Raw genomic sequence first — 72089 nt, 5'->3', positions numbered from 1 at the left:
CTCCATAAGAGCAAGGGATGTTGAGAGAATTTTTTTTTCTGTAGCTTCATTTGGGAACTTTAATAACTTAAGAGGAAGTTGAAGAGTTGTTTCTCAACTCATTGTTTTCAGAGACTCAGTAAAAACTAATTTTGGTCTGGTTTCAGAAGGGCACAGCCAAGAAGAGGAGAGATTAAAGGCTTTAGTCACTGCTCTTACTTGTAGAAGTTGTAATAAGGCAGAAGTGAAGTAGCAAAGAGAGCAAGCAAACATCACTTAATAATTATGAAGTACATAATTTTGAGGAGTTATAATGCCAGAACAGTGAGTAGAGGTCTTCAGGAAGTTCACAGGGCACAGGATGAATTCCGTGAGGCTGTGTGTGAGCTTTGAATATCTTTAGAATCCTGAGGGAGGGTTTTTTCCCAAGAAAGATTGATCAACTTGTTATGCTGAGTACCTTTATGGCCATAGAGGGAGCTAAAATGATGATGTAAGGTACCTTCAATCTAGGTTGTAACTGTTTTGATGGCTTCATATCTTTCCAGGTCTCAATAAGAACTTGGTCTCCTGGCTTTCCTTTCTTGTGGATCTCTATGGGATTTACTGAGCATGACCAACAGGCATTTCCTCATTCTTGGATTGTGGCCTGAACTCATCCCAGATCAATCAGGTAGTGCAGAATCTGATTCACTTTTGAGTTTATGATTATATTTGCTGACAGCTCATACATATGTAACATCAGATTAACTTTTAGAGTATTTCTAATTCTCTTAAGGCCAATGGGTTACAAATTTATTCAGTTGTGGATGTTGCCTGACAACTTATCTGAAGTCCTCTTAAGGGAATGATTGGCCCTTTTTATATTGCTGGAAGAAAATGGTGCTTATTGGAATGTAGAGAATACTATATCTCCAGTGCTTTTGCTACTCGCTGGGTAAATTGTGCCCTGAAATCTTGATCATTGTCACCTTGTAGAGATCTTTGGAAGCCAAACTGGGGATGATTTCCTTTAGGAATACCTTTGCCACCTCCTATTCCTTTTCTCCCTAAAAGAAAAGTCTGTAGCCACCCTGTAAATATATATATGGGGATTATTATGATATTCTATCCTGTGTACTAGGGCATATGGGTAAAATCTTGTGTCCAGTCTCCCCCTGGGTATGATCTCCAATGTTGATCAGGTTGTAAGATGGGTGGTGGTAGCACTCTTCTGGAGTTATTGGAGGTGTAGAGAGAGTGGTTGCAGGAGAGCTGGTGGGTGGCATTTGATGTTCCAAAGTCCATAAACATCTGACTGACCACTCCCATTGTAGCATGTCTCCCCAGTGGAAGGAATCATGTACTGCATCTATTGCCTGTCATTGTAATGCCTCAGGAAAATCTATTTGTTGTTTTCACATAACAAAGGGCTAGAGGAGTATTCTTGTTTCTTCACCCACATAGGTTCCTATTAAGACATTGTTTTATTATTATTATTTTTTTATTGGTTGTTCACAACATTACAAAGCTCTTGACATATCATGTTTCATACATTAGATTGAAGTGGGTTATGAACTCCCAATTTTTACCCCAAATGCAGATTGCAGAATCACATCGGTTACACATCCACATTTTTAAATAATGCCATATTAGTGACTGTTGTATTCTGCTACCTTTCCTATCCCCTACTATCCCCCCTCCCCTCCCCTCCCATCTTCTCTCCCTACCCCATCTACTGTAATTCATTTCTCTCCTTGTTTATTTTCCCATTCCCCTCACAACCTCTTATATGTAATTTTGTATAGCAATGAGGGTCTCCCTTGATTTCCATGCAATTTCCCTTTTCTCTCCCTTTCCCTCCCATCTGATGTCTCTGTTTAAAGTTAATCTTTTTTTTCCTGCTCTTTCTCCCTACTCTGTTCATAGTTGCTCTCATTATATCAAAGAAGACATTTGGTATTTGTTTTTTAGGGATTGGCTAGCTTCACTAAGCATAATCTGCTCTAGTGCCATCCATTTCCCTGCAGCCAGAAAACCAGCATTGCAAAGCATTTTGAGCAAAACACTACATGAGGAAGAAATGAAAAACCATCAGTGGGAAGTGCCTCGGTAAAGACAGAGGGCAAGGGGAAAAATAATCATGGAGAAACAAACTAAATTTTTTAGAAAAAAGGATAAATAATCAAGCATGGCTGGAAGTACAAACCATATATCAACAGTAACTCTGAATGTTAATGGCTTAAACTCTCCAATAAAGCGACATAGGCTGGTATCATGGATTAAATTAAGGCATTATTTTATTTGCAGTTAGGGTGGGGGGTCTAATGGGGATTGAACTTGACCACATCCCCATTCCTATTTTTTATTTTTTAGAGATAGGTTCTCACTGCATTGTTGATTGCTTTTGCTCAAGCTGGCTTTTTACTTGTGATTCTCCTGCATCAGCCTCCTGAGCCACTGGGATAACAGGCATTTGCCACCAGGCTTGGCAACATTATTTGTCTTTATCTTTTTTTTTGTAGTTGCACCCAATACCTGTATTTTATTTATGTATTTTTATGGGTGATCAGGTTTGAACCCAGTGCCTTGCACGAGCAAGGCAAGCACTACTGCTGAGACACAACCCCAGCTGACATTATTTGTTTTCTTGGTTGCCATTCTTTTTTTTTCATGATTTTTTTAAAAAAATAAATGACAATGGAATGCATTACAATTATTATTACACGTATACAGTGCAATTGTTTATATCTCTGGTTGTATATAAAGTATGTTGACACCAATTCGTGTCTTCATACATGGACTTTGGATAATGATGTCTATCACATTCCACTGTCCTTGGTAATCCACTGCCCCCTCCCTTTCCCTCTCACCCCTGTGCCCTATCTAGAATTTATCTACTCCTCCCATGCTCCCCCTTCCTACTTCACTGTGAGTAAACCTCCTTATTTCAGAAAAAAACACTGGGCATTTTTTTTGGGGGGGGGGAGATTCACTAACTTCAATTAACATTATCTTCTCCAAATTCATCGATTTACCTGCAAATGCCATGATTTTATTCTCTTTTATTGCTGAGTAAAATTTTATTGTGTATATTTGCCACATTTTTTAATCCATTCATCCACTGAAAGGGCATCTAGGTTGGCTCCACAGTTAAGATATTGTGAATTTTGCTGCTATAAACATTGATGTGGCTGTGTCCCTGTAGAATGCTGTTTTTAAGTCTTTTAAGTATAGACTGAGGAGAGGTTGGCTGGTTCAAATGGTGGTTCCATTCCCAGATTTCCAAGGAATCTCCATACTGCTTTCCATATTGGCTGAACCAATTTGCAGATCTACCAGCAATCTATGAGTGTGCCTTTTCCCCCACATTTTCAGCAACACTTATTGTTGTTTATCTTCATAATAGCTGCCATTCTGACTGGAGTGATATGATATCTTAGAGTAGTATAAGTTTTCAAAATAATTTCCAATTATCCTTTGTATTTCTGCAGTGTCTCTTATGATACTACCTTTTGCATTTCTCTAAGTGCTAGAGATGATGAACATGTTTTCATATATTTGTTGGTTGATTGTATATCCTCTTCTGAGAAATGTCTGTTTAGGTCCTTATTGATTGGGTTATTTTTATTTTATTTATTTATTATTATTTTTGTTTTTGTGTGTGTGTGTGTGTTTGTGTGTGCTTAGCATTTTGAGTTCTTTATATACCCTAGAGATTACTGCTCTCTCTTCTGTGAGGGGTAAAAATTTGCTCCCAGGTTGAAGGCTCTCTGTTCATCTCACAAATTGTTTTTTTCCTTTCTGAGAAGAAACTTTTTTAGTTTGATTCCATCCCATTTATTGATTGGTTTTAATTCTTGTGCCATAGTAGTCTTACTAAGGAAATTGAGGCCTAATCCAACATGATAAATATTAGGGCCTACATTTTCTTCTGTTAGACACAGAATCTCTTGTTTAATTCCTAATTTCTTGATCCACTTTGAGTTGAGTTTTGTGCATGGTGAGTAATAGGGGTTTAATTTTATTTTGTTACATATGGATTTCCAGTTTTCCTAACACCATTTGCTGAAGATGGTATCTTTTCTCCAATGCTTGATTTTGGCACCTTTATCTAATATAATTTTAATTTTGTGGGATAGTCTCTGTGTCCTCTATTCTGTCCCATTGTTCTACCAGTCTATTTTGGTGCCATTACCATGCTGTTTTTGTTACTATTACTCTTTAGTATAGTTTAAGATCTGGTATTGCAATGCCACCTGCTTCAGTCTTCCTGCTAAGGATTGCTTTACCTATTTTGGGTCTCTTATTTTTTTCAGAAAAAATTAATGATTGCTTTTTCTATTTCTATGAGGAGTGTCATTAGGATTTTGATCAGAATTGCATTAAATCTCTATAGTGCTTTTGGTAGTATGGTCATTTTGATAATATTAATTCTGCCTATACAAGAGCAAAATAGGCCTTTCCATATTCTTAGGTCTTCTTTGATTTCTTTGTTTAGGGTTCTGTAGTTTTCATTGTATAGATCTTTCACCTCTTCATTAAGTTGATACACAAGTATTTCATTTATTTATTTTTTGAGGCTATTGTAAATGGGGCAGTTTCCCTCACTTCCCTTTCTGAGGATTTGTCACTGATATAAAGAAATGCCTTTGATTTATGGGTGTTGATTTTATATTCTGCTACTTCACTGAATCAAGTTACTCCTTCTAGAAGTTTTGTGGTGGAGCTTTATGGGTCTTCTAGGTATAGAATAATGTCATCAGAAAATACTGCTAATTTAAGTTTTTCTTTTCCTGTACATAAACCTTTAATTTCTTTCCTCTCTCTAATTGCTTTAGCCTATGTTTCAAGAACTATGTTGAATAGAAGTGGTGAAAGAGGGCATACCTGTCTTGTTCCTGTTTCTGGAGGGAATGCCTTTAATTTTTTTTTCCATTTAGAATGTTGTTGGCCTGAGGCTTAGCATAAATAGCCTTTACAATATTGAGATATGTTCCTGTTATCCCTAGTTTTTCTAGTGTTTTGAACATGAAAGGGTGCTGTATTTTGTCAAATGCTTTTTCTGCATCTATTGAGATGATCATATGATTCTTATCTTAGAGTCTATTGATCTGTTGAATTACATTTATTAATTTCAGTCTGTTGAAACAAACTTGCATCCCTGGGATAAATCCCAATTATTTCTGATGCATGATCTTTTTGATATATTTTGTGTTCAATTTGCAAGAATTTTATTGAGAATTTTTGCATCTATGTTCAATAGAGATATTGGTCTGAAGTTTTCTTTCTTTGGTGTATCATTGCCTGATTTTAGAATCAGAGTGATATTGGCCTCAGAATGAGTTTGCAAGTGCTGCCTCTTTTTCTATTTTCTGAAACAAATTGAAGAGTATTGGTGTTAGTTCTTCTTTAAAGGTCTTGTAGAACTCAGCTGTGTATGCATCCTGTCCTGGTCGTTTCTTGGTTGGTAGTCTTCTGATGGTGTCTTCTATTTCATCTTGGGAGATACAAATTGTGAGAAGAGATAACTCCTCCTGAACGCAGTTGGAACTGAAAATTCAACTTATGGGTGAGCTTCCTAGATGAACAACACTATACATTAATCCATGTTCAGTAAAATATATATTTATAGATCTGTGGATAATATATATTTCATGATGAATTTTGATAGGCATATATATTGCTACTTTTTAATGTCTGTGTTTTGTTTATATATATATACACACACTGTCTAGATTTTTCAAAATATGAAATATATGTGTTTTATTATACACTCCCTAAATTCATTCATGTTCATGCATGAGGATTTATAATCAACTTTTCAAAACATTGTGGGAGTGTTTTGGTTTTCATTATGGTCATTTGTGTGGCAGTTGGAAGAGATGACAGGGTGTGAGTTTGTGGTTTTGTCTCATGTTCTGAGAATAGGTAGGAAAGGAGGTTTGTTTGGTTTGGAGTGGACTGTTTCTAGTAAGTTGTTTGACAAGGGAAGTGTTTCTATGTCTGTGTATCCCACTGAGGTTGTAGACATTAGAAAAGAGAATGCATCAATGGATGTGTCCTGTCTAGTAGAAAGCTTCTAAGCATTCATCCTGCCAAATTAATGAATGGACTGCAGCTTGCCTTATCGATGGGCAACACCTACTATCTTCCTAAGTTCCTGTTTTCTTCCTAAATTTTGGCCACTCTCCAGAATGGGTTCATGGCTCTGTTTCCAAGATATGAACCACCGCCAAGCTCAGTGACTTGCCATGTACTGGATAGCTGAAAGGATAGACCTCAATGGGCCGGGCTTCATGTGACCATTTGGCCACTCTTGGGAAGCCTTATTTGTGAGAGTTCTCCAGAGCTTTCATTGAAATGAGCTTCCTCATCATTTAATGGTTCCTGAATGAATGGAAACCCACAGTGCCTCCAACTTCATCCTTTAAAAATGGCTAGATAAATACCATGAAATTTTTGAAATTCTCATGACCAGGTGGCACTGGAAAATCTTTGGATGTCCTCTTGCTGATCATGAGTGTACCAGACAGTGCCTTGATTGACTGGGTTTCATGAAAATGGTGTAGAACAGAGATGCCAGTAAGTTGGGGCCTGCTGATTAGTGGGCCTAGAGCAGTGGTGTGCAGGTGTGTGATAAAACATCTGTGGTGGGGCCATGTGGATGAGCCATTGGTTTCCAAATGGCTTGTGACTGACATGGTGCAGCCAGCAGACCCTCATATGTAAAGGCATCTTGTTATATGGAGAGGTTTCAGGGCAATGTTCAGATTCAGGTTGCTACAGTAAAGGGGGCAAGGTCTGTGGGATAGAATACTGGTTGGTGCATTCTCTTAGGACCCTGAGTCAGCACACGTGACAGAAATCCCTCCAGCACTGTGTCCCACTTGAACTCCTTGTATTTCATGAAGCCAATAGGAAACTCCCAGTGAAGCAGCAAGAAACACCACGAAAAGTGGAGGATGACCAAATGGCCTCACAGTCCACACGGGGAGATACTTAGACGCCAGTGGCCATAGTTTACCTACAAAGAGAGAATTCAGCACTGCTGCCTCATGTTCATTGGAAAATCAGAAACCATCTCTTCCAGGTCACTTAGATGCAGACCAAGCTTTGATGGTCTCACTACAAAGGAAGCCTAAGCTCCTGACAACAACATATATTTCAAGTGCCCAACCTCAGAGGCAGTTTCTCAAGAAGTCTTTAGGCTAGCAGAGCTCCATGTTTGTGGAGTGTTTACCCTGTCCCTTACTTATGGAAACTCCTCTACCACCTCCAAGGTTGTGAACTCCTGAGCATTTTCCACTACACATATGTATTCACAGATTTTCTAACTCTTCTCCTCGAATTGTGTCTTACTTGGGGCAAAAGTAATGTCAAGGCATTGTTCTGGATGAGAGTGGGAAGATATTTGTGGAGCTCATAATTGCATACACATTGGATTCATTTTCCTATTTTCCATTGGAAATACTGAATCCCTGACACTAACCCATACCCTACTAGACTCTGATTACGAATCCTGATATAATGGAGGAAAATAGCGCAAACAGAATAGCAATACAAGCAGTTCAGAGGAGGCATGGTGTATAGTTGGACTTTCCTTTTGCATTATAATGGCTAGGTGTTATAAATCTAGTCCAATTTAAGAGAAGTAGTTCTCCATGTGTTTGTAAAGTTAATAAATATGTGAATTCCTGTCTCCCTTTGTCTTTAGCCTATTCAGCACATGTATTTTTACATGCACATATAGAATCCTACCTGGTATCCCACATACATTCTTATGAGGTGGCTGACTTGGCAGATACAAATTGTGAGAACAGATCACTCCTCCTAAACGCTCTTGGAACTGAAAATTCAACCTACGGGTGAGATACTACTTGAACAACATGATACATAAATCCATGTTCAGTAAAATAAATATTTTTTGATCAGTGGATGATATATATTTCAGGATGAATTTCGATTGGCATATATATTTCTAGTTATTAATGTCTGTGTGTGTTTTGTGTGTATATGTATATATATGTATATATAAACACACACACACTCTCCAGATTTTTTAAAATATGAAATATATGTGTCTTATTATACACTCCCTAAATTCATTCATCCTAAATTCATTCATGTTCATGTTTGTGGATTTATAGTCAACTTTTCACAAGATTATTCTCAGAAATATTCATCCACTGAAATACATATTTGTTTCCTAGTACTGAAAACTAACTTCAGTGAATGGTGCATAGAAATCCTAATATTTCTACAGTAACTGACCCAGTTTAACATCAATGCTAGCAGATTCGTATGGGAGATGATGTGTATTTTGACGATCATTTTTATTCAACACTGATACATTACTATTTCTTAAATTCATGCACACCAGAGGATATATATTTCATCCTCAAGTTGACAAATTTCTAGGCATTTATTTCACTTTCAATCACTTCCTGCTTCAGAACACATGTATTCCTCTGTGATTCTTGACTGGTTTTTTCATGAGACTTCTTTCCAAACACATTATTTTTGATTTCCATAATCACCATTGAAGCAAAACTCACACACCCTTCATGGTAAACCATAACCCTAATATTACCATTAGATGTATAACTGGTTGGAGTGAATGATTGTGTATCAATATTAGATTTTCTATATATTTTTAGATATCAATTCAATCCATTATTTAAATTGGAACCAGTTATATTATTTATTCACAGTATGGTCTATTCATGCATTATCTCTCTATTCATAGACACAGGGTACACCTATATGTGCCTCCAAATACTAATTAATACGTCTTCAAGATATTGCTCCCAGAAATGGTGAAAGAAATACTCATGTCACCTGATGTACATATACATTTTATCACAGTGATATTCTGGACACAAAATGCAAAGTTCACACTTATGATTATACCAAAGGCTAAATGGAAAGTGAGCATGGATTACTAAAAACATCCTTGTCCAGGTTGCCTAACGCTCTCAAATGTCAATCCTATTGGTGACTACACAGTTGCTTCTTCCTAAGATTATATATTCACCCTGAACCCTGTTCAAAATATCTAATCCTATCACTCACTTTATACTTTGCCTGATTTCCTAATGTCTCTATGGATATCTGCTTTCCTACATAATTTCCCCAGTTCATCATTGTGACTGACTCTCCATATGTGCTGACATTTACATTCACTCTCTAACTGACACCCTACTGCTAAAGAAATTTTGGTCCAAATTTTATACTCACTCTTCTTCCTAAACCTACTGACTATCTTTTTAATCCTACCTACTATTGCTTATTGACTGGATATTCTCTTCCACTTTCAATCATCCAAGGTAGAAGGTCTTATGCCATTGTATATCAATTTATCTGAGACATCTGTGCAGAATGTAATTCAAAGCTAAGTATCCCAATCAATGGCCCAATGCCCTTCTGTGCTTCAAATCTTACTTAGATTTCTGTTTTCATACAGATATTTCACCTATATATTACTATAAATATTGCACGTTCCCAATATTATTCTTCATCCAGGAGAATGATTCCTAAACCTAATGGAACATGTTCTTTCCCCTAACCATACAGTGTTCCCTCAATCCAAGTTCACAGAAGAGCAGGGACAGAGTTGGTCTTACAATACAGGAATGTAGGGCATCTGCCACCTGCTGAGAACCTCAAAGGTCCATGCAGAAATGATCCCTGGAGAAGATGTAGGCAGCTATGAAGGACCTGAAAGAGCAAAAGTCATCTTCCATGGCAAACAACCTGGTCAGGATGAAGGGATGTGTCTGAATGAGCCTCTCTCTTCTTAATGTAGACAAGATGGACCAAACCAGGCCTGTGTGGACAGCTGTTCCTGGGTGCCCATGGTGGATATACCATTCTAACTTGTGAAAGTGTCACAGGAAGCAGGGGCAGCCTTCATCTCATGGGACCCTTGGAAGCAACTGTTAGGACAAAGTGGTTGCCAAGCAAGTGACCTCATTCAGTTCCTGAAGGAAGTGACCTCACCTCACTTCCTTGGTGATGGAACTCTCTAAACATGGGATCCAGGAAGCCAGGCACCCAGAAGCAGTCCCAGTCCCAGTCCCAGTGGGCTCACTTGTTTGGATTTCCCAAGGACAGAGTCAGTCTTTCTTGGTACCTACTGATGTGAGGATGGCCAAATGCCAGGAATGCTCTGAAGAGGGGAGATTCCTGAGAAAGCAGGTATTGAGTAGCTCACTGCTGGCTCCTGACAACTTCACAGACTTGGACAAGGAGGCCAGGTCTGAGAGAGGACAGGCCATTTCGGGGGAACATAGTATGGCCCACCAGTCAGACGACACTCTTGCTATTTACAGACCTACTTGGGGAAGGAGGTGCCTTTGTGGGTGCGGGTGTGAGTTTGTGGTTTTCTCATGTTCTGAGAATAGGTAGGAAAGGCAGTTTGTTTGGTTTGGAGTGGACTGTTTCTAGTAAGTCTTTTGACAAGGCGAGTATTTCTATGTTTATGTATCCAAATGTGTCCCTGGTTGTAGACATTAGAAAAGAGAATGCATCAATGGATGTGTCTTGTCTTGTAGAAAACTTCCCAGCATTCACCCTGCCCAATTTATGAATGTACTGGGAATTGCCTTGTGGATGGGATGCACCTACTATCTTCCTAAGTTCCTGTTTTCTTCCTGAATTCTAGACACTCTCCACAGTAGGCTCATGGTTTTGTGTCCAAGATATATATCACCTCTAAGCTTGGTAACATGAGCTTCTACTGGATAGCTGAAAGGACTGGTGAGGATCTCAGAAAACTCAGATATCAGTGTGACCAGTAAAGTCTCAGTGGAGAAACCCTGCTTTGGGAATTTTGCTTACCTATTGTTCTATTGCCCTGAATGTCAGTGAGGTCTTTGCCTCTGGGCACTCCTTTTTGAAGCCTGAAGAAAACAGTTTTCAAATGGAAATGAATAAGAATCACCTGTGGCTCTTTGCTTAATTGCTTTGCAAAGGGATGTGTCTGAATCAGCCTCTTGGCCTTGTGTGAGGCTGTGGCTTAGATTCTCAGCATCTGATGGATTAAAGAAAGATCCCATGTGTGCATGCAAAGCCAAAATGGCAAAAAGAGCAGTCATTGTGGATGAAGTCTCTTGCCTTTCTCTGTAAGGTTCCTGACCTCCATCAAGTGAGAATTGGGATCCTTTGGGTCAAATGAGTTCTTCAAAGCCCTGCAGAGGCTGTGACCTCATTCAGTTCCTGAAGGAAATGACCTCACCTCACTTTCTTGGTGATGGAAATCTCTGATCTTGGGTACTAGGAAGCGAGGCATCCAGAGCGAGTCCCAGTCCCAGTCCCAGTGGGCTCACTTGTTTGGATTTACCAAGGACAGAGTCATCTTTATTGGTACCTACTGATGTGAGGATGGCCAAATGCCAGGAAAGCTCTGAAGAGGGGAGTTTCCTGAGGAAGCAGGTATTGAGTAGCTCACTGGTGGCTCCTGACAACTTCACAGACTTGGCTAAGGAGGCCATATCTGAGAGAGGACAGGAGATTTTGGGGGAACATAGTATGGCCCACCAGTCAGACGACACTTTGGATAGTCAGAGACCTACTTGGGGGAATATGGTGTCTTTGTGGATGTGCATGTGAGTTTGTGGTTATGTCTCATGATCTGAGAATAGGTAGGAAAGGCAGTTTGTTTGGTTGGAGTGGACTGTTTCTAGTAAGTCCTTAAGAAGGCGAGTGTTTCTATGTCTGTGTATTCCACTTTGTCCCTGGTTGTAGACATGAGAAAAGAGAATGCATCAATGGATGTGTTCTGTCTAGTAGAAAACTTTCCAGCATTCACCCTGCCCAATTTATGAATTTACTGCGGCTTGCCTTATGGATGGGCAACAACTACTATCTTCCTAAGTTCCTGTTTCCTTCCTGAATTATGGACACTCTCCAGAATAGGCTCATGGTTTTGTGTCCAAGATATGTACCACCTCCCATCTCTGTGACGTGGCCATGTACTGGATAACTGAAGGGAATGGGGAGCATCTCAGGAAACTCATATCAGTGTGACCACTCAAGTGTCAGTGGAGAATGCCTGCTTTGGGCCTTTTGCTTACCTATTTTTCTGTTGCCCTGAATGTCAGGAAGGTCTTTGCCTCAGGCCAGCCCTTTGTGAAGCCTGAAGAAAACAATTTTCAAATGGAAATGAGTGGGCATCACCTGTGGCTTTTTGCTTAATTGCTTTGCAAATGGATGTGTCTGAATCAGCCTCTTGGCCCTGTGTCAGGCTGTGGCTTAGATTCTCAGCACCTGATGGATTAAAGAAAGATCCCATTTGTGCATCCAAAGCCAAAATGGCAAAAAGAGCAGTCATTGTGGATAAAGTATCTTCTCTACTCTGTAAGGTTCCTGACCTCCATCAAGTGAGAATAAGAATCCTTTGGGTCAAATGAGTTCTTCAAAGCCCTTCAGAGGCTAGCCCATATTTGCTTGGGTTTTCTCATGACTCCAATTCACACAAAGAATCTATGCCTGACAGTCAGTACGCCTCAAATTGGAGAAGCAGAGCAGTATGAAAGGCAGGCATATTTGATCACTCCAGCTTCACAGAAAGGGTGTCCAGGCCACCCTGAGATTAGGCAAATGAGGAGAAAGGGAGATTATTTTTGACACTGTCTTGGGCTGGGCCTTTCATGGAAACCACCAGCCAGAGGTTATGATGAGTGTATATATGGAAGAAGATGAGAGCCATGTGACAGTGTTTTGGTTTCAACTGTGCTCATTTGTGTGCCGGTTGTAAGGGATAACTGGGTCCACATGGGCTTTCATTCTGGCTTGATTCTTCTTGGAGACTGAGTTAGGGATCTTAACTCAGAGAAGTATTGCCATTAATTTTTTTTGGATTTTAGGAGGCCACACATGAGAGTCACCCTTGGAAACTGAGATCTTAGCCCAGGGTGGCTTTCCACAAAGCAGTGGGAATCTCAGCCAGGATATCACATGATTTTATTCTTAGAGACCTGGCAGCCATAGTTGAGAGTCAAAACACACATAAACCTCACATTGTAGACCTCAAGGGGCCTGGCTTCATGTGACCCATTGACCACTCTTGGCAAGCCTTGCCTCTGAGTGTTTCTCCAGAGCTTTCATTGAAATGAGCTTCCTCATCATTTAGTGGTTCCTGAATGAATACAAACCCATAGTGCCTTCAACTTTATCCTTGAAAATTGCCTTGATAAATACCATGAAATTTTTGAAATTCCCATGACTAAGTGGAACTGGAGAACCTTTGGATGAGCTGTTTGCTTATCATTAGTGTACCAGAAAGTGCCTTGATATGCTGGGTTTCATGAAAATGGTGTAGAACAAAGATGCCAGTAATTGTGAGCCTTCTGATTAGTGGGCCTAGAGCAGTGGTGTGCAGGTGTGTGATAAATCATCTGTGGTGGGGCCATGTGGATGTGCCATTGGCTTCCAAATGGCTTGTGACTGACATGGTGCAGCCAGCAGACCCTTATATGTGAAGGCATCTTGTTATATTAAGAGGTCTCAGGGCAATGTTCAGATTCAGGTTGCTATGCTCAAGGGGGAAAGCTCTGTGGGATAAAAGCCTGGTTGGTGCATTCTCCTAGGACCCTGAGTCAGCACACGTGACAGAACTCCCTCCAGCACTGTGTGCCAGTTGAACTCCTTGTATTTCATGAAGCAAATAGGAAACTCCCAGTGAAGCAGCAAGAAACACCACGAAAAGTGGAGGATGACCAAATGGCCTCACAGTCCACAGGGGGAGATACTTAGACCCCAGTGGCCACAGTTTACCTACAAAGAGAGAATTCAGCACTGCTTCCTCATGTTCATTGGAAAATCAGAAATCATGTCGTCCAGCTCACATAGATGCAGACCAAGCTTTGATGGTCTCACTACAAAGGAAGCTAAAGCTCCTGACAACAACATATATTTCAAGTGCTTAACCTCAGAGGCAGTTTCCCAAGAAGTCTTTAGGCCAGCAGAGCTCCATGTTTGTGGAGTGTTTACCCTGTCCCTTTCTTATGGAAACTCCTCTACCATTTCCAAGGTTGTAAACTCCTGAGAATTTTCCATTGCAGATATGTATTCACAGATTTTCTAACTCTTCTCCTCGAATTGTGTCTTACTTGGGGCAAAAGTAATGTCAAGGCATTGTTCTGGATTAGAGTGGGAAGATATTTGTGTAGCTCATAATTGCATACACATTAGATTCATTTTCCTATTTTCCATTGGAAATACTGAATCCCTGACACTAACCCATACCCTCCTAGACTCTGATTAGGGATCCTGATATAATGGAGGAAAATAGCCCAAACAGAAGAGCAATACAAGCAATTCAGAGGAGGCATTGTGTATAGTTGGAATTTCCTTTTGCATTATAATGGCTACGTGTTATAAATCTAATTTAATTTAAGAGAAGTAGTTCTCCATGTGTTTGTAAAGTTAACAAATATGTGAATTCCAGTCTCCCTTTCTCTGTAGCCTATTCAGGACATGTATTTTTCCATGCACATATAGAATACTACCTGGCATCCCAGGTACATCCTTGTGAGGTGGCTGACTTGGCAGATACAAATTTTGAGAAGAGATCACTCCTCCTAAAGGCTGTTGGAACTGAAACTTCAACCTATGGGTGAGCTTCCTACTTGAACATCATGATACATAAATCCATTATTAGTAAAGTAACTTTTTTTGGATCTGTGGATGATATATATTTCATGATGAATTTTGATTGGCATATATATTTCTACTTTTTATTGTCTGTGTGTTTGTGTTTATATATATATATATATATATATATATATATATATATATATAGACACACACTCTCCAGATTTTTCAAAATATGAAATATATGTGTCCTATTATACACTCCCTAAAATCATTCATGTTCATGTATGTGGATTTATAATCAACTTTTCACAACATTATTCTTAGAAATATTCATTCACCTGAAATACAAATTTGTTTTTTAGTACTGAAAAGTAACTTCAGTGAATGGTTCATAGAAATCCTAATATTTCTAAAGTATAGCATGGATGCAAGTAAATTCTTATGAGACATGATGTGTATTTTGACGTTCTTTTTTATTCTACACTGGTACATTACTATTTCTTCAGTTTATTCACATCATTGGATATATGTTTCATCCACATGTTCCCAAATTTCCAGGCATTTGGTTCACTTTCAATCACTTCCTGCTTCAGAACACATGTACTCCTGTATGTTTCTGGACTGGTCTTTTCAGGAGACTTCTTTCCAAACACATTATTTTCGATTTCCAAAATCACTTTTCAAACAAAACTCACACACCCTTCATGGTAAACCATAACCCTAATATTACCATTAGAAGTATAACTGGTTGGAATGAATGATTGTGTATCAATATTAGATTTCCTATATATTTTCAGATATTAATTCAATCCATTATTTAAATTGGATCCAGTTATATTATTTATTCACACTATGTTCTATTCATGTATTATATCTCTATTCATAGACACAGGGAACACCTATTTGTGCCTTTAATTACTAATTAATACGTCTTCAAGATATTGCTTTCAGAAATGGTGAAAGAAATACTCATGTAACCTTATCTACATATACATTTTATCACAGTGATATTCTGGACACAAAATGCAAAGTTCACACTTATGTTTATACCAAAGGCCAAATGGAAAGTTAGCATGGATTACTAAAAACATCCTTGTCCAGGTTTACTAAGGCTCTCAAATGTCAATCCTATTGGTGACTACACAGTTGCTTCTTCCTAAAATTATATATTCACCCACAACCCTGTTGAAAATATCTAATCCTATCACTCACTTTACACTTTGCCTGATTTCCTAATGTCTCTATCGATATCAGGTTTCCTACATAATTTCTCCAGTTCATCATTGTGACTGACTCTTCCTATGTGCTGACATTTACATTCACTCTCTGACACCCTACTGCTAAAGAACTTTTGGTCCAAATTTTATACTAACTCTTCTTCTTAAACCTACTGACTATCTTCCTAATCCTACCTCCTATAGCTTATATTCTTATATTCTCTTCCACATTCAATCTTCCAAGGTATGACGTCTTATGCCATTGTATATCAATTTATCTGAGAAATCTGTGCAGATTGTAATGCAAAGCTAAGTATCCCAATCAAGGGCACAATGCCCTTCTGGCCTTTAAATCTTACATAGATTTCTGTTTTCATAAAGATATTTCACCTATATATTATTATCAATATAGCAGGTTCCCAAAACCATTCTTCATCCAGGAGAGTGATTCCTAACCCAAATGGATCATGTTCTTACGCATAACCATTCACTGTTCTCTCAATCCAAGTTTACAAAAGAGCAGGGACAGAGTTGGTCTTAGAATACAGGAATGTATGGCATCTGCCACCTGCTGAGAACCTCAAATGTTCATGCAGCAATGATCCCTGAAGAAGATGTAGGCAGCTATGAAGGACCTGAGAGAGCAAAAGTCATCTTCCATGGCAAACAACTTGGTCAGGATGAAGGGATGTTTCTGAGTGAGCCTCTCTCTTCTTAATGTAGAGAAGATGGACAGAAACAGGCCTGTGTGGAGAGCTGTTCCTGGGTGCCAATGGTGGATATACCATTCTAACTTGTGAAAGTGTCATAGGAAGCAAGGGCAGCCTCCATCTCATGGGAACCTTGGAAGCAACTGTTAGGACAAAGTGGTTGCCAAGCAAGTGACCTCATTCAGTTCCTGAAGTAAGTGACCTAACCTCACTTCCTTGGTGATGGAACTCTCTGATCTTGGGAACCAAGAAGCCAGGCACCCAGAGTCAGTCCCATTCCAAGTCCCAATAGGCTCACTTGTTTGGATTTACCAAGGACAGAGTCAGTCTTTTTTGATACCTACTGATGTGAGGATGGCCAAATTTCAGAAAAGCTCTGAAAAGGGGAGTTTCCTAAGGAAGCAGGTATTTAGTAGCTCACTGGTGGCTCCTGACAACTTCACAGGCTTGGCTAAAGAGGCCAGATCTGAGAGAGGACAGGCCATTTTGGGGGAACATAGTATGGCCCACCAGTCATAGGACACTTTGGATAGTCAGAGACCTACTTGGGGAAATGAGGTGTTTTTGTGGGTGTGCGTGTGAGTTTGTGGTTTTGTCTCATGGTCTGAGAATAGGTAGGAAAGGCAGTTTGTTTGGTTTGGAGTGGATGTTTCTAGTAAGTCCTTAAGAAGGCGAGTGTTTCTATGTCTGTGTATCCCACTGTGTCCCTGGTTGTAGACATGAGAAAAGAGAATGCATCAATGGATGTGTTCTGTCAAGGAGAAACTTCCCAGCATTCACCCTGCCCAATTTATGAATTTACTGCAGCTTGCCTTATAAATGAGCAACAACTACTATCTTCCTACGTTACTGCTTTCTTCCTGAATTCTGAACACTTTCCAGAATAGGCTCATGGTTTTGTGTCCAAGATATGTACCACCTCCCATCTCTGTGACGTGGCCATGTACTGGATAACTGAAGGGAATGGGGAGCATCTCAGGAAACTCAGATATCAGTGTGACCACTCAAGTATCAGTGGAGAAAGCCTGCTTTGGGCCTTTTGCTTACCTATTGTTCTGTTGCCCTGAATGTCAGGAAGGTCTTTGCCTCAGGCCAGCCCTTCGTGAAGCCTGAAGAAAACAGTTTTCAAATGGAAATGAGTGGGCATCACCTGTGGCTTTTTGCTTAATTGCTTTGCAAAGGGATGTGTCTGAATAAGCCTCTTGGCCCTTTGTGAGGCTGTGGCTTAGATGATCAGCACCTGATAGATTAAAGAAAGATCCCATTTGTGCATCTAAAGCCAAAATGGCAAAAAGAGCAGTCATTGTGGATGAATTCTGTTGCCTTCCTCTGTAAGGTTCCTGACCTCCATCAAGTGAGAATAGGGATCTTTTGGGTCAAATGAGTTCTTCAAAGCCCTGCAGAGGCTATCCCATAGTTGCTTAAGTTTTCTCATGACTCTAATTCACACAAAGAATCTATGCCTGACAGTCAGTAGGCCTCAAATTGTAGAAGCAGAGCAGTATGAAAGGCAGGCATATTTGATCACTCCAGCTTCACAGAAAGGGTGTGCAGCCCACCCTGAGATTAGGCAAATGAGGATCAAGGGTGATTATTTTTGACACTGTCTTGGGCTGCGCCCCTCATGGAAACCACCAGCCAGAGGTTATGATGAGTGTCTATATGGAAGAAGATGAGGGCCTTGTGAAAGTGTTTTGGTTTCAATTGTGCTTATTTGTGTGGCGGTTGGCAGGGATAACTGGGTCCACCTGGGCTTGAATTCTAGCTTGATTTCCCTTGGAGACTGAGTTGTGGATCTTAACTCAGAGAAGTATTGCCATGAATTGTTTTGGGATTTTAGGAGGCCACACATGAGAGTCACCCTTGGAAACTGAGATCTAGGCCCAGGGTTGCTTTCCACAGAACAGTGGGAATCTCAGCCAGGATATCACATGATTTTATTCTTAGAGACCTGGCAGCCATAGTTGAGAGTCAAAACACACATAAACCTCACATTGTAGACCTCAAGGGGCCTGGCTTCATGTCATCTTTTGGCCACTTTTGGCAAGCCTTGACTTTGAGTGTTTCTCCAGAGCTTTCATTGAAATGAGCTTCCTCACCATTTAGTGGTTCCTGAATGAATACAAACCCATAGTGCCTTCAACTTCATCCTTGAAAATATGGCTTGATAAATACCATGAAATTTTTGAAATTCCCATGACTAGGTGGCACTGGAGAACCTTTGGATGTGCTGTTTGCTTATAATGAGTGTACCAGACAGTGCCTTGATTGACTGGGTTTCATGAAAATGGTGTATAACAGAGATGCCAGTAAGTGTGAGCCTGCTGATTAGTGGGCCTTGAACAGTAGTGTGAAGGTGTGTGATAAATCATCTGTGGTGGGGCAATGTGTATGTGCCATTGGCTTCCAAATGGCTTGTGACTGACATGGTCCAGCCAGCAGACCCTTATATGTAAAGGCATCTTGTTATATGAAGAGGTTTCAGGGCAATGTTCAGAATCAGGTTGCTATGCTCAAGGGGGCAAGCTCTTTGGGATAGAAGCCTGGTTGGTGCATTCTCCTAGGACCCTGAGTCAGCACATGGGACAGAACTCCCTCCAGGACTATGTGCCAGTTGAACTCCTTGTATTTCATGAAGCCAATAGGAAACTCCCAGTGAAGCAGCAAGAAACACTACAAAAAGTGGAGGATGACCAAATGGCCTCACAGTCCACACGTGGAGATACTTAGACCCCAGTGGCCACAGTTTACCTACAAAGGGAGAATTCAGCACTGCTGCCTCATGTTCATTGAAAAATCAGAAACCATTCCCTCCAGCTCACATAGATGCAGACCAAGCTTTGATTGTCTCACTACAAAGGAAGCTAAAGCTCCTGACAACAACATATATTTCAAGTGCTTAACCTCAGAGGCAGTTTCCCAAGAAGTTTTTAGGCCAGCAGAGCTCCATGTTTGTGGAGTGTTTACCCTGTCCCTTACTTATGGAAACTCCTCTACCATTTCCAAGGTTGTGAAATCCTGAGCATTTTCCATTGCAGATATGTATTCACAGATTTTCTAACTCTTGTCCTCGAATTGTGTCTTACTTTGGGCAAAAGTAATGTCAAGGCATTGTTTGGATGAGAGTGGAAGATATTTGTGTAGCTCATAATTGCATACACATTGGATTCATTTTCCTATTTTCCATTGGAAATACTGAATCTCTGACACTAACCCATACCCTACTAGACTCTGATTAGAAATCCTGATATAATGGAGAAAAATTGCCCAAACAGAATAGCAATACAAGCAGTTCAGAGGAGGCATGGTGTATAGGTGGAATTTCCTTTTGCATTATAATGGCTAGGTGTTATAAATCTAGTCCAATTTAAGAGAAGTAGTTCTCTATGTGTTTGTAAAGTTAACAAATATGTGAATTCTTGTCTTTCTTTCTCTGTAGCCTATTCAGCACTTGTATTTTTACATGCACATATAGAATCCTACCTGGCATCCCACGTACATCCTTGTGAGGTTGCTGACTTGGCAGATACAAATGTTGAGAGAAGATCACTCCTCCTAAAGGCTGTTGGAACTGAAAATTCAACCTATGGGTGAACTTTCTACTGGAACATCATGATACATAAATCCATGTCCAGTAAAGTAAATACTTTTGGATCTGTGGATGATATATATTACATGATGAATTTTGATTGGCATATATATTTCTACTCTTTATTGTCTGTTTGTGTTTGTGTTGTATATATATATATATATATATATATATATATATATATACACACTCTCAAGATTTTTCAAAATATGTAATATATGTGTCTTATTATACACTTCCTAATATCATTCATGTTCATGTATGTGGATTTATAATCAACTTTTCACAACATTATTCTCAGAAATATTCATTCACGTGAAATACATATTTGTTTTTTGGACTGAAAACTAACTTCAGTGAATGGTTCATAGAAATCCTAATATTTCTAAAGTATAGCATCAATGCAAGTAGATTCGTATGAGACATGATGAGTATTTTGACGTTCATTTTTATTCTACACTGGTACATTACTATTTCTTCAGTTGATGCACATCATTTGATATATATTTCATCCACATGTTCCCAAATTTCCAGGCATTTGGTTCACTTTCAATCACTTCCTGCTTCAGAACACATGTACTCCTGTGTGTTTCTGAACTGACCTTTTCAGGAGACTTCTTTTCAAACACATTATTTTCGATTTCCATAATCACTTTTCAAACAAAACTCACACACCCTTCATGGTAAACCATAACCCTAATATTACCATTAGAAGTATAACTGGTTGGAGTGAATGATTGTGTATCAATATTAGATTTCCTATATATTTTCAGATATCAATTCAATCCATTATTTAAATTGGAACCAGTTATATTATTTACTCACAGTATGGTCTATTCATGCATTATCTCTCTATGCATAGAAACAGGGTACACCTATTTGTGCCTCCAAATACTAATTAATACGTCTTCAAGATATTTCTCTCAGAAATGGTGAAAGAAATACTCATGTCACCTGATCTACATATACATTTTATCACAGTGATATTCTGGACACAAAATGCAAAGTTCACACTTATGTTTATACAAAAGGCTATATGGAAAGTGAACATGGATTACTAAAAACATCTTTGTCCAGGTTTCCTAAGGCTCTCAAATGTCAATCCTATTGGTGATTACACAGTGGCTTCTTCCTAAGATTATATATTCACCCACAACCCTGTTGAAAATATCTAATCCTATCACTCACTTTACACTTTGCCTGATTTCCTAATGTCTCTATGGATATCAGCTTTCCTACATAATTTCCCCAGTTCATCATTGTGACTGACTCTTCACATGTACTGACATTTATATTCACTCTCTGACACCCTACTGCTAAAGAACTTTTGGTCCAAATTTTATACTCACTCTTATTTCTAAACCTACTAACTATTTTCCTAATCCTACCTCCTATAGCTTATATTCTTATATTCTCTTCCACATTCAATCATGCAAGGTACAAGGTCTTATGCCATTATATATCAATTTATCTGAGAAATCTGTGCAGATTGTAATTCAAAGCTAAGTATCCCAATCAAGGGCACAATGCCCTTCTGGCCTTCAAATCTTACTTAGATTTCTGTTTTCATACAGATATTTCACCTATATATTATTGTAAATATCGCAGGTTCCCAATACCATTCTTCATCCAGGAGAGTGATTCCTAACCCAAATGGAACATGTTCTTACCCCTAACCATACACTTTTCCCTCAATCCAAGTTTTCAGAAGAGCAGGGACAGAGTTGGTCTTACAATACAGGAATGTAGGGCATCTGCCACCTGCTGAGAACCTCAAAGGTCCATGCAGAAATGATCCCTGGAGAAGATGTAGGCAGCTATGAAGGACCTGAAAGAGCAAAAGTCATCTTCCATGGCAAACAACCTGGTCAGGATGAAGGGATGTGTCTGAATGACCCTCTCTGTTCTTAATGTAGACAAGATAGACCAAACCAGGCCTGTGTGGAGAGCTGTTCCTGGGTGCCCATGGTGGATATACCATTCTAACTTGTGAAAGTGTCACAGGAAGCAGTGGCAGCCTCCATCTCATGGGCCCCTTGAATGCAAGTGTTAGGACAATGTGGTTGCCAAGCAAGTGACCTCATTCAGTTCCTGAAGGAAGTGACCTCACCTCACTTCCTTGGTGATGGAACTCTCTGATCTTGGGAACCAGGAAGCCAGGCACCCAGAGCCAGTCCCACTCCCAGTCTCAGTGCACTCATTTGTTTGGATTTACCAAGGACAGAGTCAGTCTTTTTGGTACCTACTGATATGAGGATGGCCAAATGCCAGGAAAGCTCTGAAAAGGGGAGTTTCCTGAGGAATCAGGTATTGAGTAGCTCACTGGTGGCTACTGACAACTTCTCAGAGTTGGCTAAGGAGGCCATATCTGAGAGAGGACAGGCCATTTTGGGGGAACATATTATGGCCCACCAGTCAGACGACACTTTGGATAGTCAGAGACCTACTTGGGGGAATGAGGTGTCTTTGTGGGTGTGCATGTGATTTTGTGGTTTGTCTCATGATCTGAGAATATTTAGGAAAGGCAGGGATGTGTTCTGTCTAGTAGAAAACTTCCCAGCATTCACCCTGCCCAATTTATGAATTTACTGCGGCTTGCCTTATGGATGGGCAACAACTACCATCTTCCTAAGTTCCTGTTTTCTTCCTGAATTCTGGACACTCTCCAGAATAGGCTTATGGCTTTGTGTCCAAGATATATACCACCTCGCATCTCTGTGACGTGACCATGTACTGGATAACTGAAGGGAATGGGGAGCATCTCAGGAAACTCAGGTATCAGTGTGACCACTCAAGTGTCAGTCGAGAAACCCTGCTTTGGGCCTTTTGCTTACCTATTGTTCTGTTGCCCTGAATGTCAGCAAGGTCTTTGCCTCAGGCCAGCCCTTTGTGAAGCCTGAAGAAAACAGTTTTCAAATGGAAATGAGTGGGCATCACCTGTGGCTTTTTGCTTAATTGCTTTGCAAAGGGATGTGTCTGAATCAAACTCTTGGCCCTGTGTGAGGCTGTGGCTTAGATTCTCAGCACCTAATGGATTAAAGAAAGATCCCATGTGTGCATCCAAAGCCAAAATGGCAAAAAGAGCAGTCATTGTGGATGAAGTCTCTTGCCTTCCTCGAAGGTTCCAGACCTCCATCAAGTGAGAATAGGGATCATTTGGGTCAAATGAGTTCTTCAAAGCCCTGTAGAGGCTAGCCCATAGTTGCTTGGGTTTTCTCTTGACTCCAATTCACACAAAGAATCTATGCCTGACAGTCAGTAGGCCTCAAATTGGAGAAGCAGAGCAGTATGAAAGGCAGGCATATTTGATCACTCCAGCTTCACAGAAAGGGTGTCCAGCCCACATGTGATTAGACAAATGAGGAGCAAGGGAGATTATTTTTGACACTGTGTTGGGCTGCGCCCCTCATGGAAACCACCAGCCAGAGGTTATGATGAGTGTCTATATGGAAGAAGATGAGGGCCATGTGACAGTGTTTTGGTTTCAATTGTGCTCATTTGTGTGGCGGTTGGAAGGGATAATTGGGTCCACCTGGGCTTGAAATCTAGCTTGATTCCCCTTGGAGACTGAGTTCTTGATCTCAACTCAGAGAAGTATTGCCATGAATTGTTTTGGGATTTTAGGAGGCCACACATGAGAGTCACCCTTGGAAACTGAGATCTAGGCCTAGGGTGGCTTTCCACAGAGCAGTGGAAATCTCAGCCAGGATATCACATGATTTTATTCTTAGAGACCTTGCAGTAATAGTTGAGAGTCAAAACACACATAAACCTCACATTGTAGACCTCAAGGGGCCTGGATTCATGTGATCTTTTGGCGACAATTGGCAAGCCTTTCCTCTGAGTATTTCTCCAGAGCTTTCTTTGAAAGGAACTTCCTCACAATTTAGTGGTTCCTTAATGAATACAAACCCATAGTGCCTTCAACTTCATCCTTGAAAAATGGCTTGATAAATACCATGAAATTTTTGAAATTCCCATGCCTAGGTGGCACTGGATAACCTTTGGATGTGCTGTTTGCTGATCATGAGTGTAACAGACAGTGCCTTGATTGACTGGGTTTCATGAAACTGGTGTAGAACAGAGATGCCAGTAAGTGTGAGCCTCCTGATTAGTGGACCTATAGCAGTGGTGTGCAGGTGTGTGATAAATCATCTGTGGTGGGGCCATGTGGATGAGCCATTGGCTTCCAAATGGCTTGTGACTGACATGGTGCAGCCAGCAGACACTTATATGTAAAGGCATCTTGTTATATGAAGAGGTCTCAGGGCAATGTTCAGAATCAGGTTGCTATGCTCAAGAGGGCAGGCTCTGTGGGATAGAAGCCTGGTTGGTGCATTCTCCTAGGACCCTGAGTCAGCACACGTGACAGAACTCCCTCCAGCACTGTGTTCCAGTTGAACTTTTTGTATTTCATGAAGCCAATAGGAAACTCCCAGTGAAGCAGCAAGAAACACCATGAAAAGTGGAGGATGACCAAATGGCCTCACAGTCCACACTGGGAGATACTGAGACCCCAGTGGCCACAGTTTACCTACAAAGAGAGAATTCAGCACTGCTGCCTCATGTTCATTGGAAAATCAGAAACCATGTCCTCCTGCTCACATAGATGCAGACCAAGCTTTGATGGTCTCACTACAAAGGAAGCTAAAGCTACTGACAACAATATATATTTCAATTGCTTAACCTCAAAGGCAGTTTCCCAAGAAGTCTTTAGGCCAGCAGAGCTCCATGTTTGTGGAGTGTTTACCCCGTCCCTTACTTATGGAAACTCCTCTACCATTTGCAAGGTTGTGAACTCCTGAGCATTTTCCATTGCAGATATATATTCACAGATTTTCTAACTGTTCTCCTCGAATTGTGTCTTACTTGGGGCAAAAGTAATGTCAAGGCATTGTTCTGGATGAGAGTGGGAAGATATTTGTGTAGCTCATAATTGCATACACATTGGATTCATTTTTTTATTTTACATTGGAAATACTGAATCCCTGACACTAACCCATACCCTACTAGACTTTGATTAGGAATCCTGATATAATGGAGGAAAATAGGCCAAACAGAATAGCAATACAAGAAGTTCAGAGGAGGCATGGTGTATAGTTGGACTTTCCTTTTACATTATAATTGCTAGGTGTTATGAATCTAGTCCAATTTAAAAGAAGTAGTTCTCCATGTGTTTGTAAAGTTAACAAATATGTGAATTCCTGTCTCCCTTTCTCTGTAGCCTATTCAGCACATGTATTTTTACATGCACATATAGAATCCTACCTGGCATTCCACGTACATCCTTGTGAGGTGGCTGAATTGGCAGATACAAATTTTGAGAAGAGATCACTCCTCCTAAAGGCTGTTGGAACTGAAAATTCAAACTATGGGTGAGCTTTCTACTTGAACATCATGATACATAAATGCATGTTCAGTAAAGTAAAAATTTTTGGATCTTTGGATGATATATATTTCATGATGAATTTTGATTGGCATATATATTTCTACTTTTTATTGTCTGTGTGTGTTTGTTTTGTTTATATATATATATATATATATATATATATATATATATATATATATATATATATATATGACACACAATCTCCTGATTTTTCAAAATATGAAATATATGTGTCTTATTATACACTTCCTAAAATCATTCATGTTCATGTATGTGGATTTATAATCAAATTTTCACAACATTATTCTCAGAAATATTCATTCACCTGAAATAAATATTTGTTTTTTAGTACTGAAAACTAACTTCAGTGAGTGGTTCATAGAAATACTAATATTTCTAAAGTGTAGCATCAATGCAAGTAGATTCCTATGAGACATGATGTGTATTTTGACGTTCCTTTTTATTCTACACTGGTACATTACTATTTCTTCAGTTGATGCACATCATTGGATATATATTTCATCCACATGTTCCCAAATTTCCAGGCATTTGGTTCACTTTCAATCACTTCCTGCTTCAGAACACATGTACTCCTGTATGTTTCTGGACTGGTGTTTTCAGGAGACTTGTTTCCAAACACATTATTTTCGATTTCCATAATCACTTTTCAAACAAAACTCACACACCCTTCATAATAAACCATAACCCTAATATTACCATTAGAAGTATAACTGGTTGGAATGAATGATTGTGTATCAATATTAGATTTCCTATATATTTTCAGATATCAATTCAATCCATTATTTAAATTGGAACCAGTTATATTATTTATTCACAGTATGGTCTATTCATGCATTATCTCTCTATTCATAGACACAGGCTATACCTATTTGTGCCTACAAATACTAATTAATACGTCCTCAAGATATTGCTTTCAGAAATGGTGAAAGAAATACTCCTGTCACCTGATCTACATAAACATTTTATCACAGTGATATTCTGGACACAAAATGCAAAGTTCACACTTATGTTTATACCAAAGGCTAAATGGAAAGTGAGCATGGATTAAAAAACATCCTTGTCCAGGTTTAGTAAGGATCTCAAATGTCAATCCTATTGGTGACTACAGAGTTGCTTCTTCCTAAGATTATACATTCACCCACAAAACTGTTGAAAATATCTAATCCTATCACTCACTTTACACTTTGACTGATTTCCTAATGTCTCTATGGATATCAGCTTTCCTACCTAATATCCCCAGTTCATCATTGTGACTGACTCTTCATATGTGCTGACATTTACATTCACTCTCTAACTGACACCTTACTGCTAAAAACTTTTAGTCCAAATTTTATACTCACTCTTCTTCCTAAACCTACTGACTATCTTCGTAATCCTACCTCCTATAGCTTATATTCTTATATTCTCTTCCACATTCAATCATCAAAGGTACAAGGTCTTATGCCTTTATATATCAATTTATCTAGAAAATCTGTGCATATTGTAATTCAAAGCTAAGTATCCCAATCAAGGGCACAATGCCCTTCTGGGCTTCAAATCGTACTTAGATTTCTCTTTTCATACAGATATTTCACCTATATATTATTATAAATATCGCAGGTTACCAATACTGTTCTTCATCCAGGAGAATGATTTCTAACCCAAATGGAACATGTTTTTACCCCTAACCATACACTGTTCCCTCAATCCAAGTTTACAAAAGAGCAGGGACAGAGTTGGTCTTGCAATACAGGAATGTAGGGCATCTGCCACCTGCTGAGAACCTCAAAGGTCCATGCAGTAATGATCCCTGGAGAAGATGTAGGCAGCTATGAAGGACCTGAGAGAGCAAAAGTAATCTTCCATGGTAAACAACCTGGTCAGGATGAAGGGATGTGTCTGAATGAGCCTCTGTCTTCTTAATGTAGAGAAGATGGACCTAACCAGGCCTGTGTGGAGATCTGTTCCTGGGTGCCCATGGCGGATATACCATTGTAACTTGTGAAAGTGTCACAGGAAGCAAGGGCAGCCTCCATCTCATGGGACTCTTGGAAGCAACTGTTAGGACAAAGTGGTTGCCAAGCAAGTGACCTCATTCAGTTACTGAAGGAAATGACCTCACCTCACTTCCTTTGTGATGAAACTCTCTGATCTTGGGAACCAGGAAGCCAGGCACCCAGAGCCAGTCCCAGTCCCAGTCCCAGTCCCAGTGGGCTCACTTGTTTGGATTTACCAAGGACAGAGTAGTCTTTCTTGGTACCTACTGATGTGAGAATGGCCAAATGCCAGGAAAGCTCTGAAGAGGGGAGTTTCCTGAGGAAGCAGGTATTGAGTAGCTGACTGTTGGCTCCTGACAACTTCACAGACTTGGCTAAAGAGGCCAGATCTGAGAGAGGACAGGCCATTTTGGGGGAACATAGTATGGCCCACCAGTCAGACAACACTTTGGATAGTCAGAGACCTACTTGGGGGAATGAGGTGTCTTTGTGGTTGTGTCTTTGAGTTTGTGGTTTTGTCTCATGATCTGAGAATAGGTAGGAAAGGCAGTTTGTTCGGTTTGAATTGGACTGTTTCTAGTAAGTTCTTAAGAAGGCGAGTGTTTCTATGTCTGTTTATCCCACTGTGTCCATGGTTGTAGACATGAGAAAAGAGAATGCATCAATGGATGTGTTCTGTCTAGTAGAAAACTTCCCAGCATTCACCCTGCCCAATTTATGAATTTACTGCGGCTTGCCTTATGGATGAGCAACAACTACTATCTTCCTAAGTCCCAGTTTTCTTCCTGAATTCTGGACACTCTCCAGAATAGGCTCATGGTTTTGTGTCCAAGATATGTACCACCTCCCATCTCTGTCACCTGGTCATGTACTGGATAACTGAAGAGAATGGGGAGCATCTCAGGAAACTCAGCTATCAGTGTGACCACTCAAGAGTCAGTTGAGAAAGCCTGCTCTGGGCCTTTTTCTTACCTATTGTTCTGTTGCCCTGAATGTCAGGAAGGTCTTTGCCTCAGGCCAGCCCTTTGTGAAGCCTGAAGAAAACAGTTTTCAAATTGAAATGAGTGGGCATCACATGTGGCTTTTTTCTTAATTGCTTTGCATAGGGATGTGTCTGAATCAGCCTCGTGGCCCTGTGTGAGTTCACACTCATGTTTATACCAAAGGCTATATGGAAAGTGAGCATGGATTACTAAAAACATCCTTGTCCAGGTTGCCTAACTCTCACAAATATCAATCCTATTGGTGACTACACAGTTGCTTCTTCCTAAGATTATATATTCACCCTCAACCCTGTTAAAAGTATCTAATCTTATCACTCACTTTACACTTATCTACAGAGACATTAAGAAATCAGGCAATTTGGTTTCCTGCATAATTGCCCCAGTTCATCATTTTGACTGACTCTTCATATGTGCTGACATTTACATTCACTCTCTGACACCCTACTTCTAAAAACCTTTTTGTCCAAATTTTATACTCACTCTTCTTCCTAAACCTACTGACTATCTTTCTAATCCTACCTTCTATAGCTTTTTGACTGTATATTCGCTTTCACATTCAATCATCCAAGGTGCAAGTTCTTATGCCATTGTATATCAATTTATCTGAGACATCTGTGCACATTGTAATTCAAAGCTAAGTATCCCAATCAAGGGCACAATGCCCTTCTGGGCTTCAAATCTTACTTAGATTTCTGTTTTCATACAGATATTTCACCTATATATTATTATAAATATAGCAGGTTCCAAATACCATTCTTCATCCAGGAGAATGGTTCATAACCCAAATGGAACATGATCTTACCCCTAACCATACACTATTCCCTAAATCCAAGTTTACAAAAAAACAGGGACAGAGTTCGTCTTACAATACAGGAATGTAGGGCATCTTCTACCTGCTGAGAACCTCAAAGGTCTATGTAAAAATGATCCCTGCAGAAGTTGCAGCTATGAATGACCTGAGAGCAAAAGTCGTCTTCCATGGCAAAAACCTGGTCAGGATGAAGGGATGTGTTTGAATGAGCCTCTCTCTTCTTAATGTAGACAGGATGGACCAAACCAGGCCTGTGTGGACAGCTGTTCCTGGGTGCCCATGGTGGATATACCATTCTAACTTGTGAAAGTGTCACAGGAAGCAGGGGCAGCCTCCATCTCATGGGACCCTTGAGAGCAACTGTTAGGACAAAGTGGTTTCCAAGCAAGTGACCTCATTCAGCTCCTGAAAAAAGTGACCTCACCTCACTTCCTTGGTGATGGAACTCTCTGATCATGGGAACCTGGCAGCCAGGAACCCAGAGCCAGTCCCAGTCCCAGTCCCAGTTGGCTCACTTGTTTGGATTTACCAAGGACAGAGTCAGTTTTTCTTGGTACCTACTGATGTGAGGATTGCCAAATGCTAGGAAAGCTCTGAAGAGGGGAGTTTCCTGAAAAAGCAGGTATTGAGTAGCTCACTGGTGGCTCCTGAAAACTTCACAGACTTGGCCAGGGAGGCCAGATCTGAGAGAGGACAGGACATTTTTGGGGAAATGTATGGCCCTTAGTATGGCCCACCAGTCAGACGACAGTTTGGATAGTCAGAGACCTACTTGGGGGAATGAGGTGTCTTTGTGGGTGTGCCTGTGAGTTTGTGGTTTTGTCTCCTGATCTGAGAATAGGTAGGAAAGGCAGTTTGTTTGGTTTGGAGTGGTCTGTTTCTAGTAAGTCCTTAAGAATGCGAGTGTTCTATGTCTGTGTATCCCACTGTGTCCCTGGTTGTAGACATGAGAAAAGAGAATGCATCAATGGATGTGTTCTTTCTAGTAGGAAACTTCCCAGCATTCACCCTGCACAATTTATGAATTTACTGCGGCTTGCCTTATGGATGGGCAACAACTAGTATCTTCCTAAATTCCTGTTTTCTTTCTGAATTCTGACACCCTCCAGAATAGGCTCATGGTTTTGTGTCCAAGATATGTACCACCAGTATATGTGACGTGGACATATACTGGATAACTGAAGGGAATGGGGAACATCTCAGGAAACTCAGATATCAGTGTGACCACTCAAGTGTCAGTGGAGAAAGCCTGCTTTGGGCCTTTTGCTTACCTATTGTTCTTTTCCCTGAATGTCAGGAAGGTCTTTGCCTCAGGCCAGCCCTTCATGAAGCCTGAAGAAAACAGTTTTCAAATGGAAATGAGTGGGCATCACCTGTGGCTTTTTGCTTAATTGCTTTGCAAAGAAATGTGTCTGAATCAGCCTCTTGTCCCTGTGTTAGGCTGTGGCTTAGATTCTCAGCACGTGATGGATTAAAGAAAGATCCCATGTGTGCATCCAAAGCCAAAATGGCAAAAAGAGCAGTCATTGTGGATGAAGTCTCTTGCCTTCCTCTGTAAGATACCTGACATCCATCAAGTGAGAATAAGGATCCTTTGGGTCAAATGAGTTCTTCAAAGCCATGCTGAGGCTAGCCCATAGTTGCTTGGGTTTTCTCATGACTCCAATTCACACAAAGAATCTATGCCTGACAGTCAGTAAGCCTCAAATTGAAGAAGCAGAGCAGTATGAAAGGCAGGCATATTTGACCACTCCAGCTTCACAGAAAGGGTTCCAGGCCACCCTGAGATTAGGAAAATGAGAAGCAAGGGAGATTATTTTTGACACTGTCTTGGGCTGTGCCCCTCAAGGAAAGAACCAGCCAGAGTTTATGATGAGTGTCTATATGGAAGAAGATGAGGGCCATGTGACAGTGTTTTGGTTTCAATTGTGCTCATTTGTGTGGCGGTTGGAAGGGATAACTGGGTCCACCTGGGCTTGAATTCTGGCTTGATTTCCCTTGGAGACTGAGTTCTGGATCTTAACTCAAAGAAGTATTGCCATGAAATGTTTTGGGATTTTAGGAGGCCACACATGAGAGTCACCATTGGAAACTGAGATCTAGGCCCAGGGTGGCTTTCCACAGAGCAGTGGGAATCTCAGCCAGGATATCACATGATTTTATTCTTAGAGACCTGGCAGCCATTGTTGAGAGTCAAAACACACATAAACCTCACATTGTAGACCTCAAGCGGCCTGGCTTCATGTGACCTTTTGGCCAGTCTTGGCAAGCCTTGCCTCTGAGTGTTTCTTTAGAACTTTCATTGAAATGAGCTTCCTCACCATTTAGTGGTTCCTGAATGAATAGAAACCCACAGTGCCTTCAACTTCATCCTTGAAAAATGGCTTAATAAATACCATGTAATTTTTGAAATTTCTGTGACTAGGTGGCACTGGAGAACCTTTGGATGTCGTGTTTGCTGATCATGAGAGTACCAGACAGTGCCTTGATTTACTGGGTTTCATGAAAATGGTGTACAACAGAGATGCAAGTAAGTGGCTTAATAAATACCATGTAATTTTTGAAATTCCCATGACTAGGTGGCACTGGAGTACCTTTGGATGTGCTGTTTGCTGATCATGAGTGTACCAGACAGTGCCTTGATTGACTGGGTTTCATAAAAATGGTGTAGAACAGAGATGCCAGTAAGTGTGAGCCTTCTGATTAGTGGGCCTGGAGCAGTGGTGTGCAGGTGTGTGATAAATCATCTGTGGTAGGGCCATGTGGATGTGCCATTGGCTTCCAAATGTCTTGAGACTGACATGATGCAGCCAGCAGACCCTTATATGTAAAGGCATCTTGTTATATGAAGAGGTCTCAGGGCAATGTTCAGAATCAGGTTGCTATGCTCAAGGGGGCAAGCTCTGTGGGATAGAAGCCTGGTTGGTGCATTCTCCTAGGACCCTGAGTCAGCACACGTGACAGAACTCCCTCCAGCACTGTGTGCCAGTTGAACTCCTTGTATTTTATGAAGCCAATAGGAAACTCCCAGTGAAGCAGCAAAAAACACCACGAAAAGTGGAGGATGACCAAATGGCCTCACAGTCCACACGGGGAGATACTTAGACCCCAGTGGCCACAGTTTACCTACAAAGGGAGAATTCAGCACTGCTGCCTCATGTTCATTGGAAAATCAGAAACCATGTCCTCCAGCTCACATAGATGCAGACCAAGCTTTGATGGTCTCACTACAAAGGAAGCTAAAGCTCCTGACAACAACATATATTTCAAGTGCTTAACCTCAGAGGCAATTTCCCAAGAAGTCTTTAGGGCAGCAGAGCTCCATGTTTTTGGAGTGTTTACCCTGTCCCTTACTTATGGAAACTCCTCTACCATTTCCAAGGTTGTGAACTTCTGAGCATTTTCCATTGCAGATATGTATTCACAGATTTTTAAACTCTTCTCCTCGAATTGTGTCTTACTTGGGGCAAAAGTTATGTCAAGGCATTGTTCTTGATGAGAGTGGGAAGATATGTGTGTAGCTCATAATTGCATACACATTGGATTCATTTTCCTATTTTCCATTGGAAATACTGAATCTCTGACACTAACCCATACCCTACTAGACTATGATTATGAATCCTGATATACTGGAGGAAAATAGCCCAAACAGAATAGCAATACAAGCAGTTCAGAGGTGGCATGGTGTAAAGTTGGAATTTTCTTTTGCATTATAATGGCTAGGTGTTATGAATCTAGTCCAATTTAAGAGAAGTAGTTCTCCATGTGTTTGTAAAGTTAACAAATATGTGAATTCCTGTCTTTTTTTCTTTGTAGCCTATTCAGCACATGTAATTTTACATGCACATATAGAATCTTACCTGGCATCCCATGTACATCCTTGTGAGGTGGCTGATTTGGCAGATACAAATTTTGAGAAAAGATCACTCCTCCTAAAGGCTGTTGGAACTGAAACTTCAACCTATTGGTGAGCTTTCTACTTGAACATCATGATACATAAATCCATGTTCAGTAAAGTAACTATTTTTGGATCTGTGGATGACATATATTTCATGATGAATTTTGATTGGCATATGTATTTCTACTTTTTATTGTCTGTGTGTGTTTGTTTTGTTTATATATATATATATATATACACACACTCTCCAGATTTATGAAAATATGAAATATATGTGTCTTATTAAACACTCCCTTAAATCATTCATGTTCATGTATGTGGATTTGTAATCAACTTTTCACAATATTATTCTCAGAAATATTCATTCACCTGAAATACATATTTGTTTTTTAGTACTGACAAGTAACTTCAGTGAATGGTTCATACAAACCCTAATATTTCTAAAGTATAGCATCAATGCAAGTAGATTCCTAGGAGACATGATGTGTATTTTCACGTTCCTTTTTATTCTACACTGGTACATTACTATTTCTTCGGTTGATGCACATAATTGGATATATATTTCATCCACATGTTCCCAAATTTCCAGGCATTTGGTTCACTTTCAATCACTTCCTGCTTCAGAACACATTTACCCTGTATGTTTCTGGACTGGTCTTTTCAGGAGACTTCTTTCCAAACACATTATTTTCGATTTCCATAATCACTTTTCAAACAAAACTCACACACCCTTCATGGTAAACCATAACCCTAATATTACCATTAGAAGTATAACTGGTTGGAATGAATGATTGTGTATCAATATTAGATTTCCTATATATTTTCAGATATCAATTCAATCCATTATTTAAATTGGAACCAGTTATATTATTTACTCACAGTATGTTCTATTCATGCATTATCTGTCTATTCATAGACACAGGGTACACCTATTTTTGCCTTTAAATACTAATTAATACGTCTTCAAGATATTGCTCCCAGAAATGGTGAAAGAAATACTCATGTCACCTGATCTACATACACATTTTATCACAGTGATATTCTGGACACAAAATGCAAAGTTCACACTTATGTTTATACCAAAGGCTAAATCGAAAGTTAGCATGGATTACTAAAAACATCCTTGTCCAGGTTTCCTAAGGCTCTCAAATGTCAATCCTATTGGTGACTACACAGTTGCTTCTTCCTAAGATTATATATTCACCCACAACGCTGTTGAAAATATCTAATCCTATAACTCACTTTACACTTTGCCTGATTTCCTAATATCTCTATGGATATCAGCTTTGCTACATAATTTCCCCAGTTCATCATTGTGACTGAGTCTTCCTATGTGCTGACATTTACATTCACTCTCTGACACCATACTGCTAAAGAACTTTTGGTCCAAATTTTATACTCACTCTTCTTCCTAAACCTACTGACTATCTTTCTAATCCTACCTCCTATACCTTATATTCTTATATTCTCTTTCACATTCAATCACCCAAGGTACAACGTCTTATGCCATTGTATATCAATTTATCTGAGAAATCTGTGCACTTTGTAATGCAAAGCTAAGTATCTCAATCAAGGGCACAATGCCCTTCTGGGCTTCAAATCTTACTTAGATTTCTGTTTTCATACAGATATTTCACCTATATATTTTTATAAATATCGCAGGTTTCCAATACCATTCTTCACCCAGGAGAATGATTCCTAACCCAAATGGAACATGTTCTTACCCCTAACCATACACTGTTCCCTCAATCCAAGTTTACAAAAAAGAAGGGACAGAGTTGGTCTTACAATACAGGAATGTAGGGCATCTGCAACCTGCTGAGAACCTCAAAGGTCCATGCAGAAATGATCCCTGGAGAAGATGTAGGCAGCTATGAAGGACCTGAGAGAGCAAAAGTCATCTTCCATGGCAAACAACCTGGTCAGGATGAAGGGATGTGTCTGAATGAGCCTCTGTCTTCTTAATGTAGACAAGATGGACCAAACCAGGCCTGTGTGGACAGCTGTTCCTGGGTGCCCATGGTGGATATACCATTCTAGCTTGTGAAAGTGTCACAGGAAGCAGGGGCAGCCTTTATCTCATGGGACCCTTGGATGCAACTGTTAGGAAAAAGTGGTTGCCAAGCAAGTGACCTCATTCAATTCCTGAAGTAAGTGACCTCACCTCACTTCCTTGGTGATGGAACTCTCTGATCTTGGGAACCAGGAAGCCAGGCACCCAGAGCCAGTCTCAGTCACAGTCCCAGTGGGCTCACTTGTTTGGATTTATCAAGGACAGAGTCAGTCTTTTTTGGTACCTACTGATGTGAGCATGGCCAAATGCCAGGAAAGCTCTGAAGAGGGGAGTTTCCTGAGGAAGCAGGTATTGAGTAGCTCACTGGTGGCTCCTGACAACTTCACAGACTTGGCTTAGGAGGCCAGATCTGAGAGAGGATAGGCCATTTTGGGGGAACATAGTATGGCCCACCAGTTAAACGACACTTTGGATAGTCAGAGACCTACTTGGGGGAATGAGGTTATTTGTGCGTGTGCGTGTGAGTTTGTGGTTTTGTCTCATGATCTGAGAATAGGTAGGAAAGGCAGTTTGTTTGGTTTGGAGTGCACTGTTTCTAGTAAGTCCTTAAGAAGGCGAGTGTTTCTATGTCGGTGTATCCCACTGTGTACCTGGTTGTAGACATGAGAAAAGAGAATGCAACAATGGATATGTTCTGTCTAGTAGAAAACTTCCCAGCATTCACGCTGCCCAATTTATGAATTTACTGCCGCTTGCCTTATGGATGGGCAACGACTACTGTCTTCCTAAGTTCTGGCTTTTTTTCTGAATTCTGGATACTCTCCAGAATAGGCTCAAGGTTTTGTGTCCAAAATATGTACCACCTCTCATCTCTGTGACGTGGCCATGTACTGGATAACTGAAGGGATTGGGGAGCATCTCAGGAAACTCAGATATCAGTGTGACCACTCAAGTGTCAGTGGAGAATGCCTGCTTTGGGCCTTTTGCTTACCTACTGTTCTGTTGCCCTGAATGTCAGGAAGGTCTTTGCCTCAGGCCAGCCCATTGTGAAGCCTGAAGAAAACAGTTTTCAAATGGAAATGAGTGGGCATCACCTGTGGCTTTTTGCTTAATTGCTTTGGAAAGGGATGTGTCTGAATCATCCTCTTGGACCTGTGTGAGGCTGTGGCTTAGATTCTCAGCACCTGATAGATTAAAGAAAGGTCCCATGTGTGCATCCAAAGCCAAAATGGCAAAAAGAGCAGTCATTGTGGATGAAGTCTCTTGCCTTCCTCTGTAAGGTTCCTGACCTCCATCAAGTGAGAATTGGGATCCATTGGGGCAAATGAGTTCTTCAAAGCCCTGCTGAGGCTAGCCCATAGTTGCTTGGGTTTTCTCATGACTCCAATTCACACAAAGAATCTATGCCTGACAGTCAGTAGGCCTCAAATTGGAGAAGCAGAGAAGTATGAAAGGCAGGCATATTTGATCACTCCAGCTTCACAGAAAGGGTGTCCAGGCCACCCTGAGATTAGGCAAATGAGTAGCAAGGGAGATTATTTTTGAAACTGTCTTGGGCTGGGCCCCTCATGAAAACCACCAGCCAGAGGTTATGATGAGTGTCTATATGGAAGAAGATGAGGGCCATGTGACAGTGTTTTGGTTTCAATTGTGCTCTTTTGTGTGGCATTTGGAAGGGATAACTGGGTCCACCTGGGCTTTAATTCTAGCTTGATTCCCCTTGTAGACTGAGTTCTAGATCTTAACTCAGCGAAATATTGCCATGAATTGTTTTCGGATTTTAGGAGGCCACACATGAGAGTCACCCTTGGAAACTGAGATCTAGGCCCAGGGTGGCTTTCCACAGAGCAGTGGGAATCTCAGCCAGGATATCACAAAATTATTTTTTGAGACCTGGCAGCCATAGTTGAGAGGCAAAACACACATAAACCTCACATTGTAGACCTTAAGAAGCCTGAATTCATGTGACATTTTGGCCACACTTGGCAAGCGTTGCCTCTGAGTGTTTCTCCAGAGCTTTCATTGAAATGAGCTTCCTCACCATTTAGTGGTTCCTGAATGAATACAAACTTATAGTGCCTTCAACTTCATCCTTGAAAAATGGCTTGATAAATACCATGAAATTTTTGAAATTCCCATGACTAGGTGGCACTGGAAAACCTTTGGATGTGCTGTTTGCTAATCATGAGTGTACCAGACAGTGCCTTGATTGAGTGGGTTTCATGAAAATGGTGTAGAACAGAGATGCCAGTAAGTATGAGCCTGCTGATTAGTGGGCCTAGAGCAGTGGTGTGCAGGTGTGTAATAAATCATCTGTGGTGGGGCCATGTGGATGTGCCATTGGCTTCCAAATGGCTTGTGACTGACATGGTGCAGCCAGCAGACCCTGATATGTAAAGGCATCTTGTTATATGAAGAGGTCTCAGGGCAATGTTCATTATCAGGTTGCTATGCTCAAGGGGGCAAGCTCTGCCAGTTGAAGTGCTTGTATTTCATGAAGCCAATAGGAAACTCCCAGTGAAGCATCAAGAAACACCACGAAAAGTGGAGGATGACCAAATGGCCTCACAGTCAACACGGGGAGATACTTAGACCCCAGTGGCCATAGTTTACCTACAAAGAGAGAATTCAGCACTGCTGCCTCATGTTCATTGGAAAATCAGAAACCATGTCCTCTAGCTCACATACATGCAGACCAAGCTTTGATGGTCTCACTACAAAGGAAGCTAAAGCTCCTGACAACAACATATATTTCAAGTGCTTCACCTCAGATGCAGTTTCCCAAGAAATCTTTAGGCCAGCAGAGCTCCATGTTTGTGGAGTGTTTACCATGTCCCTTACTTATGGAAACTCCTCTACCATTTCCAAGGTTGTGAACTCCTGAGCATTTTCCATTGTAGATATGTATTCACAGATTTTCTAACTCTTCTCCTCGAATAGTGTCTTACATGGGGCAATAGTTATGTCAAGGCATTGTTCTGGATGAGAGTGGGAAGATATTTGTGTAGCTCATAATTGCATACATATTAGATTCATTTTCCTATTTTCCATTGGAAATACTGAATCCCTGACACTAACCCATACCCTACTAGACTCTGATTAGGAATCCTGATATAATGGAGGAAAATAGCCCAAACAGAATAGCAATACAAGCAGTTCAGAGAAGGCATGGTGTAGAGTTGGACTTTCCTTTTGCATTATAATGGCTAGGTGTTATAAATCTAGTCCAATTTAAGAGAAGTAGTTCTCCATGTGTTTGTAAAGTTAACAAATATGTGAATTCTTGTCTCCCTTTCTCTGTAGCCTATTCAGCACATGTATTATTACATGCACATATAGAATCCTACTTGGCATCCCACGTACATCCTTGTTAGGTGGCTGACTTGGCAGATACAAATTTTGAGATGAGATCACTCCTCCTAAAGGCTGTTGGACCTGGAACTTCAACCTATGGGTGAGCTTTCTACTTGAACATTATGATACATAAATCCATGTTCAGTAAATATATATTTTTGGATCTGTGGATGATATATATTTCATGATGAATTTTGCTTGGCATATATATTTTTACTTTTTATTGTCTGTGTGTGTTTGTTTTGTTTATATATATATATATATAGACACACACTCTCCAGATTTTTCAAAATATGAAATATATGTGTCTTATTATACACTCTCTAAAATCATTCATGTTCATGTATGTGGATTTATAATCAACTTTTCACAACATTATTCTCCGAAATATTCATTCACCTGAAATACATATTTGTTTTTTAGTACTGAAAACAAACTTCAGTGAATGATTCATAGAAATCCTAATATTTCTAAAGTATAGCATCAATTCAAGTAGATTCCTACGAGACATGATGTGTATTTTCACGTTCCTTTTTATTCTACACTGGTACATTACTATTTCTTCAGTTGATGCACATCATTGGATATATATTTCATCCACATGTTCCCAAATTTCCAGGCATTTGGTTCACTTTCAATCACTTCCTGCTTCAGAACACATGTACTCCTGTATGTTTCTGGACTAGTCTTTTCAGAAGACTTCTTTCCAAACACATTATTTTCGATTTCCATAATCACTTTTCAAACAAAACTCACACACCCTTCATGGTGCTGCAGGTTGCACGGCGGGGGCCGCGTGAGCCTTAGCTCCGCTCCTGCCCGCTGCTGTTTTCACCTGCCACCTTCCTGCTGGGCGCTTCTGCGGGTCGCTGTCAGTGCACGCTGGCTTGCGATCCTGCAACCCGGCTGAGCACAAAAACACAAGCCAGTCAAACTGAAACAAAGTTTTATTTTGTGATAGGCCGTGTGCGTCCCCCTTACAAGCCTGTCCGCACACACGTGTCTCTCTACTGAACACGGGGGGCTCCACTTCCCCCGGAACACCCTCCTACCATCCTTCCTCAACCAATGGGAACTCTCCGGGAGTCTTGTAACTTGAGTTCCCAAATGGGCCTAGGTGAACATTAGGAGTCCAATTTCCATATGAATGTAATACTTTTGCAATGGCTCCTAGCATCTGCTCCCTTCTGTTTAATTAAGCAATGGCAATGTGGCTAGGGACCGTGCCTGGTAGGTTGTCCAATTTAACATGTGGTTCTTACCCGTCATGGGAGAACTGAATTTTACACGTCAGTTTCCTGTCTTAGGTTGAATCCACTGTAACCAGATCAACCCGTCACTGACTACGGGTCTAGCATAGCCATGCTTGTGGATAGGCCTAAGCACCAGTGGGGGGGTGAGGTTCTTGCCTCATCTCTGTTGGCCCCCAAATTTAACCTTGGTGCCAGTGGGGGGGTGAGGTTCTTTCCTCACCTCTGTTGGCCCCCAAGTTTTAGACCATCACTAGTAGAAGGGAGGAAGATACAGAAATGCCACGACATCAAGTCAATTGATGGCTCCTTAGGAAGAACAGTAACACTGGTGACACAGCAGCTAAGATATTTTAGCACTACCATAATTCGCTGTATCAACAAAAAGAGCACAATGCATACAGGTGATACATAGTCCAGGCAAGTTGTGTAAGCAGTTCAAAGTGGAGGAGTCTATCAATATGTCCATTTCCTCCCAAAGTAAATTAAGTCCTTGATTGAGCAGTTCAAAGTGGAGGAGTCTGTCAATATGTCCATTTCCTCTCAAAGTAAATTAAGTCCTTGATTGAGCATACTTATTGAGTTATATTGATTGATGTATCAGTTTATACAGTTTACTGTGATAGCTATCATAGAAGTTGTAGTTTGGTTTTATCTTAGTCTTCACCGGCACTGGGATGGAGATGGGAATACTGGCCATGGTGCTAAAAAGACATTATCCTGAACAGAATTATTAAATATAATGAAAAGGAAAGGTGAAAGTAAACAAACAGATCTGTTAACCACCTTTAAAAGCAAAATTTATAACAGCTGTTTACCTAATTAAAATTAAACCATATAAGTCACATGATTTAATTTTTTTTTGGCATCCATTTATATCTATTTATACATGAGCGCTCCTTATAAATGAAATATGGACATACACACATACAGACATACAACACAAAACAGTGCATACATAACATAGAACATATAAGACAATAGTAAATAAAGGCCTTGTAGCTATACCTATGTGAAATCTCCATTGCAATGTTTAAAAAATTTACAGTTAAAAAAAAATAAAACACAGTCAAAAAATAAAACTGATTAGAAAGACATTAACCTAGGTTTGTATGAGCTCAAAAAAAAAAAAGAGAAATAAATAAATAAATAAATAAAATAGAACTTTATGATGTGGGAAAAATGTAATAATAAAATAGATATTGAAAAAGGCACCGTGGTAAATCACTGTTGTAGATGTAAGAATAGCCAAGCTGGAACTCTGGATATCAGCTGTTATGTATTTGAGTCAAATCATCTTCTTTTTCTGTAGAAATTGTTTTAGTTAATCTCTCTGGAATCCAAATTGGTTGCTGTTCCTCCTGTGGAAAAACACAGACAGAGCCCCGACTCCAGACTATTACTGGGTCCAGACCTTTCCATTGTCCTGTTAGAATATCTTTCCAAAGTACCTTAGGCTTATGTACATTTTTCGGATACATATGTCTTTCCGCAGCACTAAGTCCTGATGAATCCAAATTTAGAAAGTTTAGAGTAAAAAGGGTTATTTTAAGTGTATCTTTGGGGGATATATACCCTTTTCCAATTCCCTCCTTTTGTTTTAATAAGTACATTTTAATAGTTTGATGAGCTCTTTCAACTATGCCTTGTCCCTGTGGATTGTATGGGATTCCTGTTATATGAGTAATGCCAAATGATGAGCAAAATTGTTTAAAAGAGTTAGACGTATAACCAGGAGCGTTATCAGTTTTTAACTGTTTAGGAACACCCACAGTGGCAAAATTTTGTAAGCAATGAGCTATAACATCTTTAGTTTTTTCTCCGGCATGAAGGGAGCCCATTAAAAGTCCAGAAGAAGTATCAACTGTAACATGTAAATATTATAAATTTCCAAATTCTGGCAAGTGTGTAAAGTTCATCTGCCAAATATGGTTAGGTATCAGTCCTCTAGGATTGACTCCAAGATTAACTTGTGGTATAAATGTCACACAATTTTGACATTGTTTTATTATATGTCTGGCTTGTTCCTTAGTTATTTTAAAACGTTTTTGTAAGGTATTAGCATTGACATGGAACCTTTTATGAAAATTTATAGCTTCTTCTATTGTGGAGAAAATATGTATGTCATGTGTAGATTTATCTGGTAGTTTATTACCCAAACTAAGGGCTCCAGGCAACCCTGTATGTGCCCTGATATGTCCAATAAAGAATGGATCTTTTCTGTCCCAGATTAGAGTTTGTATAGCAGAAAACAAAGAGAAAACAGTAGAGGAAGGAGAAATCCTACCAGCATCTTCAAGGGATGCTATAGCATTAACTACATACTGGCTATCAGAGAATAAATTAAATACAGAATCTTTGAACATCATAAAAGCTTGTAATACTGCATTGAGCTCTACCTTTTGAGCTTATTGTTTGGGTACTAAAAATGTAAAAGTTTGATCAGGGGTAACTACCGCTGCTGTACCATTGTTTGACCCATCAGTGAATATATTTGGAGCATTCATGATAGGGGTTTTTTTGGTCATTTTTGGAAAAACTACAGGATGCTTAGACCAAAAGGACAACAAGGGATTAGATGGCAAGTGATTATCAAATGAGACACTAGATTTACACATGATTATTGCCCAAGTATTCAACTCATTAGCTAACTCATCAATTTGATCCATAGTATATGGAGTAATAATTTTATTGGGAGAAATCCCAAACACTCCCTTCGCTGCTTTTATTCCTTTGAGTATTAATTGTCCTACAGCCTCAGGATATCTAGTAAGAATAGTATTAGGGGAATACGATAAATGTATCCACAATAATGGACCTTCTTGCCAAAATACTCCTGTAGGAATATTTTTTTGTTGGTAGTACAATAATTAATAAAGGCAAACTTATATCAATTCTATCCAAATGCATATTTTCCATATACGTTTCAATGATTTTTAATGCCTTTCTTGCTTCAGGCGTTAATATGCGGGGTGAATTTGGATCTGATGGACCTTTTAGAATATCAAATAAGGGTCCTAATTCTCCTGTTGGTATGCCTAGGTAAGGCCTTATACAGTTTATGTCTCCCAATAATTTTTGAAAGTCATTAAGTGATTTGAGTTGATCTACTCGTATTTGAATTTTTGGTGGACGGACCATGGTTGAGGATAATAAAACTCCTAAATAATTAATTGGAAAATTTAATTGTACTTTATCTATTGCTATGTCTAGATTATAATTTTTTAGTAAGTTTGTAAGTGTGGCATAACATTCTAGCAATGTGTTCTTATCTTTATGTGCTAATAACACATCATCCATATAGTGAAATATTTGTAGTTCAGAATTTTGATTTCTAAGTGGCTGGATTGCTTTATTAACATAAATTTGACACATAGTCGGGCATTCGCCATCCCCTGGGGTAAAACTTTCCACTCATATCTCTGATCAGGACCTTCATGATTTAGTGCAGGGATAGTAAATGCAAAATGTCGACTATCCTCAGGATGAATTGGAATTGAAAAGAAACAATCCTTAATATCTATAGTTAACACATGCCAGGTTTTTGGTAAAGCAGACAATTGGGGAATCCCTGATTGAGCAGGTCCCATAATAACCATCTCATTATTAATGGCTCTTAAATCTTGTAATAATCTCCATTTACCAGATTTCTTTTTAATGACAAAAATGGGAGTATTATGGGGAGATACGGAAGGTTGTAAATGTCCTTCCGCTAATTGTTGTTTGACCAGATCATGGGCTACTTGTATCTTTTCTTTAGTCAGGGGCCACTGAGGAACCCACACTGGTCTTTCTGATTTCCATGTAATTTTGATTGTCTCAGTGGCCCTTTTTGAAAACCCAATCCATGTTTATTTATTTCTTGATCTATTTGAATTGGTGCTGTCATATCTTGATCTTGTTTCCTTAATCCTTTTTCTTTTCTAAAGCCTTGTTTAGCCCTACTAGTGGGCGCGTTAGAATTGACGTTATTTGTTAATGTCAATCCTAATTGATCTAGGACATCTCGTCCCCATAAATTTATGGGAAGATGGTCCAAAACATAGGGCTGTATAGTTCCTTCACATCCTTCAGCATCCCTCCAATCTAATACCATAGCACTTCTATGGGGGTTAGTTGCCACTCCTAGGCCTCGAAGCGTTTGTGTGGCTTGTTGCAATGGCCAGTGCTTTGGCCATTCCTGATGAGATATGATGCTGAGGTCAGCACCTGTGTCCAGCAGCCCATTAAAATCATGTCCTTGAATATTTAATTTTAGCATTGGGCGAGAATCTAAATTTAAAGAAAGCATAGCCCAATCTACACCTGTAGAGCCTAATCCCTTGGAACCTCTTTCTACATTACAACTGGAAAATTCATCATGTAGGCTGGGTATTATTAATAACTGTGCTATTCTATCTCCTGATGAAATTACGGATATACCTCTTGGAGAACTGGCTATAATTTTTATTTCACCCTCATAATCGGGATCAATTACCCCAGGACTTATCATAAGTCCTTTTAGTGTAGAAGAACTGCGTCCTAATAATAAGCCTACTGTTCCTTGGGGAAGAGGTCCTTTTATTCCTGTGGGAATGATTTGAACTCCCATCTCTGGAGTTAATACTGCTCTGGCAGAGGCACAGATGTCCAACCCTGCGCTCCCTCTAGTTTGTCTGATGAGGGATCTAATGGATAATGCGTCCTGGGCACTACCTTGATGGTGCTGCTGGGTCCTCCATTGCCCCGTATATTTGTGGCTTTGGGCCCCGGGGCATTGGGCCCTCCAATTCGTTTTTTGGCAACGGGGCCTGATACCTTTCTCCACAATATCGTGGGTAGACACTTGGTCTTTGTCCATTTTTTGATAACGGAATACCCTCTATGGTCGTTTGAGAATGGCATTCATTAGCCCAATGTCTCCCTCTATGGCATCGTGGGCAAATACCCGGGATTCTACTCCTTTGATACCTAGCTTTGTTAAACCCTCCTCTTATGGGGCAATTTCTTTTAAAATGTCCTTTCTGATTGCAATTATAGCATGTTTTTGGCTTGGTATCTAAAGCCTGTTTTACTTCAGCTGCCATGACTTGTCCTTGTTCATCAATGTCTCTACATAATTTAATATATGTGTTTAAATCTTCATGTTTCCACGGTCTAATGACCTCTTTGCAGCAACGATTTGCTTGGTCATAAGCCAGTTGTTTTATAAATGGCATTGCCTGTTCTGTATTTTCAAATGTCTTAGAGGCTGTTTCAATAAGTCTAGCTACAAAGTCAGCGTAGGGCTCATTAACTCCTTGTATTATCTTAGATAGTTGACCTTGTAAATCCCCTTGTCCCTTCAAAGTTTTCCATGCCTTAATTGCATTTATAGCGATCTGAGCGTATACGCCAGGATCATATCTAATCTGTTGCCTCTGACCCTCATAAGGTCCTCTTCCTAATAGCATTTGTATATCTCTTTCAGGGTAACCTGCTGCTTCATTTCGCCTAGCTGTCTCCCTGCAAAATTCCTCATTGGCAATTTTCCATAATAAATATTGTCCTCCATTTAGCACAGAGTGACACACGCTAGCACAATCTTCTGGTGTTAAGTCCCAGCTGGTAATAGATTTGACCATTCTGACAGTAAAGGGAGCGGCAGGGCCGTAGGTTTGTATAGCTTCCTTTAATTGCTTTACTATTTTGAAATCTAAGGCACGGTAAACTCGTTCCCTTTCTTCTCCCCGCTCAACTACAGGGCATGCTAACTTTTGGGGTCCTGCCTCAGGATTCCGTTCATCACCTATGGAAACTGAGGGCTGCTCAGCTACAGGTGAAGCTGTTGGTTGAATTACGCCATCTGGTGGTGGAACAGAGTTAGTAGTAGCCTCCCTATCGGAGGGCCGTTTTTTCCCTAAGCTTGCCTTCTTCAAATTTTCTTCTGTCTGACTAGCTTGAGGGACCTTTTGTTTTGCTTGACCCAATATGTTTTCTGCCATAGCCTGGACCTCTAACAATTTACTTAACAGTCTTTCGGTTTGTTTTTTACTAGATTCTAATCTACTATAAAGGTAACATAACCCAATAAGGTAGGATTGAAGAAAGCCAAAACAGAATGAAACAGAAACGGAGAGGAGGAAAATGATTATATCAATTTTTTCTTTCTCAGGGCCGAATAACTTCAAACCTTGAGCCAACCATTTTTCCCAATTCGCCTGAAAAAATTGTAAGGCTAGAGAGCCTGAAATAAAAGCAGAATAAATCAAAACAAAAATACCCATTCTGTCGCCTTTCCTTAGGGGCAAGCGATATTACTCACCTTTAAATTTTAGGCGTTCTCCGTGCGGGCCACCGAAATGCTGCAGGCTGCACGGCGGGGGCCGCGTGAGCCTTAGCTCCGCTCCTGCCCGCTGCTGTTTTCACCTGCCACCTTCCTGCTGGGCGCTTCCACAGGTCGCTGTCAGTGCACGCCGGCTTGCGATCCTGCAACCCGGCTGAGCAAAAAAAAAAGCCAGTCAAATTGAAACAAAGTTTTATTTTGGGAGAGGCCGTGTGCGTCCCCCTAACAAGCCGGTCCGCACACACGGGTTTCTCTATCGAACACGGGGGGCTCCACTTCCCCCGGAACACCCTCCTACCATCCTTCCCCAACCAATGGGAACTCTCCAGGAGTCTTGTAACTTGAGATACCAAATGGGCCAAGGTGAATAGTAGGAGTCCAATTTCCATATGAATGTAATACTTTTGCAGTGGCTCCTAGCACATGGTAAACCATAACCCTAATATTACCATTAGAAGTATAACTGGTTGGAATGAATGATTGTGTATCAATATTAGATTTCCTATATATTTTCAGATATCAATTCAATCCATTATTTAAATTGGAACCAGTTATATTATTTAGTCACAGTATGGTCTATTCATGCATTATCTCTCTATTCATAGACACAGGGTACACCTATTTGTGCCTCCAATTACTAATTAATACGTCTTCAAGATATTGCTCCCAGAAATGGTGAAAGAAATACTCATGTCACCTGATCTACATATACATTTTATCACAGTGATATTCTGGACACAAAATGCAAAGTTCACACTTATGTTTATATCAAAGGCTAAATGGAAAGTGAGCATGGATTACTAAAAACATCCTTGTCCAGGTTTCCTAAGGCTCTCAAATGTCAATCCTATTGGTGACTACACAGATATACAAATTGAAGATGCATACAGGACACCGAGCACACAAAATCACAGTAGACCAACGCCAAGACACATTGTTATGAAGATATCCAATATACAGAACAAAGAGAAAATATTAAAAGCTACAAGAGAAAGGAGACAGATTACATTCAGGGGTAAACCAATAAGATTAACAACGGATTTTTCATCACAGACACTGAAAGCAAGAAGGTCATGGAACAATGTATTTCAAACACTGAAAGACAATGGATGCCAACCAAGAATTCTGTATCCAGCAAAATTAAGCTTCAGGTATGACAACGAAATAAAAATCTTTCATGATAAACAAAAGTTAAAAGAATTTGCAGCCAGAAAACCAGCATTGCAAAGCATTTTGAGCAAAACACTACACGAGGAAGAAATGAAAAACAATAACCAAAACCATCAGAGGGAAGTGCCTCGGTAAAGACAGAGGGCGAGGGGGAAAAATAATCATGGAAAAACAAACTAATTTTTTTTTAAAAAAAAAAAGGATAAATAATCAAACATGGATGGAAGTACAAACCATATATCAATAGTAACTCTGAATGTTAATGGCTTAAACTCTCCAATAAAGCGACATAGGCTGATATCATGGATTAAAAAAACAAATCCAACAATATGCTGCCTCCAGGAGACACATCTGATTGGAAAAGACATACACAGGCTGAAGGTGAAAGGATGGGAAAAAATATACCACGCACACGGTCCTCGTAAGCAAGCAGGGGTGGCCATCCTCATATCGAATAAAATCGACTTCAAGACTAAGTTAATCAAAAGGGATAAAGAAGGACATTATATACTGTTAAAAGGAACCATTCACCAACAAGACATAACAATTATCAATATTTATGCACCAAATAATGGCGCTGCGACATTCATAAAACAAATTCTCCTCAAGTTCAAGAATCAAATAGACCACAACACAATAATTATGGGTGACTTCAACACACCTCTCTCACCATTGGACAGATCCTCCAAACAAAAGTTGAACAAGGAAACTATAGAACTCAATACCACAATCAATAACCTAGACTTAACTGACATATATAGAATATATCAACCATCATCAAATGGATATACATTTTTCTCAGCAGCACATGGATCCTTCTCAAAAATAGACCATATATTATGCCACAGGGCAACCCTCAGTAAATATAAAGCGGTGGAGATAATACCATGCATTTTATCTGATCATAATGGAATGAAACTGGAAATCAATGATAAAAGAAGGAAGGAAAAATCCTACATCGCATGGAAAATGAACAATATGTTACTGAATGATCAATGGGTTACAGAAGACATAAAGGAGGAAATCAAAAAATTCTCAGCACATGTATTTTTACATGCACATATAGAATTCTACCTGGCATCCCACGTACATCCTTGTGAGGAGGCTGACTTGGCAGATACAAATTTTGAGAAGAGATCACTCCTCCTAAAGGCTGCTGGAACTGAAACCTCACCCTATGGGTGAGCTTTCTACTTGAACATCATGATACATAAATCCATGTTCAGTAAAGTAAATACTTTTGGATCTGTGGATGATATGTATTTCATGATGAATTTTGATTGGCATATATATTTCTAATTTTTAATGTCTGTGTGTGTTTGTTTTGTTTGTATATAGACACACACTCTCCAGATTTTTCAAATTATGAAATATATGCGTCTTATTATTCACTCCCTAAATTCATTCATTTTCATGTATGTGGATTTATAATCAACTTTTCACAAAATTATTCTCAGAAATATTAATCCACCTGAAATACAAATTTGTTTTTTAGTACTGAAAACTAACTTCAGTGAGTGGTTCATAGAAATCCTAATATTTCTAAAGTATAGCATCAATGCAAGTAAATTTCTATAAGACATGATGTGTATTTTGACGTTCCTTTTTATTCTACACTGGTACATTACTATTTTTTCAGTTGATGCACATATTTGGATATATATTTAATCCACATGTTCCCAAATTTCCAGGCATTTGGTTCACTTTCAATCACTTCCTGCTTTAGAACACATGTACTCATGTATGTTTCTGGACTGGTCTTTTAAGAGACTTCTTTCCAAACACATTATTTTCGATTTCCATAATCACTTTTCAAACAAAACTCACACACCCTTCATGGTAAACCATAACCCTAATATTACCATTAGAAGTATAACTGGTTGGAATGAATGATTGTGTATCAATATTAGATTTCCTATATATTTTCAGATATCAATTCAATCCATTATTTAAATTGGAACCAGTTATATTATTTATTCACAGTATGGTCTATTCATGCATTATCTCTCTATTCATAGACACAGGGTACACCTATTTGTGCCTCCAAATAGTAATTAATACGTCTTTAAGATTTTGCTCCCAGAAATGGTGAAAGAAATACTCATGTCACCTGATCTACATATACATTTTATCACAGTGATATTCTGGACACAAAATGCAAAGTTCACACTTATGTTTATACCAAAGGCTAAATGGAAAGTGAGCATGGATTACTAAAAACATCCTTGTCCAGGTTTCCTAAGGCTCTCAATTGTCAATCCTATTGAGGACTACACAGTAGCTTCGTCCTAAGATTATATATTCACCCTTAAACCTGTTGAAAATATCTAATCCTATCTCTCACTTTACACTTTGCCTGATTTCCTAATGTCTCTATGGATATCTGCTTTTCTACATAATTTCCCCAGTTCATCATTGTGACTGACTCTTCACATGTACTGACATTTACATTTACTCTCTGACACCCTACTGCTAAAGAACTTTTGGTCCAAATTTTATACTCACTCTTCTTCCTAAACCTTCTTACTATCTTTCTAATCATACCTACTATCACTTTTTGACTGGATATTCTCTTCCACATTCAATCATTCAAGGTACAAGGTCTTATGCCATTGTATATCAATTTATCTGAGACATCTTTGCAGATTGAAATTCAAAGCTACGTATTCCAATCAAGGGCACAATGCCCTTCTGGGCTTCAAATCTTACTTAGATTTCTGTTTTCATACACATATTTCACCTATATATTATTATAAATGTCGCAGGTTCCCAGTACCATTCTTCACCCAGGAGAATGATTCCTAACCCAAATGGAACATGTTCTTACCCCTAACCATACACTGTTCCCTCAATCCAAGTTTACAAAAGAGCAGGGACAGAGTTGGTCTTAGAATACAGGAATGTAGGGCATCTGCCACCTGCTGAGAACCTCCAAGGTCCATCCAGAAATGATCCCTGGAGAATACGTAGGCAGCTATGAAGGACCTGAGAGAGCAAAAGTCATCTTCCATGGCAAACAACCTGGTCAGGATGAAGGGATGGGTCTGAATGAGCCTCTCTCTTCTTACTGTAGACAAGATGGGCCAAACCAGGCCTGTGTGGACAGCTGTTCCTGGGTGCCCATGGAGGATATACTATTCTAACTTGTGAAAGTGTCACAGGAAGCAGGGGCAGCCTCCATCTCATGGGACCATTGGAAGCACTTTCAGGACAAAGTGGTTGCCAAGCAAGTGACCTCATTCGGTTCCTGAAGGAAGTGACCTCACCTCACTTCCTTGGTGATGGAACTCTCTGATCTTGGGAACCAGGAAGCCAGGCACCCAGAGCCTGTCCAATTCCCAGTTCCAGTGGGCTCACTTGTTTGGATTTACCAAAGACAGAGTCAGTCTTTCTTGGTACCTACTGATGTGAGGATAGACAAATGCCAGGAAAGCTCTGAAGAGGGGAGTTTCCTGAGAAAGCAGGTTGTGTAGCTCAGTGGTGGCTCCTGACAACTTAAAAGACTTGGCCAAGGAGACCAGATCTGAGAGAGGACAGTTCATTTTTGGAAAACATAGTCAGATGACATTTTGGATAGTCACAGACCTACTTGAGAGAATGAGGTGTCATTGTGGGTGTGCGTGTGAGTTTGTGGTTTTGTCTCATGATCTGAGAATAGGTAGGAAAAGCAGTTTGTTTGATTTGGAGTGGACTATTTCTAGTAAGTCTTTAAGAAGGCGAGTGTTTCTATGTCGTTGTATCCCACTGTGTCCCTGGTTGTAGATATGAGAAAAGAGAATGCATCAATGGATGTGTTCTTTCTAGTAGAAATCTTCCCAGAATTCACCCTCCCCAATTTATGAATTTACTACGCCTTGCCTTATGGATGGGCAACAACTACTATCTTCCTAAGTTCCTGCTTTCTTCCTGAATTCTGGACAATCTCCAGAATAGGCTCAAGGTTTTGTGTCCAAGATGTGTACTACCTCCCATCTCTGTGACATGGCTATGTACTGGATAACTGAAGGGAATGGGGAGCATCGCAGGAAACTCAGATATCAGTGTGACCACTCAAGTGTCAGTGGAGAAAGCCTGCTTTGGGCCTTATACTTATGTATTTATCTATTGCCCTGAATGTCAGGAAGGTCTTTGCCTCAGGCCAGCCCTTTGTGAAGCCTGAAGAAAACAGTTTTCAAATGGAAATAAGTGGGCATCCCCTGTGGCTTTTTGCTTAATTGCTTTGCAAAGGGATGTGTCTGAATCAGCCTCTTGGCCCTGTGTGAGGCTGTGGCTTAGATTCTCAGCACCTGATGGATTAAAGAAAGATCCCATGTGTGCATCCAAAGCCAAAATGGCAAAAAGAGCAGTCATTGTGGATGAAGTCCCTTGCCTTTCTCTTTAAGATACCTGACCTCCATCAAGTGAGAATAGGGATCCTTTGGGTCAAATGAGTTCTTCAAAGCCCTGCAGAGGCTAGCCCAGAGTGGCCTGGGTTTTCTCATGACTCCAATTCACACAAAGAATCTATGACTGACAGTCAGTAGGCCTCAAATTGGAGAAGCAGAGAAGTATGAAAGACAGGCATATTTGATCACTCCAGCTTCTCAGAAAGGGTGTGCAGCCCACATGAGATTAGACAAATGAGGAGCAAGGGAGATTATTTTTGACACTGTGTTGGGCTGCGCCCCTCATGGAAACCACCAGCCAGAGGTTATTATGAGTGTCCGTATAGAAGAAGATGAGGGCCATGTGACAGTGTTTTGGTTTCAATTGTGCTCATTTGTGAGGAGGTTGGGAGAAATAACTGGGTCCTCCGGGGCTTGAATTCTAGCTTTATTCCTCTTAAAGACTGAGTTCTGGATCTTAACTCAGAGAAGTATTGCCATGAATTGTGTTGAGATTTGAGGAGGCCACACATGAGAGTCACCCTTGGAAACTGAAATCTAGGCCCAGGGTGGCTTTCCACAGAGCAGTGGGAATCTCAGCCAGAATATCACATGATTTTATTCTTAGAGAACTGGCAGCCATAGTTGAGAGTCAAAACACACATAAACCTCACATTGTAGACCTCAAGGGGCCTGGCTTCATGTGACCTTTTGGCCACTCTTGGCAAGCCTTGCCTCTGAGTGTTTCTCCAGAGCTTTCATTGAAATGAGCTTCCTCACCATTTAGTGGTTCCTGAATGAATACAAACCCATAGTGCCTTCAACTTCATCCTTGAAAAATGGCTTGATAAATACCATAAAATTTTGAAATTCTCATGAATAGGCGGCACTGGAGAACCGTTGCATGTGCTGTTTGCTGATCATGAGTGTACCAGACAGTGCCTTGATTGACTGGGTTTCATGAAAATGGTGAAGAACAGAGATTCCAGTAAGTGTGAGCCTGCTGATTAGTGGGCCTAGAGCAGTGGTGTGCAGTTGTGTGATAAATCATCTGTGGTTGGGCCATGTGGATGTGCCATTGGCTTCCAAATGGCTTGTGACTGACATGGTGCAGCCAGCAGAGCCTTATATGTAAAGGCATCTTTTTATATGAAGAGGTCTCAGGGCAATGTTCAGAATCAGGTTGCTATGCTCAAGGGGGCAAGCTCTGTGGGATAGAAGCCTGGTTGGTGCATTCTCCTAGGACCCTGAGTCAGCACACGTGACAGTACTCCCTCCAGCACTGTGTGCCAGTTGAACTCCTTGTATTTCATGAAGCCAATAGGAAACTCCCAGTGAAGCAGCGAGAAACACCCCGAACAGTGGAGGATGACCAAATGGCCTCACAGTCCACACGGGGAGATACTTAGACCCCAGTGGCCACAGTTTACCTACAAAGAGAGAATTCAGGACTGCTGCCTCATGTTTATTGGAAAATCAGAAACCATGTCCTTTAGCTCACGTAGATCTAGACCAAGCTTTGATGGTCTCACTACAAAGGAAACTAAAGCTCCTGACAATAACATATATTTCAAGTGCTTAACCTCAAAGGCAGTTTCCCAAGAATTCATTAGGCCAGCAGATCTCCATGTTTATGGAGTGTTTACCCTATCCCTTACTTATGGAAACTTCTCTTCCATTTCCAAGGTTGTGAACTCCTGAGAATTTTCCATTTCAGATATGTATTCACAGATTTTCTAACTCTTCTCCTCGAATTGTGTCTTACTTGGGGCAAAAGTAATGTCAAGGCATTGTTCTAGATGAGAGTGGGAAGATATTTGTGTAGCTCATAATTGCATACTCATTGGATTCATTTTCCTATTTTCCATTAAAAATACAGAATCCCTGACACTAACCCATACCCTACTAGACTCTGATTATGAATCCTGATATAATGGAGGAAAATAGCCCAAACAGAATAGCAATACAAGCAGTTCAGATGAGGCATGGTGTATAGTTGGAGTTTCCTTTTGCATTATAATGGCTAGGTGTTATAAATCTAGTCCAATTTAAGAGAAGTAGTTCTCCATGTCTTTGTAAAGTTAACAAATATGTGAATTCCTGTCTCCCTTTCTCTGTAGCCTATTCAGCACATGTATTTTTACATGCACATATAGAATTCTACCTGGCATCCCACGTACATCCTTGTGAGGAGGCTGACTTGGCAGATACAAATTTTGAGAAGAGATCACTCCTCCTAAAGGCTGCTGGAACTGAAACCTCACCCTATGGGGGAGCTTTTTACTTGAACATCATGATACATAAATCCATGTTCAGTAAAGTAAATACTTTTGGATCTGTGGATGATATGTATTTCATGATGAATTTTGATTGGCATATATATTTCTAATTTTTAATGTCTGTGTGTGTTTGTTTTGTTTGTATATAGACACACACTCTCCAGATTTTTCAAACTATGAAATATATGCGTCTTATTATTCACTCCCTAAATTCATTCATGTTCATGTATGTGGATTTATAATCAACTTTTCACAAAATTATTCTCAGAAATATTCATCCACCTGAAATACATATTTGTTTCCTAGTACTGAAAACTAACTTCAGTGAGTGGTTCATAGAAATCCTAATATTTCTAAAGTATAGCATCAATGCAAGTAGATTCCTATAAGACATGATGTGTATTTTGAAGTTTCTTTTTATTCAACACTGGTACATTACTTTTTCTTCAGTTGATGCACACCATTGGATATATATTTCATCCACATATTCACAAATTTCCAGGCATTTGGTTCACTTTCAATCACTTCCTGTTTCAGAACACATGTACACCTGTAGGTTTCTGGTCTGGTGTTTTTAGGAGAGTTCTTTCCAAACACATTATTTTCGATTTCCATAATCACTTTTCAAGCAAAACTCACACACCCTTTATGGTAAACCATAACCCTGATATTACCATTAGAAGTATAACTGGTTAGAATGAATAATTGTGTATCAATATTAGATTTCCTATATATATTCAGATATCAATTCAATCCATTATTTAAATTGGAACCAGTTATATTATTTATTCACAGTATGGTCTATTCATGCATTATCTCTCTATTCAAAGACACAGGGTACAACTATTTGTGCCTCCAAATACTGATTAATATGTCTTCAAGATATTGCTCCCAGAAATGGTGAAAGAAATACTCATGTCACCTGATCTACATATACATTTTATCACACTGATATTCTGGAAACAAAATGAAAAGTTCACACTTATGTTTATACCAAAGGCTAAATGGAAAGTGAGCATGGATTATTAAAAACATCTTTGTCCAGGTTTCCTAAGGCTCTCAAATGTCAATCCTATTGGTGACTACACAGTTGCTTCTTCCTAAGATTATACATTCACCCACAACCCTGTTGAAAATATCTAATCCTATCACTCACTTTACACTTTGCCTGATTTCCTAATGTCTCTATGGATATCAGCTTTCCTACATAATTTCCCCAGTTCATCATTGTGACTGACTCTTCCTATGTGCTGATATTTACATTCACTCTCTAACTGACACGCTACTGCTAAAGAACTTTTGGTCCAAATTTTATACTCACTCTTCTTCCTAAACCTAATGACTATCTTCCTAATCCTACCTCCTACAGCTTATATTCTTATATTCTCTTCCACATTCAATCATCCAAGGTACTAGGTCTTATGCCATTGTATATCAATTTATCTGAGAAATCTGTGCAGATTGTAATTCAAAGCTAAGTATTCCAATCAAGGGCACAATGCCCTTCTGGCCTTCAAATCTTACTTAGATTTCTGTTTTCATACAGATATTTCACCTATATATTATTATAAATATCACAGGTTCCCAATACCATTCTTCACCCAGGAGAATGATTCCTAACCCAAATGGAACATGTTCTTACTCCTAACCATACACTGTTCCCTCAATCCAAGTTTACAAAAAAGCAGGGACAGAGTTGATCTTACAATACAGGAATATAGGGCATCTGCCACCTGCTGAGAACCTCAATGTTCCATGCAGAAATTATCCCTGGAGAAGATGTAGGCAGCTATGAAGGACCTGAGAGAGCAAAAGTCATCTCCCATGGCAAACAACCTGGTCAGGATGAAGGGATGTGTCTGAATGAGCCTCTCTCTTCTTAATGTAGACAAGATGGACCAAACCAGGCCTGTGTGGAGAGCTGTTTCTGGGTGCCCATGGTGGATATACCATTCTAACTTGTGAAAGTGTCACAGGAAGCAGGGGCAGCCTCCATCTCATGGGACCCTTGGAAGCAACTGTTAGGACAAAGTGGTTGCCAAGAAAGTGACATCATTCAGTTCCTGAAGGAAGTGACCTCACCTCACTTCCTTGGTGATGGAACTCTCTGATCTTGGGAACCAGGAAGCCTGGCAGCCAGAGCCAGTTCCAGTCCCAGTCTTAGTGGACTCACTTGTTTGGATTTACCAAGGACAGAGTCAGAGTTTCTTGGTACCTACTGATGTGAGGATGGCCAAATGCCAGGAAAGCTCTAAAGAGGGGAGTTTCTTGAGAAAGCAGGTATTGAGTAGCTCACTGGTGGCTCCGGAAAGCTTCACAGACTTGGCTAAGGAGGCCAGATCTGAGAGAGGACAGGCCATTTTGGGGGAACGTCGTATGGCCCATCAGTCAGAAGACACTTTGGATAATCATAGACCTACTTGGGGGAATGAGGTGTCTTTTTGGGTGTGCGTGTAAGTTTGTGGTTTTGTCTCATGATCTGAGAATAGGTAGGAAAGGCAGTTTGTTTGGTTTGGAGTGGACTGTTTCTAGTAAGTCCTTAAGAAGGCGAGTGTTTCTATGTCTGTGTATCTCACTGTGTTTCTGGTTGTAGACATGAGAAAAGAGAATACATCAATGGATTTGTTCTGTCTAGTAGAAAACTTCCCAGCATTCACCCTGCCCAATTTATGAATTTACTGTGGCTTGCCTTATAGATGGACAACAACTACTATCTTCCTAAGTTCCTGTTTTCTTCCTGAATTCTGGACACTCTCCAGAATAGGCTCATGGTTTTGTGTCCAAGATATGTACCACCTCCCATCTCTGTGACGTGGCCATGTACTGGATAACTGAAGGGAATGGGGAGCATCTCAGGAAACTCAGATATCAGTGTGACCACTCAAGTGTCATTGGAGAAAGCCTGCTTTGGGCCTTTTGCTTACCTATTATTCTGTTGTTCTGAATGTCAGGAAGGTCTTTGCCTCAGGCAAGCCATTTGTGAAGCCTGAAGAAAACAGTTTTCAAATGGAAATGAGTGGGCATCACCTGTGGCTTTTTGCTTAATTGCTTTGCAAAGGGATGTGTCTGAATCAGCCTCTTGGCCCTGTGTGAGGCTGTGGCTTAGATTCTCAGCACCTGATGGATTAAAGAATGATCCCATGTGTGCATCTAAAGCCAAAATGGCAAAAAGAGCAGTCATTGTGGATGAAGTCTCTTGCCTTCCTCTGTAAGGTTCCTGACCTCCATCAAATGAGAATAGGGATCCTTTGGGTCAAATGAGTTCTTCAAAGCCCTGCAGAGGCTAGCCCATAGTTGCTTGGGTTTTCTCATGACTCCAATTCACACAAGGAATTCATGCCTGACAGTCAGTACGCCTCAAATTGGAGAAGCAGAGCAGTATGAAAGGCAGGCATATTTGATCACTCCAGCTTCACAGAAAGGGTGTCCAGGCCACCCTGAGATTAGTCAAATGAGGAGCAAGGGAGATTATTTTTGACACTGTCTTGGGCTGCGCCCCTCATGGAAACCACCAGCCAGAGGTTATGATGAGTGTCTATATGGAAGAAGATGAGGGCCATGTGACAGTTTTGTGGTTTCAATTGTACTCATTTTTGTGGTGGATGGAACACAAATGGGTCCACCTGGGCTTGAATTCTAGCTTGATTCCCCTTGGAGACTGAGTTCTGGATCTTAACTCAGAGAAGTATTGCCATGAATTGTTTTGGGATTTTAGGAGGCCACACATGAGAGTCACCCTTGGAAACTGAGATCTAGGCCCAGGGTGGCTTTCCACAGAGCAGTGGGAATCTCAGCCAGGATATCACATGATTTTATTTTTAGAGAACTGGCCGCCATAGTTGAGAGTCAAAACACACATAAACCTCACATTGTAGAGCTCAAGGGGCCTGGATTCATGTGATCTTTTGGCGACAGTTGGCAAGCCTTGCCTCTGAGTATTTCTCCAGAGCCTTCCTTGAAAGGAACTTCCTCACAATTTAGTGGTTCCTGAATGAATACAAACCCATAGTGCCTTCAACTTCATCCTTGAAAAATGGCTTGATGAATACCATGAAATTTTTGAAATTCCCATGCCTAGGTGGCACTGGAGAACCTTTGGATGTGCTGTTTGCTGATCATGAGTTGTACCAGACAGTGCCTTGATTGACTGGGTTTCATGAAAATGGTGTAGAACAGAGATGCCAGTAAGTGTGAGCCTGCTGATTAGTGGGCCTAGAACAGTGGTGTGCAGGTGTGTGATAAATCATCTATCATGGGGCCATGTGGATGTGTCATTGGCTTCCAAATGGATTGTGACTAACATGGTGCAGCCAGCAGACCCTTATATGTAAAGGCATCTTGTTATATGAAGGGGTCACAGGGCAATGTTCAGAATCAGGTTGCTATGCTCAAGGGGGCAAGCTGTGTGGGATAGAAGCCTGGTTGGTGCATTCTTCTAGGAGCCTGAGTCAGCACACGGGACAGAACTCCCTCCAGCACTGTGTGCCAGTAGAACTCCTTGTATTTCATGAAGCCAATAGGAAACTCCCAGTGAAGCATCAAGAAACACCACGAAAAGTGGAGGATGACCAAATGGCCTCACAGTCCACACGGGGAGATACTTAGACCCCAGTGGCCACAGTTTACCTACAAAAAAAGAATTCAGCACTGCTGCCTCATGTTCATTGGAAAATCAGAAACCATGTCCTCCAGCTCACATAGATGCAGACCAAGCTTTGATGGTCTCACTACAAAGGAAGCTAAAGCTCCTGACAACAACATATATTTCAAGTGCTTAACCTCAGAGGCACTTTCCCAAAAAGTCTTTAGGCCAGCAGTGCTCCATGTTTTTGGAGTGTTTACCTTGTCCCTTACTTATGGAAACTCCTCTACCATTTCCAAGGTTGTGAACTCCTGAGCATTTTCCATTGCAGATATGTATTCACAGATTTTCTAACTCTTCTCTTCGAATTGTGTCTTACTTGGGGCAAAAGTAATGTCAAGGCATTGTTGTGGATGAGAATGGGAAGATATTTGTGTAGCTCATAATTGCATTCACATTAGATTAATTTTCCTACTTTCCATTGGAAATACTGAATCCCTGACACTAACACATACCCTACTAGACTCTGATTAGGAAACCTGATATAATGAGGGAAAATAGCCCAAACAGAATAGCAATAAAAGCAGTTCAGAGGAGGCAAGGTGTATAGTTGGACTTTCCTTGTGCATAAAATGGCTATGTGTTATAAATCTAGTCCAATTTAAGAGAAGTAGTTCTCCATGTTTTTGTAAAGTTAACAAATATGTGAATTCCTGTCTCCCTTTCTCTGTAGCCTATTCAGCACATTTATTTTTACCTGCACATAATGAATCCTACCTTGCATCCCACGTAGATCCTTGTGAGGTGGCTGACTTGGCAGATACAAATTTTGAGAAGAGATCACTCCTCCTAAAGGCTGTTGGAACTAAAACTTCAACCTATGGGTGAGCTTTTTACTTGAACATCATGATACATAAATCCATGTTCAGTAAAGTAAATATTTTTGGATCTGTGGATGATATATATTTCATGATGACTTTTGATTGGCATATATATTTCTACTTTTTATTGTCTGTGTGTGTTTGTTTTGTTTATATATATATATAAACACACACTCTCCATATTTTTCAAAATATGAAATTTATGTGTCTTATTATACACTCCCTAAAATCATTCATGTTCATGTATGTGGATTTATAATCAACTTTTCACAACATTATTCTCAGAAATATTCATTCACCTGAAATACATATTTGTTTTTTAGTACAGAAAAGTAACTTCAGTGAATGGTTCATAGAAATCCTAATATTTCTAAAGTATAGCATCAATGCAAGTAGATTCCTATGAGACATGATGTGTATTTTGACGTTCCTTTTTATTCTACACTGGTACATTACTATTTCTTCAGTTTATGCACATCATTGGATACATATTTCATCCACATGTTTGCAAATTTCCAGGCATTTGGTTCACTTTCAATCACTTCCTGCTTCAGAACACATGTACTCCTGTATGTTTCTGGACTGGTCTTTTCAGGAGACTTCTTTCCAAACACATTATTTTCGATTTCCATAATCACTTTTCAAACAAAACTCACACACCCTTCATGGTAAACCATAACCCTAATATTATCATTAGAAGTATAACTGGTTGGAATGAATGATTGTGTATCAATATTAGATTTCCTATATATTTTCAAATATCAATTCAATCCATTATTTAATTTGGAACCAGTTATATTATTAACTCACAGTATGGTCTATTCATGCATTATCTCTCTTTTCATAGACACAGGGTACACCTATTTGTGCCTCCAAATACTAATTAATACGTCCTCAAGATATTGCTCCCAGAAATGGTGAAAGAAATACACATGTCACCTGATCTACATAAACATTTTGTCACAGTGATATTCTGAGCACAAAATACAAAGTTCAAACTTATGTTTATACCGAAGGCTAAATGGAAAGTGAGCATGGATTACTAAAAACATCCTTGTCCAGGTTTCCAAAGGCTCTCAAATGTCAATCCTATTGGTGACTACACAGTTGCTTCTCCTAGGATTATATATTCACCCACAACCCTGTTGAAAATATCTAATCCTATCACTCACTTTACACTTTGCCTGATTTCCTAATGTCTCTATGGATATCAGCTTTCCTACATAATTTCCCCAGTTCATCATTGTGACTGACTCTTCATATTTGCTGACATTTACATTCACTCTCTAACTGACACCCTACTGCTAAAGAACTTTTGGTCCAAAATTTTTACTCACTCTTCTTCCTAAACCTACTGACTATCTTACTAATCCTACCTCCTATAGCTTATATTCTTATATTCTCTTCCACATTCAATCATCCAAGGTACAAGGTCTTATGCCATTGTATATCAATTTATCTGAGAAATCTGTGCAGATTTTAATTCAAAGCTAAGTATCCCAATCAAGGGCACAATGCCCTTCTGGGCTTCAAATCTTACTTAGATTTCTGTTTTCATACAGATATTTCACCTACATATTATTATAAATATCGCAGGTTCCCAATACCATTCTTCACCCAGGAGAATGATTCCTAACCCAAATGGAACATGTTCTTACCCCTAACCATACACTGTTCCCTCAATCCAAGTTTACAAAAGTGCAGTGACAGAGTTGGTCTTACAATACAGGAATGTAGGGCATCTGCCACCTGCTGAGAACCTCAAAGGTCCATGCAGAAATGATTTCTGAAGAAGATGTAGGTAGCTATGAAGGACCTGAGAGAGCAAAAGTCATCTTCCATGGCAAACAACCTGGTCAGAATGAAGGGATGTGTCTGAATGAGCCTCTCTCTTCTTTATTTAGAGAAGAAGGACCAAACCAGGCCTATGTGGACAGCTGTTCTTGGGTGCCCCTGGTGGATATACCATTCTAATTTGTGAAAGTGTCACAGGCAGCAGGGGCAGCCTTCATCTCATGGGACCCTTGGAAGCAACTGTTAGGACAAAGTGGTTGCCAAGCAAGTGACCTCATTCAGTTCCTTAAGGAAGTGACCTCATCTCACTTCCTTGGTGATGGAACTCTCTGATCATGGAAACCAGGAAGCCAGGCACCCAAAGTCAGTTTCAGTCCCAGTCCCACTGGGCTCACTTGTTTTGATTTACCAAGGACAGAGTCAGTGTTTCTTGGTACCTACAGATGTGAGGATAACCTGTGGGAGACCAGCTCCAACAGGGGGTCTCAGGAGACGAACGGATGGTGAGGAGTCGGCGAAAGAGGGGGTGGAGAAACAACACAGACACCAAAGTGAAGGTGTTGATCCCAATCTTTACTTGTGAAGTTGATCATATATACTTTTCATTTTGGCAGGCTTACAGTACTTTGTGGTTACAAAACAGGAATCATTATTCAAACAAAACAAAATATTACATAGCTACAATTAGAATAGAAGAATGTATCTTGGCTTACATAAGCAAGCATTTGTACTTTCAGTTCGCGTTTTGCTTTGAGCAGTTTCTGCTTAGTTAACTTTTAATAATAGTTACAAATGTCCCAAACTATTGGCCTATACCTTGACTATTCTTTCTTGACTTACTGACTGTAACCGGTGCCATGGTTACGGCAAGGGGTTGACTTGTTATTACTTTTAATCAAACAAAAGTAAGAGCACAAACCATTGTTCACAGGAACAAGAACAAGTTGCCCAGTACTAAGCACTAATCTATCTTCTTAACATTAATTTTTCTTCTCTAGATTTTAATTTAATTTCTCAAAAACTTCCTTGACAGGAATACAGGGAGTTTTTCTTTAGACATTAACAATTTACACTCCACAGCTGAATCACTGCATTTAGAGCAAACAGATCTATGCTTTAGAAGTAGTTACATTAATTGGGAAAGTCATGATTTTTCCTTCATACTTAATGGTCATATGAGAAATCCAAACCATACTTATTAAAGGAATACAAAAACAAATCAGCCCATTCCCAGAAACATACTGCGCTCCTCCAGAGGATGGACGCCTTGCGCCATCCACCTCAGTAGAGCCTTGCCATTGCCTGAGTCAGGGGAGAGGCGCAGCAATAACGAAATGCCAGGAAATCTCTGAAGAGGGAGTTTCCTGAGGAAGCAGGTATTGAGTAGCTCACTGGTGGCTCCTGACAACTTCACAGAGTTGGCAAAGTAGGCCAGATCTGAGAGAGGACAGGCCATTTTGGGGGAACATAGTATGGCCCACCAGTCAGACGACACTTTGGATAGTCAGAGACCTACTTGGGGGAATGAGGTGTCTTTGTGGGTGTGCGTGTGAGTTTGTGGTTTTGTCTCATGATCTGAGAATAGGTAGGAAAGGCAGTTCGTTTGGTTCTGAGTGGACTGTTTCTAGTACGTCCTTAAGAAGGCGAGTGTTTCTAAGTCTGTGTATCCCACTGTGTCCCTGGTTGTAGACATGAGAAAAGAGAATGCACCAATGGATGTGTTCTGTCTAGTAGAAAACTTCCCAGCATTCACCCTGCCCAATTTATGAATTTACTGTGGCTTGCCTTATGGATGGGCAACAACTACTATCTTCCTAAGTTATTGTTTTCTTCCTGAATTCTGGACACTCTCCAGAATAGGCTCATGGTTTTGTTTCTAAAATATGTACCACCTCCCATTTCTGTGACGTGGCCATGTATTGGATAACTGAAGGGAATGAAGAGCATCTCAGGAAAATCAGATATCAGTGTGACCACTCAAGTGTCAGTGGAGAAAGCCTGCTTTGGGCCTTTTACTTACCTATTGTTCTGTTGCTCTGAATGTCAGGAAGGTCTTTACCTCAGGCCAGCCCTTTGTGAAGCCTGATGAAAACAGTTTTTAAATTGAAATGAATGGGCATCACCTGTGGCTTTTTGCTTCATTGCTTTGCAAAGGGATGTGTCTGAATCAGCCTCTAGGCCCTGTGTGAGGCTGTGGCTTAGATTCTCAGCACCTGATGGATTTAAGAAAGATCCCATGTGTGCATCTAAAGCCAAAATTGCAAAAAGAGCAGTCATTGTGGATGAAGTCTCTTGCCTTCCTCTGTAAGGTTCCTGACCTCCATTAAGTTAGAATAGGGATCCTTTGGGTCAAATGAGTTCTTCAAAGCCCTGCAGAGGCTAGCCCATAGTTGCTTGGGTTTTCTCATGACTCCAATTCACACAAAGAATCTATGCCTGACAGTCAGTAGGCCTCAAATTGGAGAAGCAGTGCAGTATGAAAGGCAGGCATATTTGATCACTCCAGATTCACAGAAAGGGTGTCCAGGCCACCCTGAGATTAGGCAAATGAGGAGCAAGGGAGAATATTTTTGACACTGTCTTGGGCTGCGCCCCTCATAAAAACCACCAGCCAGAGGTTATGATGAGTGTCTATATGGAAGAAGATGAGGGCCATGTGACAGTGTTTTGGTTTCAATAGTGCTCATTTCTGTGGCGGTTGGAAGGGATAACTGGGTCCACCTGGGCTTGAATTCTAGCTTGATTCCCCTTGGAGACTGAGTTCTAGATCTTAACTCAGAGAAGTATTGCCATGAATTGTTTTGGGATTTTAGGAGGCCACACATGAGAGTCACCCTTAGAAACTGAGATCTAGGCCCAGATTGGCTTTCCACAGAGCAGTGGGAATCTCAGCCAGGATATCACATGATTTTATTCTTAGAGACCTGGCAGCCATAGTTGAGAGTCAAAACACACATAAACCTCACATTGTAGACCTTAAGAGGCCTGGATTCATGTGACTTTTTGGCCACTCTTCGCTACCCTTGCCTTTGAGTGTTTCATCAGAGCTTTCATTGAAATGAGCTTCCTCACCATTTAGTGGTTCCTGAATGAAAACAAACCCATAGTGCCTTCAACTTCATCCTTGAAAAATGGCTTGATAAATACCTTGAAATTTTTTAAATTCCCATGACTAGGTGGCACTGGAGAACCTTTGGATGTGCTGTTTGCTGATCATGAGTGTACCAGACAGTGCCTTGATTGACTGGGTTTCATGAAAATGAAAACAGAGATGCCAGTAAGTGTGAGCCTGCTGATTAGTTGGCCTAGAGCAGTGGTGTGCAGGTTTGTGATAAATCATCTTTGGTGGGGCCATGTGGATGTGCCATTGGCTTCCAAATGGCTTGTGACTGACATGGTGCAGCAAGCAGACCCTTATATGTAAAGGCATCTTGTTATTTCAAGAGGACTCAGGGCAATGTTCAGAATCAGGTTGCTATGCTCAAGGGGGAAAGCTCTGTGGGATAGAAGCCTGGTTGGTGCATTCTCCTAGGACCCTGAGTCAGCACACGGAACAGAACTTTCTCCAGCACTGTGGGCCAGTTGAACTTCTTGTATTTCATGAAGCCAATAGGAAACTCCCAGAGAAGCAGCAAGAATCACCACGAAAAGTAAAGGATGACCAAATGGCCTCACAGTCCACACGGGGAGATACTTAGACCCCAGTGGCCACAGTTTACCTACAAAGAGAGAATTCAGCACTGCTGCCTCATGTTCATTGGAAAATCAGAAACCATGTCCTCCAGCTGACATAGATGCAGACCAAGCTTTGATGGTCTCACTACAAAGGAAGCTAAAGCTCCTGACAACAACATATATTTCAAGTGCTTAACCTCAGAGGCACTTTCCAAAAAGTCTTTAGCATGTTTGTGGAGTGTTTACCCTGTCCCTTACTTATGGAAACTCCTCTACCATTTCCAAGGTTGTGAACTCCTGAGCATTTTCCATTGCAGATATGTATTCACAGATTTTCTAACTCTCCTCCTCGAATTGTGTCTTACTTGGGGCAAAAGTAATGTCAAGGCATTTTTCTGGATGAGAGTGGGAAGATATTTGTGTAGCTCATAATTGCATACACATTGGATTCATTTTCCTATTTTCAATTGGAAATACTGAATCCCTGACACTAACCCATACCCTACTAGACTCTGATCACGAATCCTGATATAATGGAGGAAAATAGCCCAAACAGAATAGCAATACAAGCAGTTCAGAGGAGGCATGGTGTAGAGTTGGCCTTTCGTTTTGCATTATAATGGCTAGGTGTTATAAATCTAGTCCAATTTAAGAGAAGTAGTTCTCCATGTGTTTGTAAAGTTAACAACTATGTGAATTCCTGTCTCCCTTTCTCTGTAGCCTATTCAGCACATGTATTTTTACATGCACATATAGAATCCTACCTGGCATCCCACGTACATCCTTGTGAGGTGGCTGACTTGGCAGATACAAATTTTGAGAAGAGATCACTCCTCCTAAAGCCTGTTTAAACTAAAACTTCAACTTATGGGTGAGCTTTCTACTTTGACATCATGATACATAAATCCATGTTCAGTAAAGTAAATATTTTTGGATCTGTGGATGATATATATTTCATGATGAATTTTGATTGGCATATATATTTCTACTTTTTATTGTCTGTGTGTGTTTGTTTTGTATATATATATATATATATATATATATATATATATATATATACACACACAGACTCTCTAGATTTCTCAAAATATGAAATATATGTGTCTTATTATACACTCCCTAAAGGCATTCATGTTCATGTTTGTGGATTTATAATCAACTTTTCACAACATTATTCTCAGAAATATTCATTCACCTGAAATACATATTTGTTTTTTAGTACTGAAAAGGAACTTCAGTGAATGGTTCATAGAAATCCTAATATTTCTAAAGTATAGCATCAATGCAAGTAGATTCCTATGAGACATGATGTGTATTTTGACGTTCAATTTTATTCTACACTGGTACATTACTATTTCTTCAGTTGATGCACATCATTGGATATATATTTCATCCACATGTTCCCAAATTTCCAGGCATTTGGTTCACTTTCAATCACTTCCTGCTTCAGAACACATGTACTCCTGTATGGTTCTGGACTGGTCTTTTCAGGAGACTTCTTTCCAAACACATTATTTTCGATTTCCATAATCACTTTTCAAACAAAACCCACACACCCTTCATGGTAAACCATAACCCTAATATTACCATTAGAAGTATAACTGGTTGGAATGAATGATTGTGTATCAATATTAGATATCCTATATATTTTCAGATATCAATTCTATCCATTATTTAAATTGGAACCAGTTATATTATTTACTCACAGTATGGTCTACTCATGCATTATCTCTCTATTCATAGACACAGGGTACACCTATTTGTGCCTCCAAATACTAATTAATTCGTCCTCAAGATATTGCTCCCAGAAATGGTGAAAGAAATACTCATGTCACCTGATCAACATAAGCATTTTATCACAGTGATATTCTGGACACAAAATGCAAAGTTCACACTTATGTTTATACCAAAGGCTAAATGGAAAGTGACCATGGATTTCTAAAAACATCCTTGTCCAGGTTTCCTAAGGCTCTCAAATGTAAATCCTATTGGTGACTACACATTTGCTTCTTCCTAAGATTATATATTCACCCACAACCCTGTTGAAAATATTTAATCTTATCACTCACTTTACACTTTGCCTGATTTCCTAATGTCTCTATGGATATCAGCTTTCCTACATAATTTCCCCAGTTCATCATTGTGACTGACTCTTCCTATGTGCTGACATTTACATTCACTCTCTAACTGACACCCGACTGCTAAAGAACTTTTGGTCCAAATTTTATACTCACTCTTCTTCCTAAACCTACTGACTATCTTCCAAATCCTACCTCCTATAGCTTATATTCTTATATTCTCTTCCACATTCAATCATCCATGGTACAAGGTCTTATGCCATTGTATATCAATTTATCTGAGAAATCTGTGCATATTGTAATTCAAAGCTAAGTTTCCCAATCAAGGGCACAATCCTCTTCTGGGCTTCAAAACTTACTTAGATTTCTGTTTTCATACAGATATTTCACCTATATATTGTTATAAATATTGCAGGTTCCCAATACCATTCTTCACCAAAGAGAAAGATTCCTAACCCAAATGGAACATGTTCTTACCCCTGACCATACACTGTTCCCTCAAACCAGGTTTACAAAAGAGCAGGGACAGAGTTGGTTTTACAATACAGGAATGTAGGTCATCTGCCACCTGCTGAGAACCTCAAAGGTCCATGCAGAAAAGATCCCTGAAGTAGATGTAGGTAGCTATGAAGGACCTGAGAGAGCGAAAGTCATCTTCCAATGCAAACAACCTGGTCAGGATGAAGGGATGTGTCTGAATGAGCCTCTCTCTTCTTAGACAAGATGGACCAAACCAGGCCTGTGTGGACAGCTGTTCCTGGGTGCCTCTAGTGGATATACCACTCTAACTTGTGAAAGTGTCACAGGAAGCAGGAGCAGCCTCCATCTCTTGAGACCCTTGGAAGCAACTGTTAGCACAAAGTGGTTGCCAAGCAAGTGACCTCATTCAGTTCCTGAAGGAAGTGACCTCACCTCACTTCCTTGGTGATGGAACTCTCAGATCTTGGGAACCAGGAAGCCAGGCTCCCAGAGCCAGTCCCAGTTCCAGTCCCAGTGAGCTCACTTGTTTGGATTTACCAAGGACAGAGTCAGTCTTTCTTGGTACCTACTGATGTGAGGATGGCCAAATGCCAGGAAAGCTCTGAAGAGGGGAGTTTCCTGAGGAAGCAGGTATTGAGTAGCTCTGTTGTGTCTCCTGACAACTTCACAGAGTTGGCTCAGAAGGCAAGATCTGAAAGAGGACAGGCCATTTTGGGTGAACATAGTATGGCCCACCAGTCAGACGACATTTTGGATAGTCAGAGACCTACTTGGGGGAATGAGGAAACTTTCTGGGTGTGCGTGTGAGTTTGTGGTTTTTTCTCATGATCTTAGAATAGGTAAAAAAGGCAGTTTGTTTGGTTTGGAGTTTACTGTTTCTAGTAAGTCCTTAAGAAGGCGAGTGTTTCTATGTCTGTGTATCCCACTGTGTCCCTGGTTATAGACATGAGAAAAGAGAATGCATCAATGGATGTGTTCTGTCTAGTAGAAAACTTCTCAGCATTCACCCTGCCCAATTTATGAATATACTACAGCTTGCCTTATGGATGGGCAACAACTATTATCTTCCTACGTTCCTGTTTTCTTCCTGATATCAGGACACTCTCCAGAATAGGCTCATGGTTTTGTGTCCAAGATATGTACCACCTCCCATCTCTGTGATGTGGCCATGTACTGGATAACTGAAGGGAATGGGGAGCATCTCAGGAAACTCAGATATCAGTGTGACCACTCAAGTGTCAGTGGAGAAAGCCTGCTTCGGGCCTCTTGCTTACCTATTGTTCTGTTGCCCTGAATGTCATGAAGCTTTTTGCCTCAGGCCAGCCCTTTGTGAAGCCTGAAAAAAACAGTTTTCAAATGGAAATGAGTGAGCATCACCTGTGACTTTTTGCTTCATTGCTTTGCAAAGGGATGTGTCTGAATCAGCCTCCTGGCCCTGTGTGAGGCTGTGGCTTAGATTCTCAGCACCTGATGGATTAAAGAAAGATCCCATGTGTGCATCCAAAGCCAAAATGGCAAAAGAGCATTCATTGTGGATTAAGTCTCTTGCCTTCCTCTGTAAGGTTCCTGACTTTCATCAAGTGAGAATAGGGATCTTTGGGTCAAATGAGTTCTTCAAAGCCCTGCAGAGGCTAGCCCATAGTTGCTTGGGTTTTCTCATGACTCCAGTTCACAGAAAGAATCTATGCCTGACAGTCAGTAGGTCTCAAATTGGAGAAACAGAGCAGTATGAAAGTCAGCCATATTTGATTACTCCAGCTTCACAGAAAGGGGGTCCAAGCCACCCTGAGATTAGGCAAATGAGGAGCAAGGGAGATTATTTTTGACACTGTCTTGGGATGCGCCCATCAAGGAAACCACCAGCCAGAGGTTATGATGAGTGTCTATATGGAAGAAGATGAGGGCCATCTGACAGTGTTTTGGTTTCAATTGTGCTTATTTGTGTGGCGGTTGGAACGGATAACTGGGTCTACCTGGGCTTGAATTCTGGCTTGATTCCCCTTGGAGCATGAGTTCCAGATCTTAACTCAGAGAAGTATTGCCATGAATTGTTTTGGGATTTTAGGAGGCCACACATGAGAGTCATCCTTGGAAACTGAGATCTAGGCCCAGGGTAGCTTTCCACAAAGCAGTGGGAATCTCAGTCAGAATATCACATGATTTTATTCTTAGAGAACTGGCAGCCATAGTTGAGAGTCAAAACACACCAAAACCTCACATTGTAGACTTCAAGGGGCCTGTCTTCATGTGACCTTTTGGCCACTCTTGGCAAGCCTTGCCACTGAGTGTTTCTCCAGAGCTTTCGTTGAAATGAGCTTCCTCACCATTTAGTGGTTTCTGAATGAATACAAACCCATAGTGCCTTCAACTTCATCCTTGAAAAATGGTTTGATAAATACCATGAAATTTTTGAAATTCGCATGACTAGGTGGCACTGGAGAACCTTTGGATGTGCTGTTTGCTGATCATGAGTGTACCAGACATTGCCTAGATTGACTGGGTTTCATGAAAATGTTGTAGAACAGAGATGCCAGTAAGTGTGAGCCTGCTGATTAGTGGGCGTAGAGCAGTGGTGTGCAGGTGTGTGATAAATCATCTGTGGTGGGGCCATGTGGATGTGCCATTAGCTTCCAAATGGCTTGTGACTGACATGGTGCAGCCAGCAGACCCTTATGTGTAAAGGCATCTTGTTATATGAAGAGGTCTCAGGGCAATGTTTAGATCAGGTTGCTATGCTCAAGGGGGCAAGCTCTGTGGGATAGAAGACTGGTTGTGCATTCTCCTAAAACCTGAGTCAGCACACGTGACAGAACTCCCTCCAGCACTGTGTGTAAGTTGAACTTTTTGTATTTCATGAAGCCAATAGGAAACTCCCAGTGAAGCAGCAAAAAACACCACGAAAAGTGGAGGATGACCAAATGGCCTAACAGTCCACACGGAGTGATACTTAGACCCCAGTGGCCACAGTTTACCTACAAAGAGAGAATTCAGCACTGCTGCCTCATGTTCATTGGAAAATCAGAAACCATGTCTTCCAGCTCACATAGATGCAGACCAAGCTTTGATGGTCTCACTACAAAAAAAGCTAAAGCTCCTGACAACAACATATATTTCAAGTGCTTAACCTCAGAGGCAGTTTCCCAAGAAGTCTTTAGGCCAGCAGAGCTTCATGTTCTGGAGTGTTTACCCTGTACCTTACTTATGGAAACTCCTCTACCATTTCCAAGGTTGTGAACTCCTGAGCATTTTCTAATGCAGATATGTATTCACATATTTTCTAACTCTTCTCCTCGAATTATGTCTTACTTGGGGCAAAAGTAATGTCAAGGCATTGTTCTGGATGAGAGTGAGAAGATATTTGTGTAGCTCATAATTGCATACACATTGGATTCATTTTCCTATTTTCCATTGGAAATACTGAATCCCTGACACTAACCCATACCCTAGTAGACTATGATTAGGAATCCTGATATAATGGAGGAAAATAGCCCAAACAGAATAGCAATACAAGTAGTTCAGAGGAGGCATGGTGTATAGTTGGACTTTCCTTTTGCATTATAATGGCTAGGTGTAATAAATCTAGTCCAATTTAACAGAAGTAGTTCTCCATGTCTTTGTAAAGTTAACAAATATGTGAATTCCTGTCTCCCTTTCTCTGTAGCCTATTCAGCACATGTAATTTTACATGCACATATAGAATCTTACCTGGCATCCCATGTACATCCTTGTGAGGTGGCTGATTTGGCAGATACAAATTTTGAGAAAAGATCACTCCTCCTAAAGGCTGTTGGAACTGAAACTTCAACCTATTGGTGAGCTTTCTACTTGAACATCATGATACATAAATCCATGTTCAGTAAAGCAACTATTTTTGGATCTGTGGATTACATATATTTCATTATGAATTTTCATTTGCATATGTATTTCTACTTTTTATTGTCTGTGTGTGTTTGTTTTGTTTATATATATATATATATATATATATAGACACACACTCTCCAGATTTATGAAAATATGAAATATATGTGTCTTATTAAACACTCCCTAAAATCATTCATGTTCATGTATGTGGATTTATAATCAACTTTTCACAATATTATTCTCAGAAATATTCATTCACCTGAAATACATATTTGTTTTTTAGTACTGACAAGTAACTTCAGTGAATGGTTCATACAAACCCTAATATTTCTAAAGTATAGCATCAATGCAAGTAGATTCCTATTAGACATGATGTGTATTTTGACGTTCCTCTTTATTCTACACTGGTACATTACTATTTCTTCAGTTGATGCACATCATTGGATATATATTTCATCCACATGTTCCCAAATTTCCAGGCATTTGGTTCACTTTCAATCACTTCCTGCTTCAGAACACATTTACTCCTGTATGTTTCTGGACTGGTCTTTTCAGGAGACTTCTTTCCAAACACATTATTTTCGATTTCCATAATCACTTTTCAAACAAAACTCACACACCCTTCATGGTAAACCATAACCCTAATATTATCATTAGTAGTATAACTGGTTGGAATGAATGATTGTGTATCAATATTAGATTTCCTATATATTTTCAGATATCAATTCAATTCATTATTTAATTTGGAACCAGTTATATTATTTACTCACAGGATGGTCTATTCATGCATTATCTGTCTATTCATAGACACAGGGTACACCTATTTGTG

This window comes from Ictidomys tridecemlineatus, chromosome 6, assembly GCF_052094955.1.
Source record: "Ictidomys tridecemlineatus isolate mIctTri1 chromosome 6, mIctTri1.hap1, whole genome shotgun sequence".
NCBI classification, from domain to species: domain Eukaryota; kingdom Metazoa; phylum Chordata; class Mammalia; order Rodentia; family Sciuridae; genus Ictidomys; species Ictidomys tridecemlineatus.
This window is presented reverse-complemented; position numbering follows the sequence as displayed.